The 70686-nt window shown below is 43.7% G+C and overlaps 5 protein-coding genes, 1 long non-coding RNA gene and 1 pseudogene across 9 annotated transcripts; 5 read left to right on the forward strand and 2 right to left on the reverse strand.

Annotated features, from left to right (window-relative positions):
* Positions 1 to 2387: 2387 nt before the first annotated feature.
* Positions 2388 to 6921, reverse strand: LOC136544820 (uncharacterized). 3 transcript variants are annotated; one of them, XM_066536887.1, is made up of 12 exons: positions 6556 to 6920; positions 5653 to 6074; positions 5478 to 5558; positions 5266 to 5388; positions 4914 to 5158; positions 4619 to 4825; positions 4416 to 4508; positions 3936 to 4037; positions 3437 to 3838; positions 3253 to 3360; positions 2972 to 3157; positions 2388 to 2634 (listed from the first exon to the last, which is right to left on the reverse strand). In XM_066536887.1, exons 1-12 carry the CDS (start codon positions 6873 to 6875, stop codon positions 2623 to 2625), a joined length of 2301 nt encoding a protein of 766 aa, XP_066392984.1. In that variant the 5' UTR covers positions 6876 to 6920; the 3' UTR covers positions 2388 to 2622. The 3 variants fall into 3 exon arrangements, with proteins under 3 accessions (XP_066392984.1, XP_066392983.1, XP_066392985.1); XM_066536886.1 differs by lacking the exon at positions 2388 to 2634 and having other exon boundaries at positions 2666 to 3157; positions 6556 to 6921; XM_066536888.1 differs by lacking the exons at positions 2388 to 2634; positions 4416 to 4508 and having other exon boundaries at positions 2666 to 3157.
* A 1446-nt stretch (positions 6922 to 8367) lies between these two features.
* Positions 8368 to 11109, forward strand: LOC136543001 (uncharacterized). The gene is made up of 3 exons (XM_066535590.1): positions 8368 to 10079; positions 10164 to 10251; positions 10348 to 11109. Exons 1-3 carry the CDS (start codon positions 8368 to 8370, stop codon positions 11107 to 11109), a joined length of 2562 nt encoding a protein of 853 aa, XP_066391687.1.
* An 11051-nt stretch (positions 11110 to 22160) lies between these two features.
* Positions 22161 to 24057, forward strand: LOC136544821 (uncharacterized). Its single transcript, XM_066536889.1, has one exon. The coding sequence runs from the start codon at positions 22161 to 22163 to the stop codon at positions 23703 to 23705; it is 1545 nt and encodes a 514-aa protein (XP_066392986.1). The 3' UTR covers positions 23706 to 24057.
* A 1699-nt stretch (positions 24058 to 25756) lies between these two features.
* On the forward strand, positions 25757 to 28486 carry LOC136544822 (uncharacterized). Its single transcript, XR_010780839.1, has 3 exons — positions 25757 to 25934; positions 27613 to 27862; positions 27967 to 28486. It is a non-coding gene; the product is annotated as an uncharacterized lncRNA (long non-coding RNA).
* A 6145-nt stretch (positions 28487 to 34631) lies between these two features.
* Positions 34632 to 39166, reverse strand: LOC136544823 (uncharacterized). 2 transcript variants are annotated; one of them, XM_066536890.1, is made up of 12 exons: positions 38799 to 39166; positions 37896 to 38317; positions 37721 to 37801; positions 37509 to 37631; positions 37157 to 37401; positions 36862 to 37068; positions 36659 to 36751; positions 36179 to 36280; positions 35680 to 36081; positions 35496 to 35603; positions 35216 to 35400; positions 34632 to 34878 (listed from the first exon to the last, which is right to left on the reverse strand). In XM_066536890.1, exons 1-11 carry the CDS (start codon positions 39116 to 39118, stop codon positions 35266 to 35268), a joined length of 2238 nt encoding a protein of 745 aa, XP_066392987.1. In that variant the 5' UTR covers positions 39119 to 39166; the 3' UTR covers positions 34632 to 34878; positions 35216 to 35265. The 2 variants fall into 2 exon arrangements, with proteins under 2 accessions (XP_066392987.1, XP_066392988.1); XM_066536891.1 differs by lacking the exon at positions 36659 to 36751 and having other exon boundaries at positions 38799 to 39165.
* Positions 39167 to 40610: 1444 nt separating this feature from the next.
* On the forward strand, positions 40611 to 43352 carry LOC136543002 (uncharacterized). The gene is made up of 3 exons (XM_066535591.1): positions 40611 to 42322; positions 42407 to 42494; positions 42591 to 43352. Exons 1-3 carry the CDS (start codon positions 40611 to 40613, stop codon positions 43350 to 43352), a joined length of 2562 nt encoding a protein of 853 aa, XP_066391688.1.
* Positions 43353 to 54422: 11070 nt separating this feature from the next.
* Positions 54423 to 56269, forward strand: LOC136544825 (uncharacterized; annotated as a pseudogene).
* Positions 56270 to 70686: the final 14417 nt, after the last annotated feature.

Genomic DNA, 70686 nt, shown 5'->3' on the forward strand with positions numbered 1-70686 from the left:
GTGAGAACGGGTGCGTCCTCTTTAGGAAAGAACACGCGGAAGCAAAGTACTGTCTAAAGTGTAAGTCCTCTAGGTATGTGGAGGTAGAATCTAGTGATGGGCAGAAGAAGCAGCTTGGAATCCCCATGAAAGTCCTACGGTACCTTCCATTCATACCAAGACTCCAACGGCTATTTATGAGCGAGGAGTCCGTGAAATAGATGACATGGCAGAAAAATGGCATCCGATACAATCCTGACAAGATGGTACATCCATCAGATGGTGAAGCATGGCAAACATTTGATGGCATTTATGCTGACAAAGCTCTAGAGGCTCGTAATGTGCGTGTTGCGTTTGCAATAGATGGGTTCAATCCTTTTGGAATGATGGCGGCCCCATACACTTGTTGGCCAATCTTCGTTATCCCCCTCAATCTCCCCCCAGCGTCCTTCTTCAACGTCAGAACATATTCTTGTCGCTGATAATTCCTGGTCACCCAGGGAAACATATGGGTGTGTTCATGGAGCCTTTGATTGATGAGTTGATCAGTGCATGGGATCATGGGGTACTGACATACGACCGTGCTATAAAGAGGAACTTCACAATGCACGTTTGGTACCACTACTCGATGCATGCCTTTCTGGCGTATGGTCTATTCAGCGCCTGGTATGTCCATGGGAAGTTCCCATGCCCGGTATGCAAGGTAGCTCTGCAGTTCATTAGGTTGAAGAGTGGTGGCAAGTTTTTTCTCGTTCGACAAACATCGACAATTCCTCCCTCTTAACCATGCATTCAGACGAGACATTAAAAACTTTACGAAAGGTGTCGTAGTGACAGACCCTGAACCGCAGAAGATGACTGGCGCTGAGGTTCTTGCTCAGATAGATGGTCTTGTCACCAAGGAGGACGGAGTTGGTTTCGTGGGGTATGGTGTTCAACATATATGGCTTCCCTATTTTAACCACCTAGCCCTGCCACATAACATTGATGTAATGCACACTGAGAAGAATGTCGCCGAAGCTCTCTGGGCAACACTCATGGACTCTGACAAGTCAAAGGACAACCCTAAGGCTAGAGCGGACCTAGCAAGGCTATGCGATAGACCACACCTAGAGATGCGACCACCAAGAGCCGGCAAGACATGGAGAAGGCCTAGGGGCGATTATGTCTTGGAAAAGAAGCACAGGACGGTTGTAGTCTAATGGATCAAGGACTTAATGTTTCCTGATGGGTTTGCAGTGAATCTTAAGAGGGGGGCCAACCCATCTACTGGCCGAGTCTTAGGGATGAAGAGTCACGACTTCCACATATGGATTGAGCGCCTTCTTCTGTCGATGGTTCGAGGCTTCGTCCCTAAGCATGTCTGGGTCATGCTGGCAGAGTTGAGCTATTTCTTCCGCCAGCTTTGTGCCAAGGAGTTATCTCAAAACGTAGTAGCTGACTTGGAAAAAAGAGCCCCTGAGTTGATCTGTAAGCTGGAGAAGATATTTCCACCCAACTTCTTCCTGTCGATGTAGCATTTGATTGTGCACCTCCCGTACGAGGCACGAATGGGGGGGCTCATGCAGAACCACTAGTGCTATCCAACACTACAAGATTTTTGGTCTACTGCAACACCAAAAAAGTGTAGCAAAAGACCCAAAAATGGTAGCCATAGTAATTTTGCTACCAATTTTTTTTGGTTAAATGTCGTTGCACTTGTAAGGGTAGCAATAGCATAATGCAATGGGTTACATTTTAGTTGCGACACACAGCCCCTCTATTGCAACACTTTTGACGCTTTTGCAACACCTGGTGAGTGTTGTAACAAAAGCAATTGCAACCACTATGGGTGTGGTAATAGTATCAATTGCAACGAACTAGGCGTTGCTAGCGATACGTATTGCGACACGCTGGTCGTGTAGCAACACAATGCAAGCGCAACGCAACACAGGTGTTGCAATCGTGGTTGTTGCTACGCAGAGAAAGCATTGCAATAGAGGTTCTCTATTGCCACGTCGCCTAAATGGTTGCTATAGGTGGCTTAGGTTATTGCAACATCTCTTCAGGTTGGTTGCTACAGAGAGGTCATATATTGCCACGTTTCTGAATGGTTGCTATAGATGGCATAGGCTATTGCCACGTTACTTAGGTTGGTTGCTACAGACAGGTCATCTATTGCCACGTTACTAACTATCTGGTTGCTATAGGTAGATTCCTCTATTGCCACCGTCATCTTTTTGTAGTTGCAAGAGATAGTTTCTCTATTGCCACGATTATCGTACCTATTGCCACGACTAAATGTGATTGTTATATGTGCCATCATATATTGCAACGCCAGATTAATATATTAATAATTCATGTTGCGACACTTTGTTTGGTAGCTTAAATTAATAATCGCAAAACGACAAATACATAATGAAGGAAGCATCGACATCCATTAAAACGAAATATAATTTGTTCATACAAAATCTTTAACAAAACACACCGAGTGTCAAACTAAATGAGAACACAAGTAGATAGCTTAACACATAATAATGTGTTAAGCACAGACAACTGTTTGAACTCATTCGAATCAAAAGACTAATGTCTACTGTAGCAGCGAAGGTTCCCTTGATATGTATGTTGGCCATCGTCCCACCATTCGCATGCTCCGTCTCAAACTCAAGATTCCTCCTGAAAAAATCATTGACATGCATTAGTTAAACTGAGACTAGTGGTGGCAAAGCTAATTGAACACTGAAGCAAAACACGAGCTGCAGTACTAGAGTTCTGTGAGCTGCAGTACTATCAACCATGAACTTTGAAGCGTAAAGCAAATATAAACATACATGCAGCTGCCTCCCAAGACATTTTATGAGCACAAACACATCCATATATATTTCTAATCAGCAAGAGGAAACTAAGCCTGGACCATATTTAGGAGCAGAACAAAAGAATAGCTATGTACTTCTCCAAAAGGACTATATGTTCCTTTTTAATGCAAAGAGAGATAAAAGGTTTCACATAGTACCTGTGTATTCTTTTTGGACAATGCAGATCTTTTCCTAGCCGCAGTTTCCTTCAGTTGCTTTGCTGTAGTATAAACAGCACCCGAATTCGCTGCCAAATTACTTCTAGTCATGCGCCCTCTAGTGAGACGTTCTTCAGCTGCGGAAGAAGGGGGTTGTTGTTCTGGCTGGCTGGTTTCTTGGGTAACCTGAAAATAAATGGTTGGTGGTAAAAATTACACCCCTTGACAAGAATATGACATGCATGTTACAATTAAACATTCTTCAATTATCATCAAACTACCTGCTGACTATGCATCATGTGTTCTCCCATTGTAGTTGTTACATTTTGTGTCCCCTCAATTGTTGCAGCAGCAGCAACATTTTCAGTTGGCTCCACAATTGTGCTAGCCTGCATTTTGAATTGGGTTCAAGATCATGATTTTCAGTTCAATAAACTATGAGAACATAGATGTTGTTAATATTACCTTTTGTACTGAAGCTTGCTGTTGGGCTGCTTGCAACATTAACATAGCTTGCCTAAGTGCTTCTCTATCAGCCTCCCTTTCCTTGTTCATCTGTTCAAGCTGACGCCTATGTTCTTGCCTCTCGGCTTCCCTTTCAACTTCTTGAGCTTCTAGTCTATCTTGCAGCCGTCCAAACGATTCAATGAGGGCTTCCTCCTGTTGCAGTTTGCGCTGGTAGTCCTCCGATAGTAGCTCCTTTCTAGTTGGGTACCTTGCAAGGTAACCATTAGCATGCATCTTGTTTGATTTGATTTTTCTCGTTTCCTTGTAGGTTGATTGGAAAATCTGGTTCTGCTCCAAGTCTGAGACGACATTTGCGTCAGGCCTTGACTCCAGCTCCATAATCTTCCTGGTTGCATTGTCCTAACAAAGCAAAGACATTTAGTTAATTAAAACTTTAATTCTAAGCGAGGACAGTTGCATCACTTAATAAGGGTTGTAAAAACTGTTTAATACTCACATAGACTTCCCTAGATTCCTCGCTTGTCCATTGTCCATTTTGTTGGTGGGTCATCATAAAAAGCTCCATATCATTTGGCTCTTCACCAGTTAGTTGGTCCCTCTAATTAGGCAAGAATGTAAAAAAATTAGCCATATTTCATAATCTAGTGAAATGTAGAAGCTTTTATAAACTGTAAAGATCAGGAAGATATCCACCACGAATTTAAAAACAGAAGATAACAGAAATATTTATTGCTATTGAAAAAGAACAGGAATCCAAGTTCTTCTTTTTGTTGGCACACATTAGTTTTAGTACTTTTCAGCTTTCTGTATACAAGGATGCAAAATATATTTTTTTGTAGTGGGCAGTGGGCTAAATATCTCTATCAAATACAAAGACTATATAGGTTATAAAAATATCATGTCATTGTCATTCGGGGGCACAAGCACAAACCATAAAAAAATGCCTGAAGGAAAACCTTGTGACAGAATTTTTTACCTTCTCATAGCTCAATTGAGAAAAACCCTTTGATCCTGTAACATGGTGTATCTGTCGATTGTGCCGATTCTGAGAATTCTTATTGCTAATCCTCTGCACAGAACCAGCAATGATTTGATTTTTATAAAATTAGCAGTGTGCAAAACATAAACCTTGACGTCAGAAGTGGAATTGGCAAGTTTTTTTAAAAATTGGGAACAAACCTGGAATTCTTCGGTGCCAAAATACGACACCAGATAGTGCCACTCAACAATGTCTAATTCTTCTGGCCTATGTCTCATTCTCTCTTCATAGGTGGTGTACGCCTTGTAGGTAGCACTAAATGTAGATCGCCATCCTTTGTAACGGTCATTAGCCACCGTCCATATCTTGATTCTGTTCGCCTCGTTATCCTCAAGGTCCCACTTAGCCTGCTCAAGGTAAAGCCTAAATAAATTACTTCTTAAACAATAATTTGGTATTGAAATTTTGACATCTACATGGATAACAGAAGCTTACCAGCACATCGTTTGCTATTGCAATTTTGACATCCACATGGATATCTCTCCATGTTCTTACTCCGATGAGAGGTGCTCTTTTCCTCGTGAACAGTGTTATTTCATCAACAAATATTCGTTTGTTTGAACCTACAGGTCCTCCAAGCCTAGAGAACTGGATGCTAAGCTTCTGAGACGCCTCCCTAGTTCTCTTGTTTGTTGCTGTCCATCCTTTCAAGTTACCTCTTGGCTTCCTCTTTTTGGAGTCTTGTCCATGAAAAACAATTATATACAAAGCAAAACACTTAAAAAACTATTGACATAGTTTAAAATTAACTGAACCTCACAATAAATTGAAAATATTCATTACTTACTAGTTCCCTCTCCCTGTGGATTGAAACGCCGAGCATGAGATGGTCTATTTACTGGCGGTGTGGGGTTGCTATCTTCACTTGAAAGTACTACATCTGTATGATGATTACTGTCCACATATGCCACTGCAGAAAATATTGGTCACTTGTGTAAGATATGATATGTTTGTGAAGGAATATTAACAATAGACATGTAGGGACAGATGTTATATTACTAATATCATTCAGTTGTCCTTGCACCCTTAACCATTCTTTGTAAGTTTTGGTGGTGTCATCCCTGTCGATATCTTTCAAATCTGGGTCAGCCAAGCTAATATTAGTACAAAGGCTTCTCCAATATAAAATAATACAACAATTTTGAAATATATAGGAGTCCAACATAACACTTACCCATGAATCGGTTTTCCTTATGCATGACGTGCAACCATTCCTTGTAAGCATCAATTGACTCCTCATCTTCATCTATATTCTCTTCCCTAATGGGTCTCCTTCCAAGTACTTTCAAGGGTGTTATGTTCACATTCTGGTCTATTTTTTGTTCCTTGGACAGCAATAGTCTGACCTGTCTTTCCTCCTCATTACATGCTATCATAGCATCTGCATTGACTTCTTCTTCGATTTCGTGTAATGTTGCTGCATTACCACATCTCCTCTTGTAGTACAAATAGTCCCTTACCCTATACCCCAATTGTAATTTCATTGCAAGCAAGTTACTCAGGGTGAGATCAGCCCTAGTGATTCTAATAGTAGAAGACTCTTGCCCCCCCGGCAATCCCTCGCAAGTGAAATAGAGAGTCCATGTTTGATCCGAGCTGCCAAATATTACAATAGTATCAAACTTAAGCACTAGTGATGATACAACAATATACTTAAAAGGAAACCAGTGTACATATAGTATGTGTACAGACAGAGAAAGTAATTAAAACTTAGTGCCACTTATTTGAACTATATGTGCACCCCCATGACTGAAATTAAAGTAAACCAAAAAAATATTTATACTAGGAAACACTAAATATTGCACACTTGTTCTTCTTAGCTTAATTGATAGGAAATGCCTACAGTCCCATTCTAAATTAGAAATATGTATACTATGTGTATGGACAGAGACCAAACTCATTAATCCCTACATATCATTAATCCCAGGCATTCGATCTACATTATCCCCATGGCGCACTGCTTCCTGCATGTCCCTGCAGCGTCGATGCTCTTAGGCTACATTTTTCCCAGAACATTTTCAAGATTATATATCTAAAACTCTAAACCCGAGATGTTGAATCCAAAAATATGTGTTACCTATCATTGGTCTCATTGATTGGCAGGGAGCTCTCTTGTTGATCACCAAGTGCTGCTGTCGACCTGGATGAACGTGTTGCCCCAAAAAGGGACATGGTGGCGTTGGGTCTGTATGAACTTGCCGGCGCCGCTGCCGGAGTTGTTGGCATCCCGGACGAACGTGTTGCCCCAAAAAGGGACATGGTGGCGTTGGGTCTGGATGAACTTGTCGGCGTCGCCGCCGCCGCCGCCGCCGCTGGAGTTGTTGGCATCCCCGCTCCTGCAGGTGTGCGCATCGACGTCGAGGACGGAGGTGTTCCACTCGTTGGAGTTGTCGTCATGTTCGACTTCTCTTTGGTGGAATCCAAAAACCCTAACCGTGTGGAGGCGGCGACGTGGTAGATGAGGAAGTCGCGAAATAAAAGGGGGCGGCGTGGGGGGAGGAAACGGGAAGTCGCGAAATAAAAGGCGGCGACGTGGTAGATGAGGAAGTCGCGAAATAAAAGGGCGCGAGAGTTTTTCGTCACGGACCGTCCGCCAAGAGTAGACACCCAAACTTCTATGAAACACTGCTGGACTCAATCAAATTTTGCTTTTGCATCTGGATACATATTTCGATGAAGCCAACATTGCTTTCTTGGTGCCACTCAGTCCCAGATGACTCAAACTTCCAAAGTAATATAAGTTTCTTTTGTTCTCCCTAATTCTCACTCATGCCAAGTGTGGGAAGGATTTCTGCATAAGTGAACCACGTGAATGGTATATATGTAGGGCATGGAATTGAGTATAAACGATATGCATTGATAAATTGGTAGATAAACCCATAAAGTGTAGCATATTGAGTGGCATGATGAAGTTAAGTTGCACCCACATTTGACTTCATTACAAATAAGTGATAGCATATATAAAAATTTACCGTGAGATGGATATATATATAAAATTTTGGCTAAGTCCCTAAATTTACCATGAGATGGACATGCTGAAATTTTTACCATGACTTGGACATTGTCAAATTTGATTTTTACCGTGGGACAGACATATGCAAAAATGGCTAAGTCTGAATTTTTGCTATGACTTAGAGACTAGAATTTTACCATGACTTGGGCATTGACAAATTTAAAATTTTACCATGACTTGGATATATAAAATTTTAAATTTGTCAATGCCCAAGTCATGGTAAAATTCTAGTCAAGTCATAGCAAAAATTCAGACTTAGCCATTTTTGCATATGTCTGTCCCACGGTAAAAATCAAATTTGACAATGTCCAAGTCATGGTAAAAATTTCAGCATGTCCATCTCATGGTAAATTTAGGGACTTAGCCAAAATTTTATATATCCATCTTATGCCGATCGAGCAAGCCAAGGTCTTCTTCAAGTTACTACAGGAGGCAAAAAAGGAATTATATCCAGGTTGCGAAGATGGTACAAAGATATCTTTTATTGTGGAACTTTTCCAGGTTAAGTGTATGTATGGGATAAGTAACAAAGCATTGGAGGGGGTACTCTTTCTGATCTCAAAGTTTCTCCCTAAAGGTCATTGTGTCCCAAACACAATGGAGAAAGTGCAAAGGGTGGTTCGCGATCTAGGCTTGGACTATATCAAGATAGATGCATGTGAGAATCATTGTGTGTTATTTTGGAAGGAATATGAGAAGCTGGATATATGCCCCAAATGTAAAGCATCTAGGTGGAAAACAGATGACCGTGGTGATGGCCATGTGAACGATGGTCATGATAAGAAACGTCGTCGTGTCCCAGTCAAAATCCTTCGGTACTTCCCTCTCACACCTCGGCTACGCAGATTGTACATGTCAGAGAGCACGTCATCAGAAATGCGTTGGCATGAGGAAGGAAGAATAGATGATGGCAAACTACGTCATCCTGCTGACTCCAGGGCATGGAAGCACGCGGACAATATGTTTCCACGATTTAAAGAAGCTCGTAACGTTCGACTGGGTCTTGCTTCTGATGGCTTCAACCCATTTGGTATGCAAAATGTTACTTACAGTTGTTGGCCTGTTATCCTAATACCTTACAATTTGCCTCCTTGGTTGTATGAGAAACAATCTTATTGGATCATGTCGATGTTGATACCTGGCAAGAAAACTCCTGGAATGAATATTGATGTTTACTTGAGGCCCCTCATTGATGAGTTGAAGGCGCTGTGGAATACTGGTGTTAATTGTAGGGATGTAAAGGCAAAGGAAAACTTTACACTCCGTGCTATGCTACTTTGGACAATCAATGACTTCCCTGCATATGCGATGCTTTCTGGTTGGAGCACAAAAGGAAAATTTGCATGTCCTTACTGTCACAAGGATACAGATTATTTGTGGTTGAAACATGGGAAGAAGTTCTGCTACATGGGACATCGTCGGTTTTTGCCCTTAGACCATCCATGGCGCATGAACAAGATGAGCTTCAACAATGAAGAGGAAACCAGAGAGGCTCCAGTTCCACTGTCTGGTCAAGATGTATTAGACCAATATGCAACTTTTCATCCAACGGGATTTGGAAAGGACATATCAAAAAAGAGGAAGCGTGATGAAGACGCAAGATGGCACAATTGGAGGAAGAAGAGTATTTTTTTTGAGCTCCCCTACTGGTCTTCTTTGATCATAAGGCATAATTTGGACGTGATGCATATTGAGAAAAACATATGCGAGAGCATATTAGGGACTTTGCTTGAAATTGAAGGGAAATGTAAGGACAGCGAGAATGCCCGCCTTGACATGGAACATCTTGGGATCAGGCAAGATCAGCATCCTGTGATTGATGATGACACGTACACCTTGCCAGCAGCGTTGTACTCTCTAGACAAGGATGACAAGAGGATTTTATGCCAATTTCTTCAAGGAGTGAAGATGCCTGATGGGTTCTGCTCCAATTTAAAGAGATGTGTTGACGATAAAACATGTAAGGTGTCTGGACTCAAAACTCATGACTACCATATTATTCTACAAAAACTATTGCCCTTAGTCATTAGAAGGATTTTGCCAGAAGATGTTGCCAGGCCATTGATTGAGCTCAGTAGGTTCTTCAGTGCACTTTGTTCAAATGAGTTGGTGCCAGCAGATCTTGACAAACTAGACAGTTCAATTAAAGAGACTCTTTGTCAGCTTGAGATGGTTTTCCCGCCTGCATTTTTTGACATAATGATTCATTTACCGGTCCATCTAGTTGAAGAGGCTAAACTAGGAGGGCCCGTGTGTTACAGATGGATGTATCCAGTAGAGAGGTATCTACGTACTGCTAAAGGATATGTCAGGAACAAGGCACAACCAGAAGGATCAATAGCCGAGGCATACATAGCTGAGGAGTGTCTTACATTTTGCTCTCGATTCTTCGACGTCGACACCAAGCTGAGTCGAGCTGATCGTCATGAAAATACAGTTGTGAATGAGCCTCCAAGTGGTCTAAGCATATTTAGTGAAATTGATTACAAGAGGAGAGGAAATAAGCTTAAGAATTTGGAGAAAGTTGAACTTCAAAAGATGAGGCACTACATAATTACTAATTGTGATGAAGCCAGGAAATGGGTAGAGTAAGTCGCAATTTTTACCACTAAATTTATCTTTTATCTGCTTGTTTGTGGCATCAACTAATAATTTGGTGCACTCTGATGTAGGGAGCATAAGACACAACTAACAAGGGATAGTTCAATTAACATTAAAAAACGACACAAGGAGCATTTTGTAAGATGGTTTGAAATCGAGGTATGTAGTATTAATTTATATTTTTAAATTCAACTTTATGGTCAGACCAACGTAGTAATTAACCGGTAGATGTCTAACTTGATTTTTAAATTACAGATAGCAAAACTATATGAGAAAGGGGAAGCAAGTAAACTGATGCATGCCCTTTCTCAAGGACCTGACCCTCGAGCTCGTGTGTTGAATAGAGTGCACATCAATAATTGGCTATTTCGGACAGCTGCCATAGAGAAAAGTCTCGTGACACAAAATTCTGGTGTCCTTGTGAAGGGTGACGATAGTATAGGCAACATGACCTGGTATGGAGTCATTAGAAATATAATCTCACTGGAATTCCCACAAGAAAAAGAAGTTATATTATTTCAGTGTGATTGGTATGATGTGCCGGCTACCAGTACCAGCAGAAGCAGAGGGTACACTAGGGACAAATTTGGTATTATCGACATTGCTACTTCCATGTTTAGATATTCAGATGAACCTTACATTCTTGCTTCAAACGCTGAACCGGTGTTTTATGTCCCTATCGTGAACAAGCCGAGATGGTCTACTGTTGTTTTGGTGAGACCAAGAAATTTGTTTTCCATGCCAGACACAGGAAATGACGCCGATGCACTTGATGTGGGAATCCAAGAAATGAATGAATCAGGCCAAGGTCAGGAATTCTTAAACTGGTCAAGACAAGATAGGGCAGGCACAACTGGTTCTGCCGCCATTATTAATCAAGTGCGTAGCGAAGCAATTCCCGAACCTGTTGATGACTATATTGGTGATGATGATTCTGACGACGATGACACCTACATTGATGATGGGGTCATTGCACCAGTCATGGAAGAAAATATAGAAGATGATTTCTTTGCTTGAAGACAATTTTTTTTGTTGCACTGTTTGGTGGGAAGGGTCAATTGTCCTTCATATGCATATGTCGCACTTTATTATTTTTTTCTTTTGAACTGATGACATGGTTAAGTTTGAACCGTTGCATGGAACCTTAATGTTCGTTATGCTAATGAATACCTCTTGAGATAAATGTTTTAAGTATTTGAAATAAAGAGGTAAGTGGAAAGTTTTGAAATAAAAATCACGATTGCCCAAGAGTAATCACCGGTCGGCAAATGTTTGGACAAGGAAAGGTTCATTAGTGTGGTCACCATGTGACTGATGGTGCACGGTCAGGCATTTACTATCGCTAACAAAGTGACCAACCACCCCGGTACAACTTCAAGTACTAATTAACATCCACGCATACTTAACATCAAGTACTTAACAGCAACTACTACTTAACAGAAAGTTTCAGACACCAGGCATAAGGACGGAGATGCCGAGATGGGGCCAGGGTTGGGGCGTTTTATAACTCATAAGGTCTTCAATCATATCAAATAAATTAAAACCCGAGTTACAACGAACACACCTACATAGCGCAGTGGTGTAGAAGGTTTTATCTGAACCAGAGCTCCATGGTTCGAATCCTGTGGGGAGCACTTTTTAATTTTAATATATGCGTCCCCAATTCTTTTCTTTCCATACTTTTTTTAAGTTTTAAATTCGTTGCAATTATCAAAGTATATTGCAACCAAAAATAAGCGTTGCACTTGAACACAATTTTCGCTTCGACCCCATAGATTTCGTTGCAATAAAATTTAGCACTTGCAACAATATCAAAGTATATTGCAACTGCCAAAAAAGGTTGCAATTGACCCCCACTTTTGCTTCGCCTCCAAGAGTTCTCGTTGCATTAAGTATCTAGCATTTGCAACGCTTGTCAAATTTTATGCAACACAAAAAAACCGTAGCAATAGTCAAAACCAAATGCAACTAACGTAAATGTAGTTGCAGTACTACCACACAATTGCAACCAAAATCAAGTCTATTGCAACCATTTTTCACCATTGCAATATCGTCCACCAAATGCAACAGAGCTTTGCAACATCTTGAAAACCGTTGTATTAAAGGCATGTATCGCTACCATTTTTTAGAATGGTTGTAATACAACAATCTCTGGCAACCAATTTTTCTACGTTGCAATTCTTCGGCGTTGCAGTAGACCAAAAATCTTGTAGTGCAATCGAGAGATGTCTAAAGACTATTCGCAAGAAATGTGGAAAAAAGCCAGAATTGAGGCTTCCATGGCAGAGGCATTCATTAACGAGGAGGTGTCAAACTTCACAACAACATACTATAAGGGCAACCTTCCTTGCGTGCATAATCGACCGGCTCATTACAATGAGGACGAAAATAAATCTACCCTCAGCCTTTTGAAAGGGTCACTCGGAAGAGCGAGTGCATTGAGCCCAAAGACCTTGAGCAATGAAGAGTGGCGCAGGATCATGCTATATTTGTTGGCCAACCTAGATGAAGTGGCGCCGTATATCGAGTAAGTTCTCAACGAACTTGTTATTTACACTGTCACTATTCTGCATCCAACCCCATCATGTTTCTTGTCTACACAGGGAATTTGTTAATCTATTCTGGCGTCAATCAAGGCGACCTCGCCCTCATGAAGTTGATACCATTCTTAAGGAGCGGGATTTCATTTCTTGGTTCTAAAAGAAGGTACCGTCCAACTTCCCTTTTGTTTCTTGATTTCAAGTTGGTCGTTTGTGTGAATAACATAACGCTCTAGCCTGACTTTGCAGTGCTACAGGGATGCGTCTATAAGTGCCGAATTGCGGTAGGTTGCTGATGGCTTCAACTTTAGGGTCATGTCATGTAACATTTATGACGTCAATGGGTATCGCTTTCACACAACAAGCTACGAGCAGAGTTGGCCGCATCGAAGGACCACAAATACCGGAGTTATGATGCCCGGAACTGATGGCAAGGACTATTATGGGATACATAAAGAAATATACGAACTCCAGTTTCATGGAGCTGAACCTTTTAGTCCTGACATATTCAAATGCCGGTGGTTTGATCCTGAGGTATCGAGACAGTACCCTTATCTTGGGCTAGTCGAGACTCGACAGGATTCCGTCTATGAAGGTGATGATGTATGGATTATGGCCACACAAGCCAAGCAAGTCTATTATAGTCCATATGCTTGCCAAACCGAGGAAAACCTTAAGGGTTGGTATGTTGTTCACACAATATCGCCGCACGGTAGACTACCTCTCCCAAACGATGAAGATTACAACTTGAACCCAGAAACACATGACGGAGAGTTCTATCAACACGAAGAGGGGCTACAAGGGAGCTTTGAGATAGACTTAACCAGGCTAGTCGAAATGGAGACAGACATCAAAAGGGTTGTGGACGAGGACTCTAGAGATGAGGTGGAAAATCCAAAGGACATAGTGTTCCTTGACCGATTACACTTAGGTGTTGATAGTGATGATGAGGAGGTGGATGAAGATTTGGACATGGTTGATAGCGATGACGATATGTACAATCTAGCTAATCCTGATCGTGGAGATCGTTTCTAATACATGTAATATTATCTGTTTTTGTAATTATATTCATTTTGCATGTAATTATCTTCATTTTGCATCTCTTTCTAATTATGTATTGTTTATATATGCTAATTGTTTTGTTCTTTTTTAATGCAGGAGATACCACCCAGGAGGTCCGTCCAGTCTCTTTACGCCAGCTAGGAGGAGCCGGAGGTGTCGGTTCAGCCTCCGGAGCTGGTGCTGAGGCGGAGGAGCCGTAGGCGTTCGAGCAGGACGCAGCCGACTACCCCTTCGGCCGTGGAGGAGCCTGCAGCCATGGAGGAGCCTGCCGCCACGATGGAGCATGCGGATGTAGGGGGGTCCTCCTCCACCTCAGGGGATGAGGCGACTGCAAGGGGATCCACTTCCTCTAGTGTGTCGACGGTGTACTTGTGTGGTCCCGCGAAGCTCCCGCGTCGACCAATACCTGAAGCGGCCCACCCGCTGATCACACCCTATGGGGATAGGTAAGTAACTTAAGATGTGCTCGAAACTTCTTCATTTGAAATGTTGAAAATCAAAATACAAACTAATACTTTTTGTAATCACTTGTGCAGGAACTGGAAACTTGTGGAGACTAGAGCCAAGGCACGCAAAGTGAATGGCATCCTAGGAGGTCTGCATAGGGAGCACTACCCTGGCCTGGTGGAGGTGAGCCCGGACATGTTCGAGCCGACCACTCAGTTCGACCACTATGAATTGGCCGCCGATGCCATGGATCGTAGTGGCCACAGATACAGGAACAAGGCGGAGCGGGTCGTCAGGGACCTGTCGGTAAGTCTTTTAGGCACACATTGTATTCTTTTAGCCACAGATACATCGTATTCATTGGGCATTCTTCTAATAAGTAATTGGTACCTCGCGCCTTTATGCAGGATTTCTTTAGAATCGAGGAGGGCAAGGAGCATAGGGCGTACCAGGTGGCGGTCACTTCTTGTAAGAAGTGCGTCACGGACATGATTCACGACGCGCGTCATTAGGCGCACATTTGGCACTACGCGAAGGTCAAAGGGCGTAGCATCAAAAAGGACGAGGCAAGATAGGTGGTGCTGACCAAGGAGGAGTACCTTGCGGTAAATACGAAACATTACTATTGATTTCTTCTAAGATTAAGTTTCCTTAATTTGATCTTCTAATATATCATTTGCTTGATGGCCTGTAGGCGATTCCAAACTGGTGCAATCGACATCCGGATGCCTAGGAGAGGATTGTGGACATGTGGCTTAGCCAGAATAGGAAGAAGGAGCATGATGAAGCACGTGAGCGCCGTTTGCTGATGCAAGGAGTACCACACCGTCAAGGCAGCCGCAACCTCTCTGAATTCTCAGAAGCTTGGGTAAGGCGAAACCATTTCTCTAACCTAACACTCAATTCTGCAACAACTCTAACAATGTTATTGTCTTTCTCATAGTCAGCGTCACATGGTGGCCGCCCTTGTGGTCACCTCAAGGCATATGCCTTGTCCCACTTGGGCAAGGCGACGGCTGCCACCGACTAGACCCCGGAAGTCCCTGCTGAGTCGTTCACCAACGCCAGCATTGCCCCTCGCATCTCTGCGTACACAGAGATGGCAAGGTCAGTCCATGGGCCAGACTACGACCTGACCACCAAGGAGCAGCTTGATCTAGAGCTCGTGATGAGGGTGGGGCAAGGCAAGAAGCACGGGTGATTCTGGCTTGGCGACGGTGTCCTCGACACGACCTCCATTCCTCCGCTACACCAGATCTGAGCAGCGAGCACGAGCTCAATGCCGGCCATACGCCAGCGCCCAACCGTGGTGTCGACACTCCAGGTAAGTGTTCTCTTCCATTCCTAGTTCTTTGACTTTTACATACCTTAGCTCCGCAATCTTAAAACATTGGCGTCAAATGTTGCAGGCACAGCTGCAGGCGATGGAGGCCGAGCGGGAGTAGCAGCGGCAGAGGTTGGCAGCTTTGGAGGCCGAGCAGGAGCTCGAGCAGTAGAGGCTGGCAGCTTTAGAGGCCAAGCAGGAGCAGGATTAGTGGCAGATGGCAGAGGTGCTCTCCTACGTGCGGGGTCTTGTGATGACCCAAGGTGGAACGGTCCCATAGTTCCTGCTCGGTCAGCTGCAGGCTACACCTCCACCTCAGCTTGATTCTACTCCGGTGAGTATGACAAATGTTTTAGTTTCTCTAAATGTCAAACCTAGTGAAACCTAGTAAAACCTAGTGAAACCTAGTGCTAGTGGTGATGGTGGTGGGTGGTGGTGGTGGCGTGGTCGTGGTGGTGGCTGTGTGGTTGGTGGAGGTGGTGGCGTGGTGGTGTGGTTGTTGTTGGTGGTAGTAGTGGTGTGGTTGTGGTGGTGGCATGGTGGTGGTGGTGGTGGTGGTGGCGTGGTGGTGTGCTTGTTGGTGGTGGTAGTAGTAGTGTGGTGGTGGCGTGGTGGTGGTGGTGGTGTGGTCTTGGTGGTGGTGTCGCGTGGTTGGTGGTGGTGGTGGTGGTGTGGTCATGGTGGTAAAAAGTACATGTAGTGCTTGGTTATCTATTTATGTTGTCTAACACGTTCTGCATCTTCTTTGTTTGTGTAGCGTCAGTCGGCGGTGTCGAACGACCCTAACCTTCTCCTCGTCAACTCCCTAGGATCGCACGTGGCACCTTCTCAGCCCGGACCATCGCCGTGACCAGTTTGGCGCTTCCTATGCCTCTTGTTTATGTTGCTTGTCGAACTTTACACTTGTGGTTGTCTATGTGTCGATATTTGTTTGTGACTTCGAACTTCAAGACTTCTATGTGATGTGGATGTGAATTATGTGATGTGGATGTGGTTATTGATATGTGGATGTGCTTATTGTGATGTGGATGTCATATATATGTTTATTTGTTTACTGGAAATGCAAAAAAACAAAAAAAAATTAAAACTGGCTGTGGCTTTGTCGAGGGCTATGGTCATGCCCTCGGCAAAGCTGGGAATTCTGGAACACACAGAATCCTAGCTTTGCCGAGCGCATGACCATAGCACTCGGCAAAGAGGAAGCCTTTGCCGAGAGCTGAGCCATAGCTCTCGGCAAAAAAATGTCTAAAAAAATTGTCAATATTCTTTGCCGAGAGCTCTTCTAACAGACGCTCGGCAAAGTTTTTTGGAAAAAAATTCAGAAATTCTTTGCCGAGAGCTTGCTAAGGCTCTCGGCAAAGACCAACTTTACCGTGACCTCTTGTCGTCATGGTGAAATTTTTTGCCGACGGTCGGCTAACCCTCGGCAAATCCTTTACCGAGAGCCCGAGATGCGGCTCTCAGCAAAGTAGCCTTTGCCGTGAGGTATTGTGCCGACCGGCCTTTGTCGAGAGCAACTCTCGGCAAAAGCCTTTGCCGAGCGTATCCGGCCCTCGGAAAAGAACCTCGTTCCAGTTGTGATGCTATACTTGCCTTAAACTCAAATTCTTCTTCTATTGAATTGTAACCTCCAAAGGACTTCTTTTGCATCACCAACGCAAAGCTCACCGACCGGACATGATCATAAAGCACCACACAAGTATCCATGCAATCATACACGAAGCAAATAATAGAACTAAATTAGAATAGTACACCAAACATATGAAACAATAAGTAAAGATGTTTTAAAGATGTTCTACACGTTACTACGACCACACAGACGCGAAAAGCACGCTAATCGAAGCTATAACGGAAAAGTTATGAATTAAACAAGATTTCCTTTAATAAAATAATAAATTAAATCTAACCTTGAATTTCAAAAGTTGAAAATATATTTAACAGTAGGATGAACATATAGATTACTCAATTACGAATCTAACATAACTTGAATGAATTAAAACAGAGTTAAAACGAAGATTTTATGGCCTAAATAAGACTAGTGGCAAAAACCGATCTAACCGAAGAAACTACGTTTTCAAAAGAAGAAAACGTATTTTGGATCTAACAGATGGATTTTAAGCTTTCTGAAAGAGAAAACGTATTCTAAATCTACTAGAATGCCAGCCCGCCCACCCGCACGCACCCCTGCCCTGCCCGCCCGCGCGAGCCCGAACGCCACCGCCGCCAGCCGCTTCCAGCGCCCTACGTGCGGCCGCATGCGCCCGGCCACTCCCGCCGCGCAGCGCCCTAGCCGGCCGCGCCACGAACGCCGGCGCGTCAAGGCCGCCCGCTCCTAAGGTACCTCCCTCTCGATTTCATATTTTTTTATTATTATCTAGTATAGTTAGTATTTTTTGTATCTACTATTAGTGTCTTTGACCAAATTTATATAATAGCGTACTAATATTTATGATACATAATAGGTACTATTACATTAAGCATGGAATATACTTTCGTAATAAACTTATTAGGAGATAGAAATATTGATACCGTTTTTTTAGTTTTGATCAAACTTAAACATATTTGACTACTCGAGAAGCAAGATGTGTATTTATTTTGAGACAGAGAGAGTACTTGTAATTTTAGAACCAAAGTTTTATATGGATTGATTATGTATTTATTATCTAGTATAGTTAGGATTTTGGGTTTAGAGATTTAGGCTAGTTAGGTTAGTGAATTTATTTGTGAACTTACTAATGTTAACTTGAATTTTGTTAATTTGAATACTCTAACACTTTGTTTATCAATTTGTAATAGGATGGCTCCTCCCACGCAGCACCTGTTGTACCCCATTCTGAAGGTGAAGTACGACGACCAGCACCGAACACACATCTTGAGTGACAACGACGCAGAGGTGTCCTTGCCTCCTTTGAGGCCCCGCACTCACACCAGAGTGCATCAGTGGGATGAGCATTATACACCGTATATACGGCGTGCTGGCTTCCTCGAGCTTGTCCTTGCCTACTTACTGCAGCTGTAGGCAGGTGCGAGTGCATTCTTTTTACGTAAACTTTCTTGTAACAAATTGGAGGTAACTAACAGGCATTCTATTCTTATAACAGGTGGAGGCCTGAGACCCACACGTTCCACCTATCTTATGGCGAGATGACCTTGACGTTGCAGGACGTGAAGGCTATTTTAGGCCTTCGGTTGGGGGGACTTCCAGTGACAGGGATAGTTGACAATGATCACTGGAGGGAGCTGGTGGCTTAGTTTACTGGTTTTCTTTCACTGGACGACGATGCTTCTAAGAAAAATAAGTGAGCAATTCAAGCCTATTTAATACTTGCATTGCTTTACAGCTGGCATCGGGTCTCATTTTCTTTGATCAATTATAGAAAAAGTTCCGGTGTTTCGTCGTCCTGGATCACAGAGCGCTTTGAGTACTTGGACCCACAAGCTGAGGAGGCATAGATCGACAGGTTCGCTCAAGTGTGGCTCTGGCACTTTCTTGGTGCTTTCCTCTTCCTAGACGTCTCGGACAACACCATCAGCTGGATCTTCCTTGACATACTTCGCCAGCCATGGGAGAACATAGCGGGGTACAGCTGGGGCAGCGCAGTCCTGGCATGGACGTATCGACAGTTATGCGTTGCCTGCCGTCGCACCTTAGGACATGCGAACCTTGGGGGTTGCTCCTACCTACTTCAGGTTTGGTGTTGGGAATGATTGCCCGTTGGGAGGCCCCTTAATAATGGTTTACCGGTAAATACTTTGGTTCATTATATTCTTCCAGGCAATTAGATATGATAAGATTATTTGTTGCTAATTTATTATCGTGTTCAATGCAGCAATGGAACGGGCATGATACACTTCCTACAGCTCTGTACATCTGGACGGAAGCACAGTTAGAGGGAATGCGTGGCGCAAGTACAGGGAGTATACGAATGGTCTCGACGTCCTGACACAACACCATGTTACGCTCTCTATACTATCGTAGCAGTGTCTTCTTCGATGTACACTATATCATAACCTAACACAATTACGAAATTTCAGGTGTTTTGATGTCCTTGGGATTCTTCGGAGCTCCAGGACTATCTGAGTCCTATCACTAGGGACGAGTCACACGAGTATCGCTGCGATGTCCCTCTTATTTTCTTCCATGTGGTCGAGATTCACTTGCCTATCCGGGTCTGCAGACAGTTTGAAAGAATGACAGGCTACCCACCACCGCTTTACTCCACCAATCAAGTATTGCACGGGTGCGTTATCGATTAATAACAATGCTACAATTCAGAGGTGTGTTTGGTACAACTAATATCGTTTTGTTGCAGGTTTGACCGCAGGAGAGGTACAAGACCAAGGATTGGCGCGTGACACACAACTCGTACATCCATTTGTGGCACACCAGGGTACCACATGCGGTCCTTGCGGGTCCTCCACACGACCAGCACACCTTCGATGAGTACCTACGGTGGCTTCATAGGTCTACGAGGACACATATCAAGCCTCCGTACACTGACGTGGCGATTGACGAGGACTCAGAGGAAGATGTCATCGAAGATGTGTATGACGTTACCACTAGGGAGGACACACAGCTACAAAGAGCCCTGCTTTAAAGATACATGGTAAGATACTTGAATGGTACAATTTGTTATCCTTTTGTTATTAAGTATGTGTACTGAAACTGTCCAACCGCGTTTCTGTACCCAGACGACACAATTGTCAAGGCTGTCCAACGAAGCAGCGTTCCGGCTTCACGAGTCTAGAGGGCAGGGGCTAGGCGTTCTCGCGGCTTTTGTGGAGGTAAACATAAACTTGTCCGTTTCAAAAATATTTCTTTATTGTATATGCGTTTGGTAATGAACTAACTTTAACGTCTATTTATGCAGAAGGTGAAGAAGAGTTGCAGGAAGCCAGCTCAGAAGTTGAGCTACATGGACACTCCTTATGAGCAACCGCCACTCTCCACGCGGTCGGGTGGCACGTCTTCAGCCTCTTTGAGGACACCAGCCGGCTCTTCTCAGCCGATGACGCAGGGTGCAACTTCCGCAGTGCGTACACCACCACATCATAGCGCTGGAAAGGACCCTGCAACCGAGGACGAGGAGGAGGACGATGACGACGACGACGAACCCCCGGGCTTCCGCGGACAGCATGGCCAGTGGGACGAATGGCCACAGGACGAGATCGGCATGTCTCAGCTAGGTGGTGCTCCGTTTGGCACCCAAGGAGCCTCACAGGTACTAACAAAGATAGTTTGTTTTAATACGTAGGCTCCATGAACTAATGATCATAAAGAATTATAAGTAATCGTGCGTATCATATACCTGTAGGGTACGAGCCGCACGCACCGTCGACGCGACCATACCGATGGTGGCTACACTCTCAATGTGTTGCCAACAAATCCGAAGAGACAGAGGCGTCCGAGGAATCCTTACACTCCTGGGTCTTAGTTTGTTTAGGTCAAACGAATATTGGCATCCGAAACTTTGCGGAGTTATTTGGTTATGTTATGTCAAACTTATGTCAAAACAATGAATATGTTATGTGGCAGTTTGTCAACTTGCTTCTTATTCGTTTCGTTGAGTCGCGGCAGTACTGCCGGCGAGATTAAGTACCCTGCGGTCGGGAACCGGCAGTCCCAGCGTATCTGGACACCGGTGGCAATTTTTTGTAATTGATTAGTTAAAATGGTGCATAACCGTATTATGAAAGATGAAAAACTAATCATTGGCTTATCAAATTCTCTATTCGGCCGTGAAAAAAAACTCAACAAAATACGGGCGCGACGCGTTTCGATTCTACCATCTAGGTAGCCCGGGCCGGCGGCAGGCGCAGTGGCCAGTTGGTGTAGCTGCTCGTGCGGTATGTTTGGTCCAGCCGCGCCACGCAACAGGGCGCGGCACAGCCGCGCCATGGTTGGTGGCGCGGCAAGACCCGCCACGTCAGCGCCCCCCCCCCCCCCCCCCCCCGGCCGGCCCACGCCACGTCAGCCCTGTGCCGCGCCACCATGCATGGCGCGGCACAGGCATTTGGCCGCGCCAGGGCAATAGGCGCGGTCAAAAGTATTAGTTTAAAAAAAACGACAGTGTTAGATTTAAAATTATATTAAAAAAGGGTTAAAATTAAAAAAAAATTCGCTAGTGAGTAGTGACGTGTAGCTTTTCATCTGGTACAGACTCTCCAAACACCATGACTTTGCTGAATTCCTTTTTCATTCGTGCACAAAGTAGTAGTGCTCAGGTTGTCATTTGCTTTGTTGTCTGGTCCTTGGTCAAATATCACCCCACCCACCATTTGATTTTCTTGCACAAACACGTGCAGACCGGCAGGTTCTCATGTTGCTGTTAAGTCAAAGAGATAATTTTTTTAGGCATTAATTAAGCCAAAAAGCAATCAATAATCAGTTTTTTCCTTGTACAAACCAACTCCTGTGCACCGGTCACTACCAGACCCCAGTTGTTCACTTCTCGACGTCTCTTTCCTCTGAAAATCTTGGGCATCACATTCACATTACCCTCCATAATATATATATTTATATACACTTACGACAACTCCTCACCACTTCCTTGCACATCAATTGAGGGTAGGTCCTCTGTGGAACACATTTTTTTTCTGTCCCGAGATTTTGTTCATATATTTAGTCTCCTCATGTACAAATGCTTTTTTTTTCTGAGCAGGGAAGGAATGCTACAAATACTTATTGGATCCTAATGACCGAGATGGTCAGTTCTGTGGTTATCCAGGAGACAGTTGGCCAAATTCTATCCGGTCTGGTTCACAGGTATGAGGGCAAAGAACACTCAAATCCAAATGATAACTTGGAGAGGCTGGAGATGGCGCATATCAAGCTGGAGGCAGCTCTTGAGACATCCGGTAAGTGGCAGATCACTGATTCGTCGTTGTTGCGTTGGCGCAAGAAGCTGAAGCGGGCTGCTCAAGAGTGCGATGACACACTGTACGGATACAAGAAGATAATCCTTGAAGAAGAACAGATGAAACAGGAGGTGAGGAATTCTTCCTTTCCTAGACGAATAGCACATGCTACCAAATCTTTTATTTTCTCTGCCTTTGGCCGCAACAACTATGAGTCCAGCAGATCTGTTGTTAGAAGATTCGAGTGGTTTGCAAATAGTGCTAGTGAGTTTCTGAGATTCATAGAGCTTGGTGGCACACCATCCCGTCAGATGTCATTCAACTCTTTTGTCAAGCACCTTTTTGCAGGCAGGGAACTACAACACAAAATTGTCCGTGGAAATGAGTACCCTTTGTTTCTATTATGGTTGGTGCCCTTTGCTACGAAAGAACATGGAATAGAAGTTTGCCTGGTATTTATCAAGAAAGACAGAAATACACTTGGAGATAACTTCTTTCTTGGTGCAATGCTGCAGATATCAGAAAGCACAGACATTGTTGGGACCGTAGTGAACTGCCTGCAGCTCTTCCCTCCTTGTTTCCAGCCTACAGTTGAAACCATCAAGAAAGAGCTCACTCAGCTACCTACACAGGACTTCTCATGGGTGCCATATGTTGATCTATGGCACAGAAAACACTGGGACAATCTTCATAGTTTTAGCACTCAATGGTTTCGTCCAGACCCATTATGTTGCAAGCAGCATGATCAGCATAAGGTTGGCCATATTAGTAACCTAGGCACTGTAGATGCTTCTCTGGATTCAATTATTGTAGTAAATTTGCAGTGTCAGATCTCACTATCCGAGCACAATAAACAACGGACCTCACTGTCTGAATACAAATATTCTCTGCACGATTATCAAAAGCTGAAAGCTGGACTCCTCTTTACTCCCCATGGTTCTTCAGAAAACAAGCTACCTGCGGATAGAAGTTCTACAGTGGCGCCGATCTTCAGGAGGGGACACCATTGCGAGCATACTGACATTACCTTGGAACAACTGAAAGAGATCATGCTGCCAAAGGCGATAGATTACTTCCAACAAAACACTGAAGCGACAGTCTACCAAATACTTTGGAAGGCTATACATGGCACTGCATACGTTCATTTAGGAAAGCCAAGCATGGAGGCTCCAGGTGCACGGAGAACTTTTAAGGGAGCTAGGAAAAGAAAACTGGTGCAACAAAAGGATCAGGAGCTTCAGCGTCCGACACATATGATCTCTCACTTGATCGACTTATGGGGTGCACATGCGCCTGTTCGGCTACAAGGCTTGATCTTGGACTGGATTCAGAAAGAAAAGGAAAGTCAGTTAGCAGCACCAGTAACATACCTGAAATTCTAAATCATTTAACCTGGAGAGATAACCGTAACAGGCCAAAGGTTGGATTACTACTCAGAAAAGAGAGCAAAATCTCTCAGAAAAATAAAAGTGCAGATATATTGGGGGATAGAATTTGGGTCAAATGATCTTTTTCCAGTGAAGAGGAGCAAACAGCAACCCATAGCATGAAGGTCTTAAATTACATGTCAATAGTTTGTGTTTTGTTGGTCTTAAAATTAGGAAGTACTACTATAATTCTACATTAGGAACTTATGGAAGTACAGCACATCACTTCATCTCAGTTTGAGTTATGCACATATGACCAGCTGATCAAGTGATTATGTAATGGGAATTACATGAGAATAAAATGTGAAACCTATTTGTAACAGCATGGTTCTGTTGCTTCCGTGAACTTTGAGATTGTGGTTATGCCATGTCTCGCTTTAATTTAAAGGTTGTAATGACTTCTACTTATTTATATTAATTAAAGCTTGACCATGGCTGCTTTCTTCTCATTCTTTGTTCTTTTTTTTCACTAATCTAATGGTTTCATTCTGCCAGCGAGAGGTTTCATATTCTTCTACTCTCGATCCCACCACTAATACGGATGAGGTCTACAGAGATGATCAAACAAACTTTAGAGGTAGAGGTGCCTAAGTGTTTTTTTTTCAAAAAAAAAAAAACAAAGTACATATATGCTTGTATGAGTGTTTTTTTAAAAAATCGCATGTTGGCACGATTGCTTGTCATAAGTCACCCCTCGACGTACTGCAACTTAAATCTCTTTCTGCAAGACTTTCGTATTGACTTGGCTAATACTGATGCAGATTTTCCTTGTACCCAAACCAATTTCCACATAAACCTTGTTAAGGAAAAAAGCACGCGGGAATTTGGGATTTGTTGACAGGTGGGATTTCCTAGGACTTTCGAAGGAAATACTCCACGTGCTCTACAACCATAATTTAAACAGTCAAACCAGTCCATGATATTGAACGGCGAAAATAGAAAGAGCTGTGAAATCAGTCAGGTAGAGCAGCCGACAAAAAGAAAAGAAACGCCAATCACGCAGCAATCTAGGCTGTCCATCTTTCTAAGTTTTTTTTTTTGAAACGAACCGGCAGGAGAGCTGCCCTCTATATTACAAACTCAGTCAACTTGACTCTGTACACAACTAGAAAATCAAAAAACACAATAAACACAATTGAAAACTAGGAGAGAAGTTGAAGGAAAGTAGAAAGGTGCTTTGCTCCCGCCAAGATCCACAGTCTCGCCTCGTCTTTGATTCTCCGAAGAACCATAAAATTGGTGGACTCTGTGTGCTCAAAAACTCTCGAATTCCTCTCCTTCCAAACTTCCCAGCAAACTAGTATAATGAGCGAACGTAGGCCTTTCCTCCTCGTATTCGGCGCATTTGACATCGCCGTCCACCAGTTCTCAAGTGTCTCGCTATGTGGCCATGCACTCGGGTGTAGGTTGGAGTTTTGTGCCCAGGTGGCAATTTCCTTCCAGAGGCGCTTCGTGAATCTGCAGTCCTTGAAAAGATGCAGGCCTGTCTCCGCATGAAGCCGGCATAGTGTGCATGTTCCTTGGTTTGGCCACCTCCGAGCTTCCAATCCATCAGCGGTCCAAACTTGGTTTTGAATCGCCAGCCAACTGAAGAATTTGTAAAAATATATTCTAGAATTTATCTAATAATATTTATTACATATTATAAATATTAGTATATTTCTATATATTTTATCAAACTTGAAATTCATTGGCTCCGCCAAGAGTGATAATGACATTCTTTTGTGAACTGACAGAGTGCTAAAGGCCACAAGCAAAGTCCCATAAATAAAAATTGAAAAGGCCACAAACAATATTTGTTGGGCCAAAACAAACATTTTATTACGCTCTGGCCTCTAGGCCTAGGCCTAGCCCAGTTCGCGCGCGCTGCTGGATTCTGGGACCTCACCGCACTGCTTTGCCGGAAAGAGTGGAGAGGCACGCCGTCACCGCGGAGGATCCAGCAAGCGACGGCCAGTTAGGGAGGTGAGGGAGGGTGCACGGTTTGCAGCCGCCGTCATCGCGTAGGTTATGGAACTTGGGCCCCACATGGCAGTGGTTTGCCGAGGTGGCCGGCAGGGTTCGTCGGTCGGTCGAGGAGGGTGCACGGGGCGGCGGCACCGTCGAGATTCGAGAAGGACAAAGAATGCCCGGAGATGGCGGTGGAGTCGCCGTCCGCCGCTACTCCGTGCGGCCGCGCTAGAGGTGAGCTCGATTTACTCCCCACCGCAGATGCCACAACCTGCCCTGCGTCGAGGGCGTCGAGCAGCCTGTCAGTCGATGTGAGATTATAACAAGCTGCTCTGCGATTTTAGCTAGCTAGGTCCTAGGAGAGAAAGAAAAGGCACAGATTTTCTTCTACTACAGTGGGCTTTAGATGTGGTCAATGGTCATGTACTCATGTAGGAGCAAATCTTCTTTGGGTTAATTGTCTTGGCTATGCAGTATTCTGATGTCACTGCACGTCTGCACTCTGTCATACATCTTACAGGATATACAGGAGTCCTTCTCTGTACTCTGAGGTGTATACATATGTTGTCCTTTTGAGTTTTGACTATCCATGATCAGTTAGATAATGAGGTGAACTGATGAAGGAAGCATTGTATAGAAAACTAAGGCGTACGGAGATTGTAGGTGACTAGTGGACGTTATGCCATACTAGAACACCATAGGAAAAAGTTTGCCAAAGAATCAGAACATCTGCTTTGCACGCTACAAATGGCCAGTGGCAAGGGGCAGTTTCAAGCTTTGCATCATTCATCTGGCAAGGACCAAGTCTTCTGAGTTCCATGTACGGCGCTGAATTCATGGATGAGAGAAGTTCTAGTTGACATATTTCCCTTTTTTTCTCCGGTTGTTGGCGCTGATTAGCATAGAAGCCTCCATATGGTTCAACAAGTCATCATTTAATGCATGCTAGCCAATTATATTCAAATGCGTAAACAGCAGCAGCGACTTTCATTGATGATTGAAGATAGGTTTCCCTTCTCAAATCGACATTTCTCCCCTATAAAGACCAAATCATCCACAGCCCACACACCCTTCGGCCTTTGCTACCATACCCTGTTATTGAATTGAATGCCTCTTTTTTCTTCAAGTCTTGGACTGCGTTATCTTATCCACCACTTCTGTTTTATTCTGTCAAAGGTATATTCTTACAGCCGCTAAGCTAAATCTTTGCTTCTGAATTTTGATCCGAAGACATATTTAGTATCTCACGTATACTTAGTTACTGACCTAATGTTCTATGTTGCATTTCCTTAGCAGGAAATGGATGCTGTGATTCTTTTGGATAACCGGTTGGAATTCATCATGATCTGTCAGTGTATTTGTCATCCAGCTTTCAGCATATGCAGATATTTGCCATGATCTATCAGACTGTTTGGCTGCAAATAAGTTACAGCTTATTTGCAGCACCAGCAGCTGTAGCTTCTCTACTGAACAGTCTGATAGAATAGAAGCCCTTTTCATCCCAGCAGTCCTTTTGTTACTTTTGTGCATCAAATGCAGATCTTTTGGCTAACAATAATAGTTAATAAAGAAACAGTGAGGGGAAGGAAAGATAGAAAAAAGAAGATACAAGGAAAACTGCCGACAGTAAGGGCCGTTTCAAGCTGTCTACTGTGCGGCGTTAGTGGATGAAAGATGCTCAAGTTCACATATTTCACTTTACTTTCAGGTCAACTAGATAGCATGGCAGCCTCCATTTGATTATTCACACAGCATGTGCTTCGTCAACTTGCCACCACTTAATGCGTGTCAGGCAATTATATTCAGACATTTATAGAAGCAGAGACTGTCATTGTAGATTGAAGTCACATATACCTTTGCGGAGTTCGTGGATGAAAGATGCTCAAATTGACATATTTCACTTTACTTTCAGGTCAACTAGCATGGCAGCATCCATTTGATTATTCACACAGCATGTGCTTCGTCAACTTGCCACCACTAAATGCATGTTAGGCAATTATATTCAACCATATATAAAAGCAGAGACTCACATTGTTGATTGTAGTCACATATCCTTTCTTGAGCCAACATTTCCCCTTACGGAGACCAACACCTCCTTATAAAGATACCTTCATACACAGGATAGCTAAGCTGATCACTACTTCCATGCAATTCTATCAAAGGTAAATTCTTATAGCCCTTAAGCTAATCCTTGTTTGCAATCCAAATTCCATATTTTTATTCTCATGTATGCTAACTTATGGTATATGCTACTTTTCATGAGTAGGGAAGGTACGCTATAGATGCTTGAGTCCTAATGGAAGAGATGGTCGGTTCAGTGGTTGTCCAAGGGGCAGTTAGCAAATCCTATCTGAGCTGATTGACAGGCATGAGGGGAAAGAGAAATCGAAGGACAACCCAACGAAAACTTGGAGAGGCTAGAGATGGCGCACATCAAGTTGGGGGCTGCTTTCGAGACATCTGAAAAGTGTCAGATCACTGATGCATCATTGTTGTGTTGGCGGAAAAATCTGAAGCGTGCCGCTCAAGAGTGGAAAACATACATGGAAATGGAATTTCCTTGGAAAACATAAATGTTGGGAATTCTTCACAGCTAAGGACCTGTCTGTACGCTGAGGACATTCTCAGGTATGAGCTAAATTCTGTGTATGGGGTCAAGACTTGAGAGAAGGTTGTTGAGTACTTGAGTTACATATGCAAACAGTTCTCTGGAAGAGTAGGAATGCCAGGCCTTTAATGAACATGACGTCTCTGCTGCAAACTCTTCGAATGCTGCATTGGATCTTCGCCTCTGGTACACCGAGCTAGAAAGCCTGCCCATTGTTCTCTTCAACTTTTGGGTTGAGTTTTTTTTGTTTTGTTTTGTTTTTTTTTTTTTTTTTTTTTTTGACAATGTGACATAGCTCTGCACTTGAGCTCTTTCTTCTCATTTTGCAAATCCTCTGGTTCCTGCATATTCATTTATATATCAAAGTTCAGGCTGGCAATCGCCTACCATAGTACCAATCGTGATCTTCTTTATATTCTTTGTCCTTTTCTGTTTCTTGAATTTTGTTGCTTGGACAAATCTTTTTTTCTTTTATTATTAATATATATTATTGATCAGTAGGGTGCTACCACTCCTGCTTCCTCAAAAAGAATCACCTACCGTAGTTACTCTAAAGAAATCCACTCTAAGAATTTATGTAAGTGCAGTGCAGTGCACTGTTCATGTGTTTAGCTTCATGTAAATCCGTTTCATACTAGAGATTATATATAGTAAGAAAATAGAAAAATAGAAAAACATAGGGGTATGGCCAAGATAAATATTGTCAGACTCTTGGCCCGCCCAGGTGGCGGTGCAACACCGCTGCAGGTTCTGGCTTCTGGGCCCCACGCGGTTGACTAGAATGCCATGGAGCAAGGGGAGGATTCAACCTTTCCATGTTCACCTGCAAATGACCAAGACTTCTGAGTTCCCTATACTGCTGAATTAATATAATGGATGAAAGATGTTGAAGCTGACGTATTATATTTCCCCTTGTTCTCTTTCAGTTTATTAGCATAGCAGCCTCCGTATGGTTCAACTTGTCACTATTTAATGCATGTTCAATACTATGTTATCCAATTATATTCAAACACGTAAAGAGAAGCATAGCAGCCTCCATTTGATTATTCACACAGCATGTGCTTCGTCAACTTGCCACCACTTAATGAATGTTAGTCAATTATATGCATATCTAGAAGCAGAGACTCTCATCATTGATTGAAGTCACATATCCCTTCTTGAGCCAACATTTCCCTGGCTTATGGAGACCAACACCTCCTTATAGAGATACCTTCATACACAGGACAGCTAAGCTGATCACTACTCCCATGCAATTCTATCAAAGGTAGATTCTTACAGCCACTCAGCTAAATCCTTGCTTGTGATCAAAATTCCATATTTTTACTCTCTGATGTGTGCTGACTAATGGTATATGCTACTTTTCATGAGCAGGGAAGGGACGCTACAGATGCTTGACTCCTAATGGCAGAGATGGTCGGTTCTGCGGTTGTCCAAGGGGCAGTTAGCCAAATCCTATCTGATCTGATTGATAGGCATGAGGGGAAAGAGAGATCGAAGGACAACGAAAACTTGTAGGCTAGAGGTGGCGCACATCAAGTTGGAGGCTGCTCTCGAGACATCTGAAAAGTGGCAGATCACTGATGCATCGTTGTTGTGTTGGCGGAAAAATCTGAAGCGTGCTGCTCAAGAGTGCGACGACATGCTCCACAAGTGCAAGAATAGAATCCTGGAAGAAGAAAACATGGAACAGGAGGTCAGTAGTTCAGCCTTTCCTAAACGGATAGCACATGCTACCAAGTCATTTATCTCTTCTACCTTTCGTCTCAACAACCAGCTAAGCAGATCCATTGTTCGAAGATTTGAGTGGTATGCAGACAGTGCTAGCGACTTCTTGAGATTCATAGAGCTTGGTTGCACACCGCATTGTCACATGCCCTTCAACCCTTTTGTCAAAAACCTTTTTACAGGCAAGAAGCTACAACACAATATCGATCTGGGAAGTCAGAGCACATTTTTTTTGCTATGGTTGCCCTTCAGTACTCCAGAGCATGGAATAGAGGTTGTCCTCAACTTTTAGAGAGTACGGACATAGTTGGAACTGCCATTGAATGCTTGAGGTTGTACACACCCCTTTTTAAGTCTAAAGTTGAAATTATTAGGAATAAACTTATGCAACTACCTACACACGACTTCTCATGGGTGCCATTTCTTGATTAACGCCAGAAAAAACATTGGTAGAATCTTCATAATTGTTTTTCTCAATGGAATCGCCCAAACCCATTATGTTGCAAGGAGCTTGACCAGCATGAACTTCACTGTAGTAGCAACACAGGCACGCCAGATATTTCTCTAGAATCAGTTATTGGAGTGCACTTGCAGTGCCAAGTCTCACTGCATGGAGGTGATTTTTGTCTGCAAGATCCTCAATATCTGATAGCTGGACTACTGTTTATGCCCCATGGCTCTTCAGAGGACCTGCTGGCTGCGGATAAAAGCTCAGCTATAGTGGTGAATCACAGTGAGGAGCAACATTGCGCTCATACAGACATTACCTTGGCACAGCTGGAAGAGATCACACTACCAAAGGCTGTAGATTACTTCTGCCAAAACACAGACACATTAGTGTACCAGATGCTTTGGAAGTCTAAACATGGTGCTGCATATATTCAAGTTGCGAAGGCAAGCACGAAGATGCAAAGCACACAGCGCAAGAAAAGCAGTGCAACGACAGGATCAGGAGCTGGTGGAGCAGCCGTATGTGGTTCCTCACTTCCTCAACTTATGGGCTGGGCACGCGCCTAGCCGGCTGCAATGCTCTTTCGCAAGCTGGATGCAGAAAGAAAAAGAAAATCGGTTAGCACCTTCACAAATGCGCCTGAAGTTCTAGATCATTTAGCATGGATCGATAATAGAAACTAGAAGAAAAAGATTCATGGAAATGAAATTTTCTTGGGAACAGATTAAACATAAATGTTGGGAATTCCTCACTGCTAAGGACATGTCTGTACGTTGAGGACATTCTCAGGTATGAGCTAAATTCTGTGTATGGGGTCATGACTTGACTACTGCATTTCTAAATTTATTGTTATGTATACTACTGTAATACGGAGTTGCATGTACACGTGTATTGTAATATAGATTTATTATATATATATATATATATATATATATATATATATATATATATATATATATATATATATATATATATATATACTCAAATGCGTGAGATATTTATATTAGCAAATGCAAAGTGTAGAAACTGAATTTTGAGCACAAAGTCAAAAGGAGCTACGGCACGGAGTATTTGGAACTGTTGCTTTATTGAGTAATTGACGTTCATCAACAAGAAACACTCAAAAAAAAAAAAAAAAGAAACACTTGGCCAACGCAAAAAAAGTTGCCCAGGTGGCCCACACTCACCGTCCGCAAGGAGTCCAAATAGCCAAGAATTCACGCTTGTTCAAGCCCGCCCATATATGAGTCCAAATAGCCAAGAATTCACGCTTGTTCCTTGTAGCCTTTGCGGGAGACCGGAGCTCGATCGAGGAAGCCCAGAAGAAATACTCTGCTTGACGGGGTGTCAGGGTCATACACCCCTGTTTTGGCTGGTAGCACATCCTGACCTTGCCTTGGAGCCCAAAACGTCGAATAGCACGCGCTACCATAGATATAGAATCACTGCTGGAGTACTGGTTCATGTCTACGATCGCTAGTGGTAGTACAACCGATAGTAATAATATTATTTAGTGTTTATTATAAATTAATAATATAACACCACCACACCTAAAATTTTATTGCTGAAATCTGTTGGACTCAACCTTACACCTACTCAGTCTTTCTACATTCCTTTCTCAGTCCCTCCCATTCCTTTCCCTCTCTCCACACCCACAAGAGCACCGGCCTCTCTTCTCTCCCTTCGCTCTTGCTTATCCTCTCCACGCCCAGTGGCCTTGAGTGCATGCGGAGGTGGCTTGGAGGCCTGGCGTAGGTGTTTGTTGGCGCTAGCACACCCTCCCCATCGTCAATGACCTTTTTTTTTTTGTTTTTAGAATTGAAACTTATCACCACCATGTCGTTAATCATGCAAGCAGGCGGTGACATTAGTTTATCATCGTCGGATGCAAACCGGCAGTCATTAGCTCGGTTATCACCAACGAGGGTGAAGTGAAACACTACTACAGAATCGTTTTTTTAGGGGCGGCTTATAACTCTTTGTAGGGGCGGTTTGGCCAGCTGCCCCTACCGAACCGTCTCTACAAATCATGCATTTGTAGGTGCGGTTCCCAGGTCATCCCTATAAATCAATTTGTAGGGGCGGCTGGTACTACAGCCGCCCTTACAAATCTATTTGTAGGGGCGGCTCGTATTACCAGCCGCCCCTACAAATCGATTGTAGGGGTGACTGATCGATTTGTAGGGGCGCCGCCCCTACAAATACCTGTTTGTAGGGGTGGCTCAATCTACTTTGCTGAGTTCAAAATCGCGTTGCCGCGTTCGCGTTGCCGAACGCCCCGCGACCAACGTTTCGAACCGCGTTCACTACAGGAAACGGGCTCTTTGCTGAGTGCAAACTACTTTGCCGAGTGTCAAAAATCGGGCACTCGGCAAAAACCTTCTTTGCCGAGTGTCGGGCACTCAGCAAAAAAGGGCACTCGGCAAAGGACTTCTTTGCCGAGTGCTAGGCTCTCGGCAAAAGAGCGGCACTCGGCATAGGCTGCCCGCGTAACGTTGTTCGGCCACCTCCTTCTTTGCCGAGTGCCTACTGTTAGGCACTCGACAAAGATTTTTTTTTTCGGAAAATACTTTGCCGAGTGCCCCTGACACAGCGCTCGGCAAAGTTTCAATATTTTTTTTGAAATGTCTTTGCCGAGTGCCCACTGATTCGGCACTCGGCAAAGATAGGAATTAAAAAATTACTTTTTTTTTAAATACCTTTGCCGAGTGCCACCTGGCCTTGCACTCGGCAAAGAAGTTTTTTTTTAAAAAAAAATTCTTTGCCGAGTGCCCCTGTGAAGGCACTCGGCAAAGAGAAAATTTCTAAAAAAATTCAAAAACCTCTTTGCCGAGCGCCTTATTCTTGGCACTCGGCAAAGACCGCCTTTGCCAAGTGCCATGCCTCGGCGCTCGACAATTTTTTTCTTTTTGGCCTTCAAATTTTTTGTGTAGACCTTTTTAAGTACCAGGAACTCCTCATTAGAATTTGGGGATTTTTTGTGGCTTTTTGATATATTTAGTTACTTTATTTCGTTTACTTGAATTTTTTTGAAAAATATAAATTTGAACTACACGTGGTACGAATAATGGAATTTAATGATTCAAAAAATGATAGTCATGTTACGGAGTGTAGTGTGAGGCCGTATCCAGGAACGGACCCAAAATTTCGGACATCTTGTTCACGAAACATGACTGCGAACTTGCGTGCGAAGTGTTTTTAAATTCTATAAAAAGCAAACGAAGTCCAAAAATTATGAAACTTGTTGAGATGTCGTGATATCATATGTGGAGACTATGATAAAAATTTTAGAAGATTTCGTGCATCATGCAGAACCACTAGTGCTATCCAACACTACAAGATTTTGGTCTACTGCAACAAAAAAGTGTAGCAAAAGACCCAAAAATGGTAGCCATAGTAATTTTGCTACCAATTTTTTTTGGTTAAATGTCGTTGCACTTGTAAGGGTAGCAATAGCATAATGCAATGGGTTACATTTTAGTTGCGACACACAGCCCCTCTATTGCAACACTTTTGACGCTTTTGCAACACCTGGTGAGTGTTGTAACAAAAGCAATTGCAACCACTATGGGTGTGGTAATAGTATCAATTGCAACGAACTAGGCGTTGCTAGCGATACGTATTGCGACACGCTGGTCGTGTAGCAACACAATGCAAGCGCAACGCAACACAGGTGTTGCAATCGTGGTTGTTGCTACGCAGAGAAAGCATTGCAATAGAGGTTCTCTATTGCCACGTCGCCTAAATGGTTGCTATAGGTGGCTTAGGTTATTGCAACATCTCTTCAGGTTGGTTGCTACAGAGAGGTCATATATTGCCACGTTTCTGAATGGTTGCTATAGATGGCATAGGCTATTGCCACGTTACTTAGGTTGGTTGCTACAGACAGGTCATCTATTGCCACGTTACTACTATCTGGTTGCTATAGGTAGATTCCTCTATTGCCACCGTCATCTTTTTGTAGTTGCAAGAGATAGTTTCTCTATTGCCACGATTATCGTACCTATTGCCACGACTAAATGTGATTGTTATATGTGCCATCATATATTGCAACGCCAGATTAATATATTAATAATTCATGTTGCGACACTTTGTTTGGTAGCTTAAATTAATAATCGCAAAACGACAAATACATAATGAAGGAAGCATCGACATCCATTAAAACGAAATATAATTTGTTCATACAAAATCTTTAACAAAACACACCGAGTGTCAAACTAAATGAGAACACAAGTAGATAGCTTAACACATAATAATGTGTTAAGCACAGACAACTGTTTGAACTCATTCGAATCAAAAGACTAATGTCTACTGTAGCAGCGAAGGTTCCCTTGATATGTATGTTGGCCATCGTCCCACCATTCGCATGCTCCGTCTCAAACTCAAGATTCCTCCTGAAAAAATCATTGACATGCATTAGTTAAACTGAGACTAGTGGTGGCAAAGCTAATTGAACACTGAAGCAAAACACGAGCTGCAGTACTAGAGTTCTGTGAGCTGCAGTACTATCAACCATGAACTTTGAAGCGTAAAGCAAATATAAACATACATGCAGCTGCCTCCCAAGACATTTTATGAGCACAAACACATCCATATATATTTCTAATCAGCAAGAGGAAACTAAGCCTGGACCATATTTAGGAGCAGAACAAAAGAATAGCTATGTACTTCTCCAAAAGGACTATATGTTCCTTTTTAATGCAAAGAGAGATAAAAGGTTTCACATAGTACCTGTGTATTCTTTTTGGACAATGCAGATCTTTTCCTAGCCGCAGTTTCCTTCAGTTGCTTTGCTGTAGTATAAACAGCACCCGAATTCGCTGCCAATTACTTCTAGTCATGCGCCCTCTAGTGAGACGTTCTTCAGCTGCGGAAGAAGGGGGTTGTTGTTCTGGCTGGCTGGTTTCTTGGGTAACCTGAAAATAAATGGTTGGTGGTAAAAATTACACCCCTTGACAAGAATATGACATGCATGTTACAATTAAACATTCTTCAATTATCATCAAACTACCTGCTGACTATGCATCATGTGTTCTCCCATTGTAGTTGTTACATTTTGTGTCCCCTCAATTGTTGCAGCAGCAGCAACATTTTCAGTTGGCTCCACAATTGTGCTAGCCTGCATTTTGAATTGGGTTCAAGATCATGATTTTCAGTTCAATAAACTATGAGAACATAGATGTTGTTAATATTACCTTTTGTACTGAAGCTTGCTGTTGGGCTGCTTGCAACATTAACATAGCTTGCCTAAGTGCTTCTCTATCAGCCTCCCTTTCCTTGTTCATCTGTTCAAGCTGACGCCTATGTTCTTGCCTCTCGGCTTCCCTTTCAACTTCTTGAGCTTCTAGTCTATCTTGCAGCCGTCCAAACGATTCAATGAGGGCTTCCTCCTGTTGCAGTTTGCGCTGGTAGTCCTCCGATAGTAGCTCCTTTCTAGTTGGGTACCTTGCAAGGTAACCATTAGCATGCATCTTGTTTGATTTGATTTTTCTCGTTTCCTTGTAGGTTGATTGGAAAATCTGGTTCTGCTCCAAGTCTGAGACGACATTTGCGTCAGGCCTTGACTCCAGCTCCATAATCTTCCTGGTTGCATTGTCCTAACAAAGCAAAGACATTTAGTTAATTAAAACTTTAATTCTAAGCGAGGACAGTTGCATCACTTAATAAGGGTTGTAAAAACTGTTTAATACTCACATAGACTTCCCTAGATTCCTCGCTTGTCCATTGTCCATTTTGTTGGTGGGTCATCATAAAAAGCTCCATATCATTTGGCTCTTCACCAGTTAGTTGGTCCCTCTAATTAGGCAAGAATGTAAAAAAATTAGCCATATTTCATAATCTAGTGAAATGTAGAAGCTTTTATAAACTGTAAAGATCAGGAAGATATCCACCACGAATTTAAAAACAGAAGATAACAGAAATATTTATTGCTATTGAAAAAGAACAGGAATCCAAGTTCTTCTTTTTGTTGGCACACATTAGTTTTAGTACTTTTCAGCTTTCTGTATACAAGGATGCAAAATATATTTTTTTGTAGTGGGCAGTGGGCTAAATATCTCTATCAAATACAAAGACTATATAGGTTATAAAAATATCATGTCATTGTCATTCGGGGGCACAAGCACAAACCATAAAAAAATGCCTGAAGGAAAACCTTGTGACAGAATTTTTTACCTTCTCATAGCTCAATTGAGAAAAACCCTTTGATCCTGTAACATGGTGTATCTGTCGATTGTGCCGATTCTGAGAATTCTTATTGCTAATCCTCTGCACAGAACCAGCAATGATTTGATTTTTATAAAATTAGCAGTGTGCAAAACATAAACCTTGACGTCAGAAGTGGAATTGGCAAGTTTTTTTAAAAATTGGGAACAAACCTGGAATTCTTCGGTGCCAAAATACGACACCAGATAGTGCCACTCAACAATGTCTAATTCTTCTGGCCTATGTCTCATTCTCTCTTCATAGGTGGTGTACGCCTTGTAGGTAGCACTAAATGTAGATCGCCATCCTTTGTAACGGTCATTAGCCACCGTCCATATCTTGATTCTGTTCGCCTCGTTATCCTCAAGGTCCCACTTAGCCTGCTCAAGGTAAAGCCTAAATAAATTACTTCTTAAACAATAATTTGGTATTGAAATTTTGACATCTACATGGATAACAGAAGCTTACCAGCACATCGTTTGCTATTGCAATTTTGACATCCACATGGATATCTCTCCATGTTCTTACTCCGATGAGAGGTGCTCTTTTCCTCGTGAACAGTGTTATTTCATCAACAAATATTCGTTTGTTTGAACCTACAGGTCCTCCAAGCCTAGAGAACTGGATGCTAAGCTTCTGAGACGCCTCCCTAGTTCTCTTGTTTGTTGCTGTCCATCCTTTCAAGTTACCTCTTGGCTTCCTCTTTTTGGAGTCTTGTCCATGAAAAACAATTATATACAAAGCAAAACACTTAAAAAACTATTGACATAGTTTAAAATTAACTGAACCTCACAATAAATTGAAAATATTCATTACTTACTAGTTCCCTCTCCCTGTGGATTGAAACGCCGAGCATGAGATGGTCTATTTACTGGCGGTGTGGGGTTGCTATCTTCACTTGAAAGTACTACATCTGTATGATGATTACTGTCCACATATGCCACTGCAGAAAATATTGGTCACTTGTGTAAGATATGATATGTTTGTGAAGGAATATTAACAATAGACATGTAGGGACAGATGTTATATTACTAATATCATTCAGTTGTCCTTGCACCCTTAACCATTCTTTGTAAGTTTTGGTGGTGTCATCCCTGTCGATATCTTTCAAATCTGGGTCAGCCAAGCTAATATTAGTACAAAGGCTTCTCCAATATAAAATAATACAACAATTTTGAAATATATAGGAGTCCAACATAACACTTACCCATGAATCGGTTTTCCTTATGCATGACGTGCAACCATTCCTTGTAAGCATCAATTGACTCCTCATCTTCATCTATATTCTCTTCCCTAATGGGTCTCCTTCCAAGTACTTTCAAGGGTGTTATGTTCACATTCTGGTCTATTTTTTGTTCCTTGGACAGCAATAGTCTGACCTGTCTTTCCTCCTCATTACATGCTATCATAGCATCTGCATTGACTTCTTCTTCGATTTCGTGTAATGTTGCTGCATTACCACATCTCCTCTTGTAGTACAAATAGTCCCTTACCCTATACCCCAATTGTAATTTCATTGCAAGCAAGTTACTCAGGGTGAGATCAGCCCTAGTGATTCTAATAGTAGAAGACTCTTGCCCCCCCGGCAATCCCTCGCAAGTGAAATAGAGAGTCCATGTTTGATCCGAGCTGCCAAATATTACAATAGTATCAAACTTAAGCACTAGTGATGATACAACAATATACTTAAAAGGAAACCAGTGTACATATAGTATGTGTACAGACAGAGAAAGTAATTAAAACTTAGTGCCACTTATTTGAACTATATGTGCACCCCCATGACTGAAATTAAAGTAAACCAAAAAAATATTTATACTAGGAAACACTAAATATTGCACACTTGTTCTTCTTAGCTTAATTGATAGGAAATGCCTACAGTCCCATTCTAAATTAGAAATATGTATACTATGTGTATGGACAGAGACCAAACTCATTAATCCCTACATATCATTAATCCCAGGCATTCGATCTACATTATCCCCATGGCGCACTGCTTCCTGCATGTCCCTGCAGCGTCGATGCTCTTAGGCTACATTTTTCCCAGAACATTTTCAAGATTATATATCTAAAACTCTAAACCCGAGATGTTGAATCCAAAAATATGTGTTACCTATCATTGGTCTCATTGATTGGCAGGGAGCTCTCTTGTTGATCACCAAGTGCTGCTGTCGACCTGGATGAACGTGTTGCCCCAAAAAGGGACATGGTGGCGTTGGGTCTGTATGAACTTGCCGGCGCCGCTGCCGGAGTTGTTGGCATCCCGGACGAACGTGTTGCCCCAAAAAGGGACATGGTGGCGTTGGGTCTGGATGAACTTGTCGGCGTCGCCGCCGCCGCCGCCGCCGCTGGAGTTGTTGGCATCCCCGCTCCTGCAGGTGTGCGCATCGACGTCGAGGACGGAGGTGTTCCACTCGTTGGAGTTGTCGTCATGTTCGACTTCTCTTTGGTGGAATCCAAAAACCCTAACCGTGTGGAGGCGGCGACGTGGTAGATGAGGAAGTCGCGAAATAAAAGGGGGCGGCGTGGGGGGAGGAAACGGGAAGTCGCGAAATAAAAGGCGGCGACGTGGTAGATGAGGAAGTCGCGAAATAAAAGGGCGCGAGAGTTTTTCGTCACGGACCGTCCGCCAAGAGTAGACACCCAAACTTCTATGAAACACTGCTGGACTCAATCAAATTTTGCTTTTGCATCTGGATACATATTTCGATGAAGCCAACATTGCTTTCTTGGTGCCACTCAGTCCCAGATGACTCAAACTTCCAAAGTAATATAAGTTTCTTTTGTTCTCCCTAATTCTCACTCATGCCAAGTGTGGGAAGGATTTCTGCATAAGTGAACCACGTGAATGGTATATATGTAGGGCATGGAATTGAGTATAAACGATATGCATTGATAAATTGGTAGATAAACCCATAAAGTGTAGCATATTGAGTGGCATGATGAAGTTAAGTTGCACCCACATTTGACTTCATTACAAATAAGTGATAGCATATATAAAAATTTACCGTGAGATGGATATATATATAAAATTTTGGCTAAGTCCCTAAATTTACCATGAGATGGACATGCTGAAATTTTTACCATGACTTGGACATTGTCAAATTTGATTTTTACCGTGGGACAGACATATGCAAAAATGGCTAAGTCTGAATTTTTGCTATGACTTAGAGACTAGAATTTTACCATGACTTGGGCATTGACAAATTTAAAATTTTACCATGACTTGGATATATAAAATTTTAAATTTGTCAATGCCCAAGTCATGGTAAAATTCTAGTCAAGTCATAGCAAAAATTCAGACTTAGCCATTTTTGCATATGTCTGTCCCACGGTAAAAATCAAATTTGACAATGTCCAAGTCATGGTAAAAATTTCAGCATGTCCATCTCATGGTAAATTTAGGGACTTAGCCAAAATTTTATATATCCATCTTATGCCGATCGAGCAAGCCAAGGTCTTCTTCAAGTTACTACAGGAGGCAAAAAAGGAATTATATCCAGGTTGCGAAGATGGTACAAAGATATCTTTTATTGTGGAACTTTTCCAGGTTAAGTGTATGTATGGGATAAGTAACAAAGCATTGGAGGGGGTACTCTTTCTGATCTCAAAGTTTCTCCCTAAAGGTCATTGTGTCCCAAACACAATGGAGAAAGTGCAAAGGGTGGTTCGCGATCTAGGCTTGGACTATATCAAGATAGATGCATGTGAGAATCATTGTGTGTTATTTTGGAAGGAATATGAGAAGCTGGATATATGCCCCAAATGTAAAGCATCTAGGTGGAAAACAGATGACCGTGGTGATGGCCATGTGAACGATGGTCATGATAAGAAACGTCGTCGTGTCCCAGTCAAAATCCTTCGGTACTTCCCTCTCACACCTCGGCTACGCAGATTGTACATGTCAGAGAGCACGTCATCAGAAATGCGTTGGCATGAGGAAGGAAGAATAGATGATGGCAAACTACGTCATCCTGCTGACTCCAGGGCATGGAAGCACGCGGACAATATGTTTCCACGATTTAAAGAAGCTCGTAACGTTCGACTGGGTCTTGCTTCTGATGGCTTCAACCCATTTGGTATGCAAAATGTTACTTACAGTTGTTGGCCTGTTATCCTAATACCTTACAATTTGCCTCCTTGGTTGTATGAGAAACAATCTTATTGGATCATGTCGATGTTGATACCTGGCAAGAAAACTCCTGGAATGAATATTGATGTTTACTTGAGGCCCCTCATTGATGAGTTGAAGGCGCTGTGGAATACTGGTGTTAATTGTAGGGATGTAAAGGCAAAGGAAAACTTTACACTCCGTGCTATGCTACTTTGGACAATCAATGACTTCCCTGCATATGCGATGCTTTCTGGTTGGAGCACAAAAGGAAAATTTGCATGTCCTTACTGTCACAAGGATACAGATTATTTGTGGTTGAAACATGGGAAGAAGTTCTGCTACATGGGACATCGTCGGTTTTTGCCCTTAGACCATCCATGGCGCATGAACAAGATGAGCTTCAACAATGAAGAGGAAACCAGAGAGGCTCCAGTTCCACTGTCTGGTCAAGATGTATTAGACCAATATGCAACTTTTCATCCAACGGGATTTGGAAAGGACATATCAAAAAAGAGGAAGCGTGATGAAGACGCAAGATGGCACAATTGGAGGAAGAAGAGTATTTTTTTTGAGCTCCCCTACTGGTCTTCTTTGATCATAAGGCATAATTTGGACGTGATGCATATTGAGAAAAACATATGCGAGAGCATATTAGGGACTTTGCTTGAAATTGAAGGGAAATGTAAGGACAGCGAGAATGCCCGCCTTGACATGGAACATCTTGGGATCAGGCAAGATCAGCATCCTGTGATTGATGATGACACGTACACCTTGCCAGCAGCGTTGTACTCTCTAGACAAGGATGACAAGAGGATTTTATGCCAATTTCTTCAAGGAGTGAAGATGCCTGATGGGTTCTGCTCCAATTTAAAGAGATGTGTTGACGATAAAACATGTAAGGTGTCTGGACTCAAAACTCATGACTACCATATTATTCTACAAAAACTATTGCCCTTAGTCATTAGAAGGATTTTGCCAGAAGATGTTGCCAGGCCATTGATTGAGCTCAGTAGGTTCTTCAGTGCACTTTGTTCAAATGAGTTGGTGCCAGCAGATCTTGACAAACTAGACAGTTCAATTAAAGAGACTCTTTGTCAGCTTGAGATGGTTTTCCCGCCTGCATTTTTTGACATAATGATTCATTTACCGGTCCATCTAGTTGAAGAGGCTAAACTAGGAGGGCCCGTGTGTTACAGATGGATGTATCCAGTAGAGAGGTATCTACGTACTGCTAAAGGATATGTCAGGAACAAGGCACAACCAGAAGGATCAATAGCCGAGGCATACATAGCTGAGGAGTGTCTTACATTTTGCTCTCGATTCTTCGACGTCGACACCAAGCTGAGTCGAGCTGATCGTCATGAAAATACAGTTGTGAATGAGCCTCCAAGTGGTCTAAGCATATTTAGTGAAATTGATTACAAGAGGAGAGGAAATAAGCTTAAGAATTTGGAGAAAGTTGAACTTCAAAAGATGAGGCACTACATAATTACTAATTGTGATGAAGCCAGGAAATGGGTAGAGTAAGTCGCAATTTTTACCACTAAATTTATCTTTTATCTGCTTGTTTGTGGCATCAACTAATAATTTGGTGCACTCTGATGTAGGGAGCATAAGACACAACTAACAAGGGATAGTTCAATTAACATTAAAAAACGACACAAGGAGCATTTTGTAAGATGGTTTGAAATCGAGGTATGTAGTATTAATTTATATTTTTAAATTCAACTTTATGGTCAGACCAACGTAGTAATTAACCGGTAGATGTCTAACTTGATTTTTAAATTACAGATAGCAAAACTATATGAGAAAGGGGAAGCAAGTAAACTGATGCATGCCCTTTCTCAAGGACCTGACCCTCGAGCTCGTGTGTTGAATAGAGTGCACATCAATAATTGGCTATTTCGGACAGCTGCCATAGAGAAAAGTCTCGTGACACAAAATTCTGGTGTCCTTGTGAAGGGTGACGATAGTATAGGCAACATGACCTGGTATGGAGTCATTAGAAATATAATCTCACTGGAATTCCCACAAGAAAAAGAAGTTATATTATTTCAGTGTGATTGGTATGATGTGCCGGCTACCAGTACCAGCAGAAGCAGAGGGTACACTAGGGACAAATTTGGTATTATCGACATTGCTACTTCCATGTTTAGATATTCAGATGAACCTTACATTCTTGCTTCAAACGCTGAACCGGTGTTTTATGTCCCTATCGTGAACAAGCCGAGATGGTCTACTGTTGTTTTGGTGAGACCAAGAAATTTGTTTTCCATGCCAGACACAGGAAATGACGCCGATGCACTTGATGTGGGAATCCAAGAAATGAATGAATCAGGCCAAGGTCAGGAATTCTTAAACTGGTCAAGACAAGATAGGGCAGGCACAACTGGTTCTGCCGCCATTATTAATCAAGTGCGTAGCGAAGCAATTCCCGAACCTGTTGATGACTATATTGGTGATGATGATTCTGACGACGATGACACCTACATTGATGATGGGGTCATTGCACCAGTCATGGAAGAAAATATAGAAGATGATTTCTTTGCTTGAAGACAATTTTTTTTGTTGCACTGTTTGGTGGGAAGGGTCAATTGTCCTTCATATGCATATGTCGCACTTTATTATTTTTTTCTTTTGAACTGATGACATGGTTAAGTTTGAACCGTTGCATGGAACCTTAATGTTCGTTATGCTAATGAATACCTCTTGAGATAAATGTTTTAAGTATTTGAAATAAAGAGGTAAGTGGAAAGTTTTGAAATAAAAATCACGATTGCCCAAGAGTAATCACCGGTCGGCAAATGTTTGGACAAGGAAAGGTTCATTAGTGTGGTCACCATGTGACTGATGGTGCACGGTCAGGCATTTACTATCGCTAACAAAGTGACCAACCACCCCGGTACAACTTCAAGTACTAATTAACATCCACGCATACTTAACATCAAGTACTTAACAGCAACTACTACTTAACAGAAAGTTTCAGACACCAGGCATAAGGACGGAGATGCCGAGATGGGGCCAGGGTTGGGGCGTTTTATAACTCATAAGGTCTTCAATCATATCAAATAAATTAAAACCCGAGTTACAACGAACACACCTACATAGCGCAGTGGGTGTAGAAGGTTTTATCTGAACCAGAGCTCCATGGTTCGAATCCTGTGGGGAGCACTTTTTAATTTTAATATATGCGTCCCCAATTCTTTTCTTTCCATACTTTTTTTAAGTTTTAAATTCGTTGCAATTATCAAAGTATATTGCAACCAAAAATAAGCGTTGCACTTGAACACAATTTTCGCTTCGACCCCATAGATTTCGTTGCAATAAAATTTAGCACTTGCAACAATATCAAAGTATATTGCAACTGCCAAAAAAGGTTGCAATTGACCCCCACTTTTGCTTCGCCTCCAAGAGTTCTCGTTGCATTAAGTATCTAGCATTTGCAACGCTTGTCAAATTTTATGCAACACAAAAAAACCGTAGCAATAGTCAAAACCAAATGCAACTAACGTAAATGTAGTTGCAGTACTACCACACAATTGCAACCAAAATCAAGTCTATTGCAACCATTTTTCACCATTGCAATATCGTCCACCAAATGCAACAGAGCTTTGCAACATCTTGAAAACCGTTGTATTAAAGGCATGTATCGCTACCATTTTTTAGAATGGTTGTAATACAACAATCTCTGGCAACCAATTTTTCTACGTTGCAATTCTTCGGCGTTGCAGTAGACCAAAAATCTTGTAGTGCAATCGAGAGATGTCTAAAGACTATTCGCAAGAAATGTGGAAAAAAGCCAGAATTGAGGCTTCCATGGCAGAGGCATTCATTAACGAGGAGGTGTCAAACTTCACAACAACATACTATAAGGGCAACCTTCCTTGCGTGCATAATCGACCGGCTCATTACAATGAGGACGAAAATAAATCTACCCTCAGCCTTTTGAAAGGGTCACTCGGAAGAGCGAGTGCATTGAGCCCAAAGACCTTGAGCAATGAAGAGTGGCGCAGGATCATGCTATATTTGTTGGCCAACCTAGATGAAGTGGCGCCGTATATCGAGTAAGTTCTCAACGAACTTGTTATTTACACTGTCACTATTCTGCATCCAACCCCATCATGTTTCTTGTCTACACAGGGAATTTGTTAATCTATTCTGGCGTCAATCAAGGCGACCTCGCCCTCATGAAGTTGATACCATTCTTAAGGAGCGGGATTTCATTTCTTGGTTCTAAAAGAAGGTACCGTCCAACTTCCCTTTTGTTTCTTGATTTCAAGTTGGTCGTTTGTGTGAATAACATAACGCTCTAGCCTGACTTTGCAGTGCTACAGGGATGCGTCTATAAGTGCCGAATTGCGGTAGGTTGCTGATGGCTTCAACTTTAGGGTCATGTCATGTAACATTTATGACGTCAATGGGTATCGCTTTCACACAACAAGCTACGAGCAGAGTTGGCCGCATCGAAGGACCACAAATACCGGAGTTATGATGCCCGGAACTGATGGCAAGGACTATTATGGGATACATAAAGAAATATACGAACTCCAGTTTCATGGAGCTGAACCTTTTAGTCCTGACATATTCAAATGCCGGTGGTTTGATCCTGAGGTATCGAGACAGTACCCTTATCTTGGGCTAGTCGAGACTCGACAGGATTCCGTCTATGAAGGTGATGATGTATGGATTATGGCCACACAAGCCAAGCAAGTCTATTATAGTCCATATGCTTGCCAAACCGAGGAAAACCTTAAGGGTTGGTATGTTGTTCACACAATATCGCCGCACGGTAGACTACCTCTCCCAAACGATGAAGATTACAACTTGAACCCAGAAACACATGACGGAGAGTTCTATCAACACGAAGAGGGGCTACAAGGGAGCTTTGAGATAGACTTAACCAGGCTAGTCGAAATGGAGACAGACATCAAAAGGGTTGTGGACGAGGACTCTAGAGATGAGGTGGAAAATCCAAAGGACATAGTGTTCCTTGACCGATTACACTTAGGTGTTGATAGTGATGATGAGGAGGTGGATGAAGATTTGGACATGGTTGATAGCGATGACGATATGTACAATCTAGCTAATCCTGATCGTGGAGATCGTTTCTAATACATGTAATATTATCTGTTTTTGTAATTATATTCATTTTGCATGTAATTATCTTCATTTTGCATCTCTTTCTAATTATGTATTGTTTATATATGCTAATTGTTTTGTTCTTTTTTAATGCAGGAGATACCACCCAGGAGGTCCGTCCAGTCTCTTTACGCCAGCTAGGAGGAGCCGGAGGTGTCGGTTCAGCCTCCGGAGCTGGTGCTGAGGCGGAGGAGCCGTAGGCGTTCGAGCAGGACGCAGCCGACTACCCCTTCGGCCGTGGAGGAGCCTGCAGCCATGGAGGAGCCTGCCGCCACGATGGAGCATGCGGATGTAGGGGGGTCCTCCTCCACCTCAGGGGATGAGGCGACTGCAAGGGGATCCACTTCCTCTAGTGTGTCGACGGTTGTACTTGTGTGGTCCCGCGAAGCTCCCGCGTCGACCAATACCTGAAGCGGCCCACCCGCTGATCACACCCTATGGGGATAGGTAAGTAACTTAAGATGTGCTCGAAACTTCTTCATTTGAAATGTTGAAAATCAAAATACAAACTAATACTTTTTGTAATCACTTGTGCAGGAACTGGAAACTTGTGGAGACTAGAGCCAAGGCACGCAAAGTGAATGGCATCCTAGGAGGTCTGCATAGGGAGCACTACCCTGGCCTGGTGGAGGTGAGCCCGGACATGTTCGAGCCGACCACTCAGTTCGACCACTATGAATTGGCCGCCGATGCCATGGATCGTAGTGGCCACAGATACAGGAACAAGGCGGAGCGGGTCGTCAGGGGACCTGTCGGTAAGTCTTTTAGGCACACATTGTATTCTTTTAGCCACAGATACATCGTATTCATTGGGCATTCTTCTAATAAGTAATTGGTACCTCGCGCCTTTATGCAGGATTTCTTTAGAATCGAGGAGGGCAAGGAGCATAGGGCGTACCAGGTGGCGGTCACTTCTTGTAAGAAGTGCGTCACGGACATGATTCACGACGCGCGTCATTAGGCGCACATTTGGCACTACGCGAAGGTCAAAGGGCGTAGCATCAAAAAGGACGAGGCAAGATAGGTGGTGCTGACCAAGGAGGAGTACCTTGCGGTAAATACGAAACATTACTATTGATTTCTTCTAAGATTAAGTTTCCTTAATTTGATCTTCTAATATATCATTTGCTTGATGGCCTGTAGGCGATTCCAAACTGGTGCAATCGACATCCGGATGCCTAGGAGAGGATTGTGGACATGTGGCTTAGCCAGAATAGGAAGAAGGAGCATGATGAAGCACGTGAGCGCCGTTTGCTGATGCAAGGAGTACCACACCGTCAAGGCAGCCGCAACCTCTCTGAATTCTCAGAAGCTTGGGTAAGGCGAAACCATTTCTCTAACCTAACACTCAATTCTGCAACAACTCTAACAATGTTATTGTCTTTCTCATAGTCAGCGTCACATGGTGGCCGCCCTTGTGGTCACCTCAAGGCATATGCCTTGTCCCACTTGGGCAAGGCGACGGCTGCCACCGACTAGACCCCGGAAGTCCCTGCTGAGTCGTTCACCAACGCCAGCATTGCCCCTCGCATCTCTGCGTACACAGAGATGGCAAGGTCAGTCCATGGGCCAGACTACGACCTGACCACCAAGGAGCAGCTTGATCTAGAGCTCGTGATGAGGGTGGGGCAAGGCAAGAAGCACGGGTGATTCTGGCTTGGCGACGGTGTCCTCGACACGACCTCCATTCCTCCGCTACACCAGATCTGAGCAGCGAGCACGAGCTCAATGCCGGCCATACGCCAGCGCCCAACCGTGGTGTCGACACTCCAGGTAAGTGTTCTCTTCCATTCCTAGTTCTTTGACTTTTACATACCTTAGCTCCGCAATCTTAAAACATTGGCGTCAAATGTTGCAGGCACAGCTGCAGGCGATGGAGGCCGAGCGGGAGTAGCAGCGGCAGAGGTTGGCAGCTTTGGAGGCCGAGCAGGAGCTCGAGCAGTAGAGGCTGGCAGCTTTAAGAGGCCAAGCAGGAGCAGGATTAGTGGCAGATGGCAGAGGTGCTCTCCTACGTGCGGGGTCTTGTGATGACCCAAGGTGGAACGGTCCCATAGTTCCTGCTCGGTCAGCTGCAGGCTACACCTCCACCTCAGCTTGATTCTACTCCGGTGAGTATGACAAATGTTTTAGTTTCTCTAAATGTCAAACCTAGTGAAACCTAGTAAAACCTAGTGAAACCTAGTGCTAGTGGTGATGGTGGTGGGTGGTGGTGGTGGCGTGGTCGTGGTGGTGGCTGTGTGGTTGGTGGAGGTGGTGGCGTGGTGGTGTGGTTGTTGTTGGTGGTAGTAGTGGTGTGGTTGTGGTGGTGGCAATGGTGGTGGTGGTGGTGGTGGTGGCGTGTGTGTGTGCTTGTTGGTGGTGGTAGTAGTAGTGTGGTTGGTGGCGTGGTGGTGGTGGTGGTGTGGTCTTGGTGGTGGTGTCGCGTGGTTGGTGGGTGGTGGTGGTGGTGTGGTCATGGTGGTAAAAAGTACATGTAGTGCTTGGTTATCTATTTATGTTGTCTAACACGTTCTGCATCTTCTTTGTTTGTGTAGCGTCAGTCGGCGGTGTCGAACGACCCTAACCTTCTCCTCGTCAACTCCCTAGGATCGCACGTGGCACCTTCTCAGCCCGGACCATCGCCGTGACCAGTTTGGCGCTTCCTATGCCTCTTGTTTATGTTGCTTGTCGAACTTTACACTTGTGGTTGTCTATGTGTCGATATTTGTTTGTGACTTCGAACTTCAAGACTTCTATGTGATGTGGATGTGAATTATGTGATGTGGATGTGGTTATTGATATGTGGATGTGCTTATTGTGATGTGGATGTCATATATATGTTTATTTGTTTACTGGAAATGCAAAAAAACAAACAAAAAAAATTAAAACTGGCTGTGGCTTTGTCGAGGGCTATGGTCATGCCCTCGGCAAAGCTGGGATTCTGGAACACACAGAATCCTAGCTTTGCCGAGCGCATGACCATAGCACTCGGCAAAGAGGAAGCCTTTGCCGAGAGCTGAGCCATAGCTCTCGGCAAAAAAAATGTCTAAAAAAAATTGTCAATATTCTTTGCCGAGAGCTCTTCTAACAGACGCTCGGCAAAGTTTTTTGGAAAAAAATTCAGAAATTCTTTGCCGAGAGCTTGCTAAGGCTCTCGGCAAAGACCAACTTTACCGTGACCTCTTGTCGTCATGGGGAAATTTTTTGCCGACGGTCGGCTAACCCTCGGCAAATCCTTTACCGAGAGCCCGAGATGCGGCTCTCAGCAAAGTAGCCTTTGCCCGTGAGGTATTGTGCCGACCGGCCTTTGTCGAGAGCAACTCTCGGCAAAAGCCTTTGCCGAGCGTATCCGGCCCTCGGAAAAGAACCTCGTTCCAGTTGTGATGCTATACTTGCCTTAAACTCAAATTCTTCTTCTATTGAATTGTAACCTCCAAAGGACTTCTTTTGCATCACCAACGCAAAGCTCACCGACCGGACATGATCATAAAGCACCACACAGTATCCTGTGCAATCATACACGAAGCAATAATAGAACTAAATTAGAATAGTACACCAAACATATGAAACAATAAGTAAAAGATGTTTTAGAAGATGGTCTACACGTTACTACGACCACACAGACGCGAAAAGCACGCTAATCGAAGCCTATAACGGAAAAGTTATGAATTAAACAAGATTTCCTTTAATAAAATAATAATTAAATCTAACCTTGAATTTCAAAAGTTGAAAATATATTTAACAGTAGGATGAACATATAGATTACTCAATTACGAATCTAACATAACTTGAATGAATTAAAACAGAGTTTAAAACGAAGATTTTATGGCCTAAATAAGACTAGTGGCAAAAAACCGATCTAACCGAAAAACTACGTTTTCAAAAGAAGAAAAACGTATTTTGGATCTAACAGATGGATTTTAAGCTTTCTGAAAGAGAAACGTATTCTAAATCTACTAGAATGCCAGCCCGCCCACCCGCACGCACCCCTGCCCTGCCGCCCGCGCGAGCCCGAACGCCACCGCCGCCAGCCGCTTCCAGCGCCCTACGTGCGGCCGCATGCGCCCGGCCACTCCGCCGCGCAGCGCCCTAGCCGGCCCGCCACGAACGCCGGCGCGTCAAGGCCGCCCGCTCCTAAGGTACCTCCCTCTCGATTTCATATTTTTTATTATTATCTAGTATAGTTAGTATTTTTTGTATCTACTATTAGTGTCTTTGACCAAATTTATATAATAGCGTACTAATATTTATGATACATAATAGGTACTATTACATTAAGCATGGAATTACTTTCGTAATAAACTTATTAGGAGATAGAAATATTGATACCGTTTTTTTAGTTTTGATCAAACTTAAACATATTTGACTACTCGAGAAGCAAGATGTGTATTTATTTTGAGACAGAGAGAGTATGTAATTTTAGAACCAAAGTTTTATATGGATTGATTATGTATTTATTATCTAGTATAGTTAGGATTTTGGGTTTAGAAGATTTAGGCTAGTTTAGGTTAGTGAATTTATTTGTGAACTTACTAATGTTAACTTGAATTTGTTAATTTGAATACTCTACACTTTGTTTATCAATTTGTAATAGGATGGCTCCTCCCACGCAGCACCTGTTGTACCCCATTCTGAAGGTGAAGTACGACGACCAGCACCGAACACCATCTTGAGTGACAACGACGCAGAGGTGTCCTTGCCTCCTTTGAGGCCCCGCACTCACACCAGAGTGCATCAGTGGGATGAGCATTATACACCGTATATACGGCGTGCTGGCTTCCTCGAGCTTGTTCCTTGCCTACTTACTGCAGCTGTAGGCAGGTGCGAGTGCATTCTTTTTACGTAAACTTTCTTGTAACAAATTGGAGGGTAACTAACAGGCATTCTATTCTATAACAGGTGGAGGCCTGAGACCCACACGTTCCACCTATCTTATGGCGAGATGACCTTGACGTTGCAGGACGTGAAGGCTATTTTAGGCCTTCGGTTGGGGGGACTTCCAGTGACAGGGATAGTTGACAATGATCACTGGAGGGAGCTGGTGGCTTAGTTTACTGGTTTTCTTTCACTGGACGACGATGCTTCTAAGAAAAATAAGTGAGCAATTCAAGCCTATTTAATACTTGCATTGCTTTACAGCTGGCATCGGGTCTCATTTTCTTTGATCAATTATAGAAAAAGTTCCGGTGTTTCGTCGTCCTGGATCACAGAGCGCTTTGAGTACTTGGACCCACAAGCTGAGGAGGCATAGATCGACAGGTTCGCTCAAGTGTGGCTCTGGCACTTTCTTGGTGCTTTCCCTCTTCCTAGACGTCTCGGACAACACCATCAGCTGGATCTTCCTTGACATACTTCGCCAGCCATGGGAGAACATAGCGGGGTACAGCTGGGGCAAGCGCAAGTCCTGGCATGGACGTATCGACAGTTATGCGTTGCCTGCCGTCGCACCTTAGGACATGCGAACTTGGGGGTTGCTCCTACCCTATCAGGTTTGGTGTTGGGAATGATTGCCCGTTGGGGAGGCCCCTTAATAATGGTTTACCGGTAAATACTTGGTTCATTATTTCTTCCAGGCAATTAGATATGATAAGATTATTTGTTGCTAATTTATATCGTGTTCAATGCAGCAATGGAACGGGCATGATACACTTCCTACAGCTCTGTACATCTGGACCGGAAGCACAGTTAGAGGGATAGCGTGGCGCAAGTACAGGGAGTATACGAATGGTCCTCGACGTCCTGACACAACACCATGTTACGCTCTCTATACTATCGTAGCAGTGTCTTCTTCGATGTACACTATATCATAACCTAACACAATTACGAAATTTCAGGTGTTTTGATGTCCTTGGGATTCTTCGGAGCTCCAGGACTATCTGAGTCCTATCACTAGGGACGAGTCACACGAGTATCGCTGCGATGTCCCTCTTATTTTCTTCCATGTGGTCGAGATTTCACTTGCCTATCCGGGTCTGCAGACAGTTTGAAGAAAAGAATGACAGGCTACCCACCACCGCTTTACTCCACCAATCAAGTATTGCACGGGTGCGTTATCGATTAATAACAATGCTACAATTCAGAGGTGTGTTTGGTACAAACTAATATCGTTTTGTTGCAGGTTGACCGCAGGAGAGGTACAAGACCAAGGATTGGCGCGTGACACACAACTCGTACATCCATTTGTGGCAACACCAGGGTACCACATGCGGTCCTTGCGGGTCCTCCACACGACCAGCACACCTTCGATGAGTACCTACGGTGGCTTCATAGGTCTACGAGGACACATATCAAGCCTCCGTACACTGACGTGGCGATTGACGAGGACTCAGAGGAAGATGTCATCGAAGATGTGTATGACGTTACCACTAGGGAGGACACACAGCTACAAAGAGCCCCTGCTTTAAAGATACATGGTAAGATACTTGAATGGTACAATTTGTTATCCTTTTGTTATTAAGTATGTGTACTGAAACTGTCCCAAACCGCGTTTCTGTACCCAGACGACACAATTGTCAAGGCTGTCCCAACGAAGCAGCGTTCCGGCTTCACGAGTCTAGAGGGCAGGGGCTAGGCGTTCTCGCGGCTTTTGTGGAGGTAAACATAAACTTGGTCCGTTTCAAAAATATTTCTTTAATTGTATATGCGTTGGTAATGAACTAACTTTAACGTCTATTTATGCCGAAGGTAGAGAGGTTTGCAGGAAGCCAGCTCAGAAGTTGAGCTACATGGACACTCCTTATGAGCAAACCGCCACTCTCCACGCGGTCGGGTGGCACGTCTTCAGCCCTCTTTGAGGACACCAGCCGCTCTTCTCAGCCGATGACGCAGGGTGCAACTTCCGCAGTGCGTACACCACCACATCATAGCGCTGGAAGAGGACCCTGCAACCGAGGACGAGGAGGAGGACGATGACGACGACGACGAACCCCCGGGCTTCCGCGGACAGCATGGCCAAGTGGGCGAATGGCCACAGGACGAGATCGGCATGTCTCAGCTAGGTGGTGCTCCGTTTGGCACCCAAGGAGCCTCACAGGTACTAACAAAGATAGTTTGTTTTAATACGTAGGCTCCATGAACTAATGATCATAAAGAATTATAAGTAATCGTGCGTATCAATATACCTGTAGGGTACGAGCCGCACGCACCGTCGACGCGACCATAAACCGATGGTGGCTACACTCTCAATGTGTTGCCAACAAATCCGAAGAGACAGAGGCTGTCCGAGGGAATCCTTACACTCCTGGGTCTTAGTTTGTTTAGGTCAAACGAATATTGGCATCCGAAACTTTGCGGAGTTATTTGGTTATGTTATGTCAAACTTATGTCAAACAATGAATATGTATGTGGCAGTTTGTCAACTTGCTTCTTATTCGTTTCGTTGAGTCGCGGCAGTACTGCCGGCGAGATTAAGTACCCTGCGGTCGGGAACCGGCAGTCCCAGCGTCTGGACACCGGTGGCAATTTTTTGTAATTGATTAGTTAAAATGGTGCATAACCGTATTATGAAAGATGAAAAACTAATCATTGGCTTATCAAATTCTCTATTCGGCCGTGAAAAAAAAACTCAACAAAATACGGGCGCGACGCGTTTCGATTCTACCATCTAGGTAGCCGGGCCGGCGGCAGGCGCAGTGGCCAGTTGGTGTAGCTGCTCGTGCGGTATGTTTGGTCCAGCCGCGCCACGCAACAGGGCGCGGCACAGCCGCGCCATGGTTGGTGGCGCGGCAAGACCGCCACGTCAGCGCCCCCCCCCCCCCCCCCCCCGGCCGGCCCACGCCACGTCAGCCCTGTGCCGCGCCACCATGCATGGCGCGGCACAGGCATTTGGCCGCGCCAGGGCAATAGGCGCGGTCAAAAGTATTAGTTTAAAAAAAACGACAGTGTTAGATTTAAAATTATATTAAAAAAAGGGTTAAAATTAAAAAAAAATTCGCTAGTGAGTAGTGACGTGTAGCTTTTCATCTGGTACAGACTCTCCAAACACCATGACTTTGCTGAATTCCTTTTCATTCGTGCACAAAGTAGAAGTGCTCAGGTTGTCATTTGCTTTGTTGTCTGGTCCTTGGTCAAATATCACCCCCACCCACCATTTGATTTTCTTGCACAAACACGTGCAGACCGGCAGATTCTCATGTTGCTGTTAAGTCAAAGAGATAATTTTTTTAGGCATTAATAAGCCAAAAAGCAATCATAATTAGTTTTTTCCTTCTACAAACCAACTCCTGTGCACGGATCACTACCAGACCCCAGTTGTTGACTTCTCGACGTCTCTTTCCTCTGAAAATCTTGGGCATCACATTCACATTACCCTCCAGAATATATTTATATACACTTGCGACAACTCCTCAGTCCTCACCACTTCCTTGCACATCAACTGAGGGTAGGTCCTCTGTGGAACACATTTTTTTTCTGTCCCGAGATTTTGTTCATATATTTAGTCTCCTCATGTACAAATGCTTTTTTTCTGAGCAGGGAAGGAATGCTACAAATACTTATTGGATCCTAATGACCGAGATGGTCAGTTCTGTGGTTATCCAGGAGACAGTTAGCCTAAATTCTATCCGGTCTGGTTCACAGGTATGAGGGCAAAGAAGACTCAAATCCAAATGATAACTTGGAGAGGCTTGAGATGGCGCATATCAAGCTGGAGGCAGCTCTTGAGACATCCAGTAAGTGGCAGATCACTGATTCGTCGTTGTTGCGTTGGCGCAAGAAGCTGAAGCGGGCTGCTCAAGAGTGCGATGACACACTGTACGGATACAAGAAGATAATCCTTGAAGAAGAACAGATGGAACAGGAGGTGAGGAATTCTTCCTTTCCTAGACGAATAGCACATGCTACCAAATCTTTTATTTTCTCTGCCTTTGGCCGCAACAACTATGAGTCCAGCAGATCTGTTGTTAGAAGATTCGAGTGGTTTGCAAATAGTGCTAGTGAGTTTCTGAGATTCATAGAGGTTGGTGGCACACCATCCCGTCAGATGTCATTCAACTCTTTTGTCAAGCACCTTTTTGCAGGCAGGGAACTACAACACAAAATTGTCCGTGGAAATGAGTACCCTTTGTTTCTACTATGGTTGGTGCCCTTTGCTACGAAAGAACATGGAATAGAAGTTTGCCTGGTATTTATCAAGAAAGACAGAAATACACTTGAAGATAACTTCTTTCTTGGTGCAATGCTGCAGATATCAGAAAGCACAGACATTGTTGGGACCGTAGTGAACTGCCTGCAGCTCTTCCCTCCTTGTTTCCAGCCTACAGTTGAAACCATCAAGAAAGAGCTCACTCAGCTACCTACACAGGACTTCTCATGGGTGCCATATGTTGATCTATGGCACAGAAAACACTGGGACAATCTTCATAGTTTTAGCACTCAATGGTTTCGTCCAGACCCATTATGTTGCAAGCAGCATGATCAGCATAAGGTTGGCCATATTAGTAACCTAGGCATGGATGCTTCTCTGGATTCAATTATTGTAGTAAATTTGCAGTGTCAGATCTCACTATCCGAGTATAATCAAACAACGGACCTCACTGTCTGAATACAAATATTCTCTGCGCGATTATCAAAAGCTGAAAGCTGGACTCCTCTTTACTCCCCATGGTTCTTCAGAAAACATGCTACCTGCGGATAGAAGTTCTACAATGGTGCCGATCTTCAGGAGGGTAAAACATTGCGAGCATACTGACATTACCTTGAACAACTGAAAGAATCATGCTGCCGAAGGCGATAGATTACTTCCAACAAAACACTGAAGCGACGGTCTACCAAATACTTTGGAAGGCTATACATGGCACTGCATACGTTCATTTTGGAAAGCCAAGCATGGAGGCTCCAGGTGCACGGAGAACTTTTAAGGGAGCTAGGAAAAGAAAACTGGTGCAACAAAAGGATCAGGAGCTGCAGCATCCGGACGCGTATGATCTCTCACTTGATCGACTTATGGGGTGCACATGCGCCCGTTCGGCTACAAGGCTTGATCTTGGACTGGATTCAGAAAGAAAAGGAAAGTCAGTTAGCAGCACCAGTGCACCACTGCTGCACCTGAAATTCTAAATCGTTTAACCTGGAGAGATAACCGTAACAGATCAAAGGTTGGATTACTACTCAGAAAAGAGAGCAAATCTGTCAGAAAAAAAAAATTGCAGATATATTGGGGATGCTCTGTTTCCAGTGAAGAGGGGCAAACCCATAGCATGAAGGTCTTAAATTACATGTCAATGGTTTGTGTTTTCTTGGTCTTAAAATTAGGAAGTACTACTATAATTCTACATTAGGAACTTATGGAAGTACAGCACATCACTTGATCTCAGTTTGAGTTATGCATATATGACCAGCTGATCAAGTGATCATGTAATGGGAATTACATGGGAATAAAAAGTGAAACCTATTTGTAACCGTATGGTTCTGTTGCTTTTGTGAACGTTTAGATTGTGGTTATGCCATGCCTCGGCTTTAATTTAAAGGTTGTCATAACTTCTACTTATTTATATTGATTAATTAAAGCTTGACCATGGTTGCTTTCTTCCCATTCTTTCTTCTTTCCACTAATCTAATGGTTTCATTCTACAAAGATGATTAAAAACAAACCTTAGAGGTAGAGGTGCATGTATGATGTATGAGTGTTTGTTTTTCAAAAAACAATCAAAGCAAATTACAGCTTTATGAATGTTTTTTTTTTCAAAAAAAAATTCAACATGTTTGCCCCATGCTTGTCATAAGTCAGCCCACCTACTGCAAAGTGCAACTTAATCTCTTGCCGCAAAAACTTCGTATTGACTTGCTGACGCCAGATTCTCCTTGTACCCAAACCATAATTCCACAGAAATCTTGTTGTGGAAAGAGCATGCGGGAATTTGGATTTGTTGACAGGTGGAATTTCGTGGTTCGAAGGAAATACTCCACGTGCTCTACAACCATAATTTAAACAGTCAAACCAGTCCATGATATTGAACGGCGAAAATAGAAAGAGCTGTGAAATCAGTCAGGTAGAGCAGCCGACAAAAAGAAAAGAAACGCCAATCACGCAGCAATCTAGGCTGTCCATCTTTCTAAGTTTTTTTTTTTGAAACGAACCGGCAGGAGAGCTGCCCTCTATATTACAAACTCAGTCAACTTGACTCTGTACACAACTAGAAAATCAAAAAACACAATAAACACAATTGAAAACTAGGAGAGAAGTTGAAGGAAAGTAGAAAGGTGCTTTGCTCCCGCCAAGATCCACAGTCTCGCCTCGTCTTTGATTCTCCGAAGAACCATAAAATTGGTGGACTCTGTGTGCTCAAAAACTCTCGAATTCCTCTCCTTCCAAACTTCCCAGCAAACTAGTATAATGAGCGAACGTAGGCCTTTCCTCCTCGTATTCGGCGCATTTGACATCGCCGTCCACCAGTTCTCAAGTGTCTCGCTATGTGGCCATGCACTCGGGTGTAGGTTGGAGTTTTGTGCCCAGGTGGCAATTTCCTTCCAGAGGCGCTTCGTGAATCTGCAGTCCTTGAAAAGATGCAGGCCTGTCTCCGCATGAAGCCGGCATAGTGTGCATGTTCCTTGGTTTGGCCACCTCCGAGCTTCCAATCCATCAGCGGTCCAAACTTGGTTTTGAATCGCCAGCCAACTGAAGAATTTGTAAAAATATATTCTAGAATTTATCTAATAATATTTATTACATATTATAAATATTAGTATATTTCTATATATTTTATCAAACTTGAAATTCATTGGCTCCGCCAAGAGTGATAATGACATTCTTTTGTGAACTGACAGAGTGCTAAAGGCCACAAGCAAAGTCCCATAAATAAAAATTGAAAAGGCCACAAACAATATTTGTTGGGCCAAAACAAACATTTTATTACGCTCTGGCCTCTAGGCCTAGGCCTAGCCCAGTTCGCGCGCGCTGCTGGATTCTGGGACCTCACCGCACTGCTTTGCCGGAAAGAGTGGAGAGGCACGCCGTCACCGCGGAGGATCCAGCAAGCGACGGCCAGTTAGGGAGGTGAGGGAGGGTGCACGGTTTGCAGCCGCCGTCATCGCGTAGGTTATGGAACTTGGGCCCCACATGGCAGTGGTTTGCCGAGGTGGCCGGCAGGGTTCGTCGGTCGGTCGAGGAGGGTGCACGGGGCGGCGGCACCGTCGAGATTCGAGAAGGACAAAGAATGCCCGGAGATGGCGGTGGAGTCGCCGTCCGCCGCTACTCCGTGCGGCCGCGCTAGAGGTGAGCTCGATTTACTCCCCACCGCAGATGCCACAACCTGCCCTGCGTCGAGGGCGTCGAGCAGCCTGTCAGTCGATGTGAGATTATAACAAGCTGCTCTGCGATTTTAGCTAGCTAGGTCCTAGGAGAGAAAGAAAAGGCACAGATTTTCTTCTACTACAGTGGGCTTTAGATGTGGTCAATGGTCATGTACTCATGTAGGAGCAAATCTTCTTTGGGTTAATTGTCTTGGCTATGCAGTATTCTGATGTCACTGCACGTCTGCACTCTGTCATACATCTTACAGGATATACAGGAGTCCTTCTCTGTACTCTGAGGTGTATACATATGTTGTCCTTTTGAGTTTTGACTATCCATGATCAGTTAGATAATGAGGTGAACTGATGAAGGAAGCATTGTATAGAAAACTAAGGCGTACGGAGATTGTAGGTGACTAGTGGACGTTATGCCATACTAGAACACCATAGGAAAAAGTTTGCCAAAGAATCAGAACATCTGCTTTGCACGCTACAAATGGCCAGTGGCAAGGGGCAGTTTCAAGCTTTGCATCATTCATCTGGCAAGGACCAAGTCTTCTGAGTTCCATGTACGGCGCTGAATTCATGGATGAGAGAAGTTCTAGTTGACATATTTCCCTTTTTTTCTCCGGTTGTTGGCGCTGATTAGCATAGAAGCCTCCATATGGTTCAACAAGTCATCATTTAATGCATGCTAGCCAATTATATTCAAATGCGTAAACAGCAGCAGCGACTTTCATTGATGATTGAAGATAGGTTTCCCTTCTCAAATCGACATTTCTCCCCTATAAAGACCAAATCATCCACAGCCCACACACCCTTCGGCCTTTGCTACCATACCCTGTTATTGAATTGAATGCCTCTTTTTTCTTCAAGTCTTGGACTGCGTTATCTTATCCACCACTTCTGTTTTATTCTGTCAAAGGTATATTCTTACAGCCGCTAAGCTAAATCTTTGCTTCTGAATTTTGATCCGAAGACATATTTAGTATCTCACGTATACTTAGTTACTGACCTAATGTTCTATGTTGCATTTCCTTAGCAGGAAATGGATGCTGTGATTCTTTTGGATAACCGGTTGGAATTCATCATGATCTGTCAGTGTATTTGTCATCCAGCTTTCAGCATATGCAGATATTTGCCATGATCTATCAGACTGTTTGGCTGCAAATAAGTTACAGCTTATTTGCAGCACCAGCAGCTGTAGCTTCTCTACTGAACAGTCTGATAGAATAGAAGCCCTTTTCATCCCAGCAGTCCTTTTGTTACTTTTGTGCATCAAATGCAGATCTTTTGGCTAACAATAATAGTTAATAAAGAAACAGTGAGGGGAAGGAAAGATAGAAAAAAGAAGATACAAGGAAAACTGCCGACAGTAAGGGCCGTTTCAAGCTGTCTACTGTGCGGCGTTAGTGGATGAAAGATGCTCAAGTTCACATATTTCACTTTACTTTCAGGTCAACTAGATAGCATGGCAGCCTCCATTTGATTATTCACACAGCATGTGCTTCGTCAACTTGCCACCACTTAATGCGTGTCAGGCAATTATATTCAGACATTTATAGAAGCAGAGACTGTCATTGTAGATTGAAGTCACATATACCTTTGCGGAGTTCGTGGATGAAAGATGCTCAAATTGACATATTTCACTTTACTTTCAGGTCAACTAGCATGGCAGCATCCATTTGATTATTCACACAGCATGTGCTTCGTCAACTTGCCACCACTAAATGCATGTTAGGCAATTATATTCAACCATATATAAAAGCAGAGACTCACATTGTTGATTGTAGTCACATATCCTTCTTGAGCCAACATTTCCCCTTACGGAGACCAACACCTCCTTATAAAGATACCTTCATACACAGGATAGCTAAGCTGATCACTACTTCCATGCAATTCTATCAAAGGTAAATTCTTATAGCCCTTAAGCTAATCCTTGTTTGCAATCCAAATTCCATATTTTTATTCTCATGTATGCTAACTTATGGTATATGCTACTTTTCATGAGTAGGGAAGGTACGCTATAGATGCTTGAGTCCTAATGGAAGAGATGGTCGGTTCAGTGGTTGTCCAAGGGGCAGTTAGCAAATCCTATCTGAGCTGATTGACAGGCATGAGGGGAAAGAGAAATCGAAGGACAACCCAACGAAAACTTGGAGAGGCTAGAGATGGTGCACATCAAGTTGGGGGCTGCTTTCGAGACATCTGAAAAGTGTCAGATCACTGATGCATCATTGTTACGTTGGCGGAAAAATCTGAAGCATGCTGCTCAAGAGTGGAAAACATTCATGGAAATGGAATTTTCTTGGGAATAGATTGAACATAAATGGTTCGGAATTCTTCCCAGCTAAGGACCTGTCTGTACGTTGAGGACATTCTCAGGTATGAGCTAAATTCTGTGTATGGGGTTAAGACTTGAGAGAAGGTTGTTGAGTACTTGAGTTAGATATGTGAACAGTTCTCTGGAAGAGTAGGAATGCCAGGCCTTTAATGACCATGACGTCTCTGCTGCCAAACTCTTCGAACTGCTGCATTGGATCTTCGCCTCTGGTCACACCGAGCTAGAAAGCCTGCCCATTGTTCTCTTCAACTTTTGGGTTGAGTTTTTTTTTTTTTTTTTTGACAATGTGACATAGCTTTGCACTTTAGCATCTTTCTTCTCATTTTGCAATATCCTCTGGTCCCTGCATATTCATTTATATATCAAAGTTCAGGCTGGCAATCGCCTACCATAGTACCAATCGTGATCTTCTTTATATTCTTTTGTCCTTTTCTGTTTCTTGAATTCTGTTGCTTGGACACATCTTTTTTTCTTTTATTATTAATATATATTATTGATCAGTAGGGTGCTACCACTCCTGCTTCCTCAAAAAGAATCACCTACCGTAGTTACTCTAAAGAAATCCACTCTAAGAATTTATGTAAGTGCAGTGCAGTGCACTGTTCATGTGTTTAGCTTCATGTAAATCTATTTCATACTAGAGATTATATATAGTAAGAAAATAGAAAAATAGAAAAACATAGGGGTATGGCCAAGATAAATATTGTCAGACTCTTGGCCCTGCCCAGGTGGCGGTGCAACACCGCTGCAGGTTCTAGGCTTCTGGGCCCCACGCGGTTGACTAGAATGCCATGGAGCAAGGGGAGGATTCAAGCCTTTCCATGTTCACCTGCAAATGACCAAGACTTCTGAGTTCCCTAGTACGCTGCTGAACTAATATAATGGATGAAAGATGTTGAAGCTCACGTATTATATTTCCCCTTGTTCTCTTTCAGTTTATTAGCATAGCAGCCTCCGTATGGTTCAACTTGTCACTATTTAATGCATGTTCAATACTATGTTAGCCAATTATATTCAAACGCGTAAAGAGAAGCATAGCAGCCTCCATTTGATTATTCACACAGCATGTGCTTCGTCAACTTGCCACCACTTAATGAATGTTAGTCAATTATATGCATATATAGAAGCAGAGACTCTACCATCATTGATTGAACTCACATATCCCTTCTTGAAGCCAACATTTCCCGTGGCTTATGGAGACCAACACCTCCTTATAGAGATACCTTCATACACAGGACAGCTAAGCTGATCACTACTCCCATGCAATTCTATCAAAGGTAGATTCTTACAGCCACTCAGCTAAATCCTTGCTTGTGATCAAAATTCCATATTTTTACTCTCTGATGTGTGCTGACTAATGGTATATGCTACTTTTCATGAGCAGGGAAGGGACGCTATAGATGCTTGACTCCTAATGGCAGAGATGGTCGGTTCTGCGGTTGTCCAAGGGGCAGTTAGCCAAATCCTATCTGATCTGATTGATAGGCATGAGGGGAAAGAGAGATCGAAGGACAACGAAAACTTGTAGAGGCTAGAGATGGCGCACATCAAGTTGGAGGCTGCTCTCGAGACATCTGAAAAGTGGCAGATCACTGATGCATCGTTGTTGCGTTGGCGGAAAAATCTGAAGCGTGCTGCTCAAGAGTGCGACGACATGCTCCACAAGTGCAAGAATAGAATCCTGGAAGAAGAAAACATGGAACAGGAGGTCAGTAGTTCAGCCTTTCCTAAACGGATAGCACATGCTACCAAGTCATTTATCTCTTCTACCTTTCGTCTCAACAACCAGCTAAGCAGATCCATTGTTCGAAGATTTGAGTGGTATGCAGACAGGTGCTAGCGACTTCTTGAGATTCATAGAGCTTGGTTGCACACCGCATTGTCACATGCCCTTCAACCCTTTTGTCAAAAACCTTTTTACAGGCAAGAAGCTACAACACAATATCGATCTGGGAAATCAGAGCACATTTTTTTTGCTGTGGTTGCCCTTCAGTACTCCAGAGCATGGAATAGAGGTTGTCCTGTTCTTCATCCAGAAAGATGGTCTGGCACCCGAGAATAGTTTTTTCTATAGTGTCACTCTACAACTTTTAGAGAGTATGGACATAGTTGGAACTGCCATTGATTGCTTGAGGTTGTACACACCCCTTTTTAAGTCTAAAGTTGAAATTATTAGGAATAAGCTTATGCAACTACCTACACAAGACTTCTCATGGGTGCCATTTCTTGATTCACGCCAGAAAAAACATTGGGAGAATCTTCATAATTGTGTTTCTCAATGGAATCGCCCAAACCCATCATGTTGCAAGGAGCTTGACCAGCATGAACTTCACTGTAGTAGCAACACAGGCACGCTAGATATTTCTCTAGAATCAGTTATTGGAGTGCACTTGCAGTGCCAAGTCTCACTGCATGGAGGTGATTTTTGTCTGCAAGATCCTCAATATCTGATAGCTGGACTACTGTTTATGCCCCATGGCTCTTCAGAGGACCTGCTGGCTGCGGATAAAAGCTCAGCTATAGTGGTGAATCACAGTGAGGAGCAACATTGCGCTCATACAGACATTACCTTGGCACAGCTGGAAGAGATCACACTACCAAAGGCTGTAGATTACTTCTGCCAAAACACAGACACATTAGTGTACCAGATGCTTTGGAAGTCTAAACATGGTGCTGCATATATTCAAGTTGCGAAGGCAAGCACGAAGATGCAAAGCACACAGCGCAAGAAAAGCAGTGCAACGACAGGATCAGGAGCTGGTGGAGCAGCCGTATGTGGTTCCTCACTTCCTCAACTTATGGGCTGGGCACGCGCCTAGCCGGCTGCAATGCTCTTTCGCAAGCTGGATGCAGAAAGAAAAAGAAAATCGGTTAGCACCTTCACAAATGCGCCTGAAGTTCTAGATCATTTAGCATGGATCGATAATAGAAACTAGAAGAAAAAGATTCATGGAAATGAAATTTTCTTGGGAACAGATTAAACATAAATGTTGGGAATTCCTCACTGCTAAGGACATGTCTGTACGTTGAGGACATTCTCAGGTATGAGCTAAATTCTGTGTATGGGGTCATGACTTGACTACTGCATTTCTAAATTTATTGTTATGTATACTACTGTAATACGGAGTTGCATGTACACGTGTATTGTAATATAGATTTATTATATATATATATATATATATATATATATATATATATATATATATATATATATATATATATATATATATATATACTCAAATGCGTGAGATATTTATATTAGCAAATGCAAAGTGTAGAAACTGAATTTTGAGCACAAAGTCAAAAGGAGCTACGGCACGGAGTATTTGGAACTGTTGCTTTATTGAGTAATTGACGTTCATCAACAAGAAACACTCAAAAAAAAAAAAAAAGAAACACTTGGCCAACGCAAAAAAAGTTGCCCAGGTGGCCCACACTCACCGTCCGCAAGGAGTCCAAATAGCCAAGAATTCACGCTTGTTCAAGCCCGCCCATATATGAGTCCAAATAGCCAAGAATTCACGCTTGTTCCTTGTAGCCTTTGCGGGAGACCGGAGCTCGATCGAGGAAGCCCAGAAGAAATACTCTGCTTGACGGGGTGTCAGGGTCATACACCCCTGTTTTGGCTGGTAGCACATCCTGACCTTGCCTTGGAGCCCAAAACGTCGAATAGCACGCGCTACCATAGATATAGAATCACTGCTGGAGTACTGGTTCATGTCTACGATCGCTAGTGGTAGTACAACCGATAGTAATAATATTATTTAGTGTTTATTATAAATTAATAATATAACACCACCACACCTAAAATTTTATTGCTGAAATCTGTTGGACTCAACCTTACACCTACTCAGTCTTTCTACATTCCTTTCTCAGTCCCTCCCATTCCTTTCCCTCTCTCCACACCCACAAGAGCACCGGCCTCTCTTCTCTCCCTTCGCTCTTGCTTATCCTCTCCACGCCCAGTGGCCTTGAGTGCATGCGGAGGTGGCTTGGAGGCCTGGCGTAGGTGTTTGTTGGCGCTAGCACACCCTCCCCATCGTCAATGACCTTTTTTTTTTGTTTTTAGAATTGAAACTTATCACCACCATGTCGTTAATCATGCAAGCAGGCGGTGACATTAGTTTATCATCGTCGGATGCAAACCGGCAGTCATTAGCTCGGTTATCACCAACGAGGGTGAAGTGAAACACTACTACAGAATCGTTTTTTTAGGGGCGGCTTATAACTCTTTGTAGGGGCGGTTTGGCCAGCTGCCCCTACCGAACCGTCTCTACAAATCATGCATTTGTAGGTGCGGTTCCCAGGTCATCCCTATAAATCAATTTGTAGGGGCGGCTGGTACTACAGCCGCCCTTACAAATCTATTTGTAGGGGCGGCTCGTATTACCAGCCGCCCCTACAAATCGATTGTAGGGGTGACTGATCGATTTGTAGGGGCGCCGCCCCTACAAATACCTGTTTGTAGGGGTGGCTCAATCTACTTTGCTGAGTTCAAAATCGCGTTGCCGCGTTCGCGTTGCCGAACGCCCCGCGACCAACGTTTCGAACCGCGTTCACTACAGGAAACGGGCTCTTTGCTGAGTGCAAACTACTTTGCCGAGTGTCAAAAATCGGGCACTCGGCAAAAACCTTCTTTGCCGAGTGTCGGGCACTCAGCAAAAAAGGGCACTCGGCAAAGGACTTCTTTGCCGAGTGCTAGGCTCTCGGCAAAAGAGCGGCACTCGGCATAGGCTGCCCGCGTAACGTTGTTCGGCCACCTCCTTCTTTGCCGAGTGCCTACTGTTAGGCACTCGACAAAGATTTTTTTTTTCGGAAAATACTTTGCCGAGTGCCCCTGACACAGCGCTCGGCAAAGTTTCAATATTTTTTTTGAAATGTCTTTGCCGAGTGCCCACTGATTCGGCACTCGGCAAAGATAGGAATTAAAAAATTACTTTTTTTTTAAATACCTTTGCCGAGTGCCACCTGGCCTTGCACTCGGCAAAGAAGTTTTTTTTTAAAAAAAAATTCTTTGCCGAGTGCCCCTGTGAAGGCACTCGGCAAAGAGAAAATTTCTAAAAAAATTCAAAAACCTCTTTGCCGAGCGCCTTATTCTTGGCACTCGGCAAAGACCGCCTTTGCCAAGTGCCATGCCTCGGCGCTCGACAATTTTTTTCTTTTTGGCCTTCAAATTTTTTGTGTAGACCTTTTTAAGTACCAGGAACTCCTCATTAGAATTTGGGGATTTTTTGTGGCTTTTTGATATATTTAGTTACTTTATTTCGTTTACTTGAATTTTTTTGAAAAATATAAATTTGAACTACACGTGGTACGAATAATGGAATTTAATGATTCAAAAAATGATAGTCATGTTACGGAGTGTAGTGTGAGGCCGTATCCAGGAACGGACCCAAAATTTCGGACATCTTGTTCACGAAACATGACTGCGAACTTGCGTGCGAAGTGTTTTTAAATTCTATAAAAAGCAAACGAAGTCCAAAAATTATGAAACTTGTTGAGATGTCGTGATATCATATGTGGAGACTATGATAAAAATTTTAGAAGATTTCGTGCATGCTATCACGTACGATGCTTACAAACCAAGATAGGCCGCGCCGCGCCCGCCCGCGACGCCAGGCCACGCCCGCGCTCGCGCCGCCCGGCCGCCCGCGCGCCCTCCAGCCACCGGGCCGCCGCCGATGCCGCGCACCGACGCCTGCCCCCGCCCCCGCCAGTCCCCACCCCTGTGCCCGCGTGTGGCCGAGCGTGGCCAGCTTGCCCACGCCGGCCCGCCAACGCCGACGGGTGGAGGAGGGGAGGAGGAGGAGGAGGGGGAGGAGGCGAGGAGGAGGAGAATGAGGAGGAGTAGGAGGCGGCCCTGCCCCCGGCCGCGCCCTGTGGACCGCCCGCCCCGACGCCGCCCGTGTCTGACCCTGTTCCCGACTCCGGTGACCCCAACCCCGACCCGACGCCGCCCAACCCCGACCCCCGGCGTTTGTTAGGTATGGCCTCTCTCTTGTTGTTGTCATGGTAGTGATAGTTGTAGTAGTATTAGTTGTAGTAGTAGTGCTAGTGGTAGTAGTAGTATTAGAAGTAGTGGTAGTAGTAGTAGAACTAGTGGTAGTAGTAGTAGCAATAGTGGAAGTAGTAGTAGAAGTAGTGGTACTACTTGGATATATTCTTCTGTATGGATTGATATCCAAACTACATGGCTTCTGTTGAGACATATGTGCTTGTCGGCCATCGTGCCGTTGTTTTTTGTAGGTTTTGGAAACCTCACCGTGCAAGGGAGGTTCTGCCGATTTTTTTTAAATGACAATATTTTGTTCCATTTTTGTAGAGAAGAGCCTGTTGGAGCCGAGTTGGAGTTCCCGTCGCCGTGCCGGTCTGCCTGCACCGCGTCGCCTCGCCACTGCACCGACCCGCCACGGCCCCGCTAGCCTGACTCCGCCGCCACCCTAGGTATAACCCCTCTTTCCGTATCATGGTCGTAGATCGCGTAACCCAGTTAGGCGTCTCCCGTTCGAAAGAGATATGGTTGGAGGTATGCAGATCTTTGCATATCTATGACCGTATCTGTTTCGGATTGTCCATATTTTTTGGACAGCCCACGGATGCGTAGATGGGTTAGTTTCCATGGTCTGCTTCGGTCCGAGACAGAGTTTTGGCATCACCTCCCTGTTGTTCTCTGGATATGCACTCTTGTTTGGCAGGACTTGTATCTAGAGAACAGTGAGAAGGAGGAGATGGAGGCAGCCGCACAGGCATTCTATGACATGATGGACTCGGCATAGAAACCCCTTCACGATCGGTCAACGGTGTCTCAACTAGATGCCATTGGACGCTTAATGGGGTTGAAGTCCGAGTTAAACTTGAGTCGAGAAGGCTTCGATAAGATGTTGGCCATTGTTGGCACCCCTGCTTTCAAAGGGCCACATTCTGCCAAAGAGCATGTAAGAGTCACAGAAACTCCTTCGTGCATTTAAGATGCCGTATGAGCAGATACATGCTTGTCCGAAGGGGTGCGTCCTATTTAAGAAAGAACACGAGCATGCAAAGTTCTGTCCAAAGTATAAATCCTCTAGGTAGCTGGAGGAAGACTCTGATGATGGCCAGAAGGGGCAACTTATGATCCCTGTGAAAATCCTACGGTACCTTCCGTTCCTACCGAGGATCCAACGACTATACATGACCGAGGAATCCGCAAAACAGATGACATGGCACAAAAATGGCAAATGGTACAATCCTGACAAGATGGTACATCCATCCGATGGTGAAGCTTGGATCCGCTTTAATGACAAACATCATGACAAAGCAGATGAGGCTCGTAATGTATGTGTCGCGCTGGCAACAGATGGGTTCAATCCTTATGGAACGATGGCTGCCCCATACACATGTTGGCCCATCTTCGTTATCCCCCTTAATCTCCCCCCCGGTGTCTCCTTTCAACGACATAACATATTCTTGTCATTGATAATTCCAAGACACCCAGGGAGTAATATGGGTGTGTTCATGGAGCCTGTGTTTGATGAATTGGTCCGTACTTGGGACGAAGGGGTATGGACATACGATCGAGCTACAAAGACAACCTTCAAAATGCACATTTGGCACCACTACTCCCTGCATGACTTCCTGGCGTATGGAATATTCTGCGCCTGGTGTGTTCACGGGAAGTTCCCATGCCCAATATGTAATGAAGGTGTGAGGTTCATTTGGTTGTAGAAGGGCGGCAAGTATTCGTCGTTCGACAGACATCGTCAATTCCTACCTCTTGACCATCCATTCAGACAAGACATCAAGAACTTTATGAAAGGTGTCAAAGTGACAAACCCTGCACCATGGATGATGACTGGTGCCGAGGTTCATGCTCAGATAGATGCTCTCGTGCCCAATGAAGAAGGTGGTTTTGTGGGATATGGTGAGCAACATATGTGGACTCATATCTCGGGCATGATGAGGCTCCCCTATTTGGATGACCTTCTTCTGCCACATAACATTGATGTAATGCACACTGAAAAGAATATCGCCGAGGCACTTTGGGCAACACTCATAGACACTGAAAAGTCTAAGGACAACCCTAAGGCTAGAGTGGACCTAGCAACGTTGTGCGATAGACCAAATCAAGAGATGCAGCCTCCTAGTCGTGGCAAGACCTGGAGAAGGCCTACAGCTGATTTCGTCTTGAAAAAGGACGAAAGGAGGGAAGTACTTGAATGGATCCAGACGATAATGTTCCCTGATGGGTATGCAGCGAATCTAAAGAGGGGGGGGGGGTGAACTTAGGCACTCTACGAGTCAACGGGATGAAGAGTCATGACTACCACATATGGATTGAGCGGCTTCTTCCAGCGATGGTTTGAGGCTATGTCCTAGAGCATGTCTGGCAAGTGCTGGCAGAGTTGAGCTACTTATTCTGCCAGCTTTGTGCCATAGAGCTCTCTCGGACCGTCATTGATGACTTAGAAAAAGCGGCACCCGTGTTGCTCTGTAAGTTGGAGAAGATCTTTCCACCCGACTGCTTCTTGCCAATGTAGCATTTGATTGTGCACCTCCCGTATGAGGCACGGATGGGGGGGGCCCGTACAGGACCGTTGGTGCTATCCAATCGAGAGATGTCTGAAGACTCTTCGCAAAAATGTAGAAATAAAGCCAAAATTGAGGCTTCCATAGCAGAGGCATACATTCTAGAGGAGGTGTCGAACTTCACAGAGAAATACTACACTGAGAACATTCCTAGCGTTTATAATCCACCCCCTCGTTACAATGCTGGCAAAAATGAATCGAACCTCAGCCTTTTCCAAGGGCAACTCGGAAGCGCAAGTGCATTGACCACTAAGCAATTAAAAAATAAAGAGTGGTGCAGTATCATGCTATATGTGTTGACCAACCTTGTTGAGGTGCAGCCGTTCATTGGGTAAGTTCTGAACGAACTTGTTTCATTTTGCCGTATGTCCTTGTTTCTTCGTCCAACCCCTTTGTTTCTCGTTGGTATAGGGAATTTCTTCGTCAATCCTGGCATGGATCAAGGCAACCTACCCTGCAAGAATATGATACTCTTCTTTCACAGGGTGCGGGACCAGAGAGCCCCGATTTCATTTGTTGGTTCAAACAGAAAGCCCAAACTGATGCGCCTATAAGTGACGAGCTGAGACAGGTTGCAAACGGCTGTGTCGTTAGGGTCAAGTCATTTATCAGTTATGACGTGAATGGATATCATTTTCACACAGCAAGCTATGAGCAGAGTCGGCCCAATCGAAAAACCACAAACAACGGAGTTGTTACGCCCGGCACTGATGGACTCGACTATTATGGAAGAATTGAAGAAATCTATGAACTATCATTCTATGGTTCCAAACCTCTTACTCCTGTCATATTTAAATGCTAGTGGTTTCATCCTGGAGTAACGAGATGGACCCCTAAGCTTGGGCTAGTCGAGATTCGATAGGATCCCATCTATCCAGGAAAAGATGTCTACATTGTGGCTCAACATGCCGTCCAGGTTTATTATACGTCATACGTGTGCAAAGACGCCGAGCATCTTAAGGGTTGGTCTATTGTGCACAAGGTATCGCCACATGGTAAACTACCTGTCCCAAATGATGAAGATTACAACTTCAACCCAAACACATATGATGGAGAGTTCTATCAAGAAGAGGGGCTACAAGGGAGGTTTGACATAGACATAACTGAAGAGATAGGAATGGAAGTAGACAATGAAAAGGATGACGACGATGACGCTGGAGATGAGGTGCAAAATCTGAAGGACATACAAATGCTTGAGCAATTACGTTTAGGCAATGACAATGAAGACAACATTCCTCCTTTGGATAGTGTTGATGAGTTGGACAATGTTGATAGTGATGACGAGACCTATGATCCAGCTAATCTCAATCATGAAGATTATTTCTAATACATGTAATACTATGTTTTTTGTAATTATGTTTTGTTCATTTTTGCATATATTTCTAATACATGTATTACTATGTTTTTTGTAATTATGTTTTGTTCATTTTTGCACCTATTTCTAATTATGTCTTGTTTTTCTTTTTTATTGCAGGTGATTGAACAAAGATGGCAGGCGACCGTCAAAGGTCCGTGAACTCGATTTACCAAAGACCACGCCGGCTGTAGGAGGAGGCAGAGGGATCGGACAGGAGGAGGAGGAGGACCGCCAGCCGCAGGAGGGGGTCGTCTCCTCCCACGCCACATGAGGAG

This window comes from Miscanthus floridulus, chromosome 3, assembly GCF_019320115.1.
Source record: "Miscanthus floridulus cultivar M001 chromosome 3, ASM1932011v1, whole genome shotgun sequence".
In the NCBI taxonomy this organism is placed as follows: Eukaryota; Viridiplantae; Streptophyta; class Magnoliopsida; order Poales; family Poaceae; genus Miscanthus; species Miscanthus floridulus.

Excerpts from the sequence above, each read along its gene's own strand:
- LOC136544820 (XM_066536886.1), bottom strand. The coding sequence starts at position 6,875 with ATGACGACAACTCCAACGAGTGGAACACCTCCGTCCTCGACGTCGATG. Across the intron at positions 5,389-5,477 it reads AGGACAACTGAATGATATTA|TGGCATATGTGGACAGTAAT; the intron begins GTAATATAACAT and ends TATTTTCTGCAG. Across the intron at positions 4,509-4,618 it reads TTGGCACCGAAGAATTCCAG|AGGATTAGCAATAAGAATTC; the intron begins GTTTGTTCCCAA and ends GGTTCTGTGCAG.
- LOC136543001 (XM_066535590.1), top strand. The coding sequence starts at position 8,368 with ATGCGTTGGCATGAGGAAGGAAGAATAGATGATGGCAAACTACGTCAT. Across the intron at positions 10,080-10,163 it reads GAAGCCAGGAAATGGGTAGA|GGAGCATAAGACACAACTAA; the intron begins GTAAGTCGCAAT and ends ACTCTGATGTAG. Across the intron at positions 10,252-10,347 it reads TAAGATGGTTTGAAATCGAG|ATAGCAAAACTATATGAGAA; the intron begins GTATGTAGTATT and ends TTTAAATTACAG.
- LOC136544821 (XM_066536889.1), top strand. The coding sequence starts at position 22,161 with ATGACCGAGATGGTCAGTTCTGTGGTTATCCAGGAGACAGTTGGCCAA.
- LOC136544823 (XM_066536890.1), bottom strand. The coding sequence starts at position 39,118 with ATGACGACAACTCCAACGAGTGGAACACCTCCGTCCTCGACGTCGATG. Across the intron at positions 38,318-38,798 it reads ATCAATGAGACCAATGATAG|CTCGGATCAAACATGGACTC; the intron begins GTAACACATATT and ends AATATTTGGCAG. Across the intron at positions 35,604-35,679 it reads AGCAAGCTTCAGTACAAAAG|GCTAGCACAATTGTGGAGCC; the intron begins GTAATATTAACA and ends TTCAAAATGCAG.
- LOC136543002 (XM_066535591.1), top strand. The coding sequence starts at position 40,611 with ATGCGTTGGCATGAGGAAGGAAGAATAGATGATGGCAAACTACGTCAT. Across the intron at positions 42,323-42,406 it reads GAAGCCAGGAAATGGGTAGA|GGAGCATAAGACACAACTAA; the intron begins GTAAGTCGCAAT and ends ACTCTGATGTAG. Across the intron at positions 42,495-42,590 it reads TAAGATGGTTTGAAATCGAG|ATAGCAAAACTATATGAGAA; the intron begins GTATGTAGTATT and ends TTTAAATTACAG.